General features: G+C 36.8%; 2 protein-coding genes, 1 long non-coding RNA gene and 1 other non-coding gene across 10 annotated transcripts; all 4 read left to right on the top strand.

Annotated features, from left to right (window-relative positions):
* Nucleotides 1-4,317: 4,317 nt before the first annotated feature.
* Nucleotides 4,318-20,712, top strand: LOC149792621 (uncharacterized). Its single transcript, XR_016423587.1, has 3 exons — nucleotides 4,318-4,877; nucleotides 9,666-9,783; nucleotides 19,679-20,712. It is a non-coding gene; the product is annotated as an uncharacterized LOC149792621 (long non-coding RNA).
* Nucleotides 7,267-7,339, top strand: Trnaf-gaa (transfer RNA phenylalanine (anticodon GAA)). Its single transcript has one exon. It is a non-coding gene; the product is annotated as a tRNA-Phe (tRNA).
* A 6,867-nt stretch (nucleotides 20,713-27,579) lies between the features above and the next one.
* Nucleotides 27,580-37,276, top strand: LOC149792620 (uncharacterized). 2 transcript variants are annotated; one of them, XM_089971251.1, is made up of 2 exons: nucleotides 27,580-27,935; nucleotides 34,819-37,276. In XM_089971251.1, the coding sequence occupies exons 1-2, from the start codon at nucleotides 27,911-27,913 to the stop codon at nucleotides 36,312-36,314; spliced, it is 1,521 nt and encodes a 506-aa protein (XP_089827377.1). In that variant the 5' UTR covers nucleotides 27,580-27,910; the 3' UTR covers nucleotides 36,315-37,276. The 2 variants fall into 2 exon arrangements, with proteins under 2 accessions (XP_089827377.1, XP_089827379.1); XM_089971253.1 differs by lacking the exon at nucleotides 27,580-27,935 and adding an exon at nucleotides 31,447-31,585.
* An 11,580-nt stretch (nucleotides 37,277-48,856) lies between these two features.
* LOC149792619 (uncharacterized) lies at nucleotides 48,857-68,317 on the top strand. 6 transcript variants are annotated; one of them, XR_016423586.1, is made up of 3 exons: nucleotides 51,129-51,452; nucleotides 62,857-64,910; nucleotides 67,757-68,317. XR_016423586.1 is itself a non-coding variant. In XM_089971247.1 (3 exons), the coding sequence occupies exon 3, from the start codon at nucleotides 63,309-63,311 to the stop codon at nucleotides 64,776-64,778; it is 1,470 nt and encodes a 489-aa protein (XP_089827373.1). In that variant the 5' UTR covers nucleotides 51,129-51,452; nucleotides 61,131-61,268; nucleotides 62,857-63,308; the 3' UTR covers nucleotides 64,779-68,317. The 6 variants fall into 6 exon arrangements, 5 of the variants coding, with proteins under 5 accessions (XP_089827376.1, XP_089827373.1, XP_089827372.1 ...); XM_089971247.1 differs by adding an exon at nucleotides 61,131-61,268 and having other exon boundaries at nucleotides 62,857-68,317; XM_089971250.1 differs by lacking the exon at nucleotides 51,129-51,452 and adding an exon at nucleotides 48,857-49,570 and having other exon boundaries at nucleotides 62,857-68,317.
* Nucleotides 68,318-72,089: the final 3,772 nt, after the last annotated feature.

Below are 72,089 nucleotides of genomic sequence, written 5' to 3'. Positions count from 1 at the left end.
CAAGTAAGTATCTAGCCCTGATGTTGTCCATTGGTGTATCTTGTAGTCCATCTTGAATTGTTCAATTTACAGCAGCAGAAACTGGCACAGATATATTTATTTTTGTCTCCTCGTCTCTGGTGACTTAAGACTGCAGATTTTATACATCACTGTATGCTTCAAAGCAAGTCTCCATTTTCATTCACTTGCAACTGAACTCGGGTCTCTAACATATATATGTCCTGACTGCGATAGCGATATCGTTCCAAATTTAAACCGTAGTTTCCTACAGATCAGACATATCCCATCATGCTGATTCACGTCTGTCTCGTCTATGATGGTATTTTAGAGTAAGATAACTTTAATATGATTTGGACCCAGTGGAAACTTCAGTTGCGAGAAACAAATGTAAGAACCATATAGGAAAATATGTGTGGCCTGAGTCTAATTCAAACGAGGCGAATATATATATATATATATATATATATATATATATATATATATATATATATATATATATATATATATATATATATATATATAAAGTTCTCTTTTTTGAGTAACCGGAAATTCTTCTTGTACATAAGTTCTGGTGTAGTTATTGGCTCACATCTATTTATCTATCTATCCACACACATTAACTATACACAAATGCAGAGATGAGCATGAATTTAAAATAGATAGCATTTCAGAAATCCATACAAAACATGCTCTCTAGACTGTCACGAATGTGTCCCAATTTACTCATAATAGCTAATGAAGTTGTCCATACAAATTCTTTAAAGAGTTACAATACGCATCATACCGTGCGTGATGAAAGTGTATTTGTTCATTGATACAAAGCATGATGTATGGCCATACAAATTATACAAACTGAAACATTATGTAATTAGTTGCAATTATAGGGTTGTTGTTAAATGGAGTTATTTAGTTTCATATTTATGTCTGAAGAAATCGTTTTTAGTGGATTTTTATATAAACGAGACTTGTTTTTAAAGGATATCTTATTTACACTGTAAATTCTAACAAAGTCTCTACATAACTTTCCCCAATACAGACATGTTTCATAGTAAAATCCAAATGTACATTTCCATTACTTGATACCTATTTTAATGAACAATTCGCTAAAACTATTTGGGTCTGAAAGTATAGAACGAATGAAAACAATACTTGTTTTCATGTCTTGAATATTCATTGTCAGTAAACAAAGACGTTGAAGTTACTTCTTCAACAGTTATGTAAATGCTGATTTATTTTTCATAATGTGAAATTTTCTGCTCATTTATGCTGAGGATGTATGGACATTCTCGTTCTTCGTTCATCTTTCAAATGACCATTGGTTAAGACTTCACACTTCAACAATGTTTTGTTATATATTATTAATTTGCATTGTTTGTTAGTGCTTCTTAACACAGTATATGCTGTGGGTTATGTAAAGTTATTTTTTGTAGTGGACCTTATCCAAAATCAATAGAAGTAAACATTTATCTTGATCTGAGCCTACGGCATTTTGTTTACCGTGTTCTTTATTATAAATTTAGTAACAAACTTTCTAAGTATGACAAAGAATTTTCTCGAAGTGAACTTTTGCCCTCATCCCACTTATTCTTTTGTGTCTTATTTTGTATGGCATTGTTTATTGGGGAAAAAATATTCCTGCGATAACATCTGGGCAGAAATTATTTATATCGCAGATTTTGATTTGGGTGAAATTATTTATTATTTTCTGGGAATACAAAGTGCTCTACATTATTCTTGCAAAGAGACATTTACTGGAAATTTTAGTGAATTCAAGCAAGGAAAGTGTTTTATTATATTTTGATGATTCAACAAAAGACTGTTGGCATATCATTCCAATTCAGGACTTTGGTACATTAATACTTTAAAAACTACCGGCCACTACAGGCACATCAACGCCTTAGAAATTATTTTGGAATACCACTAAAGTTTATTAATTTTATTCATTATGACTTGTGTTAGAAATTCTGGGAATATTTGAGATTTAATTCGAAGTACATAAGTTCTTTTTATATGTTCACTTTGTAGTCTACTTTTTTATATAAAAAATGACCACATATAACATGTATAAGTCACATTAAAATTACAGTATTTGTACTGTTTACCATTATTTAATTTAACTGCGTTTTCTTAGAATATATATGAAAACCATTCTCTGCGTCCATGAAGTGAAACTTTTACTTGACAAAGATTTGTTTTAATTATTTTGGCTGTCTCTGACAATAACTTGTTTTCTTCCCCTAAACCATTTCAGGGTTTTTCACCACAACGAAGCAACAGTTCGGATCATCAAGTACGTACCATTATGGTACCCCCTGCCCGAGTTCGACGAAATTTAGATTCACGAGTAATGAACAGTGTTATCGGTGAATCCTTTATTAGGTTCGTTTTGAAAGTTTCTCAAGCAAGGCGTGATTAATGTCAGTTGCCTAGGGCTGGGGTTTGAACCGACGACCCTGGGAAGTCGGATGGTAATCATAGCTGCACATGGCCTTTACGATTTATTTACGATGCCAGCAGAGAACTGTAGCGCAGGCATTATTAACAGGTAATGATCAACGATTAATCCTTTAATAACACTTTCTTAAACGGGAGGAAAACAAGTTTTATCATTGGATAACAATTTATAGGAATGTCCAGTAGTGTTTTTTTTTTTTTTGGGGGGGGGGGGGGGGGCGTACGATATTCTGGAGGTCACCTTAATATCCAGATCCAGCTTCACAAACTGAAGAGCCCCAACGGCCAAAAAGAAAGGGTGGGGTGTAGGTGCTGTACGCCGCGACGTCCTTTAACAGAATCCCTTTATATATGTTCTAATTTCAGTTGCAATAACATTCCACAGTTTGGGGCCAGTAAGACACAGATTTGTAAAGATATTGGTCACGACACCATGGAATAAATAAGCACTGGCTGCCAAAGGAACGAAACTTATGATCATGCACTAGTGGCTTTCTGAGATATGGCAAGTATTTTGGTTCCGGGCCGTTGATTGCTTTGTACGCCAGATAAACGAATAGAAAGCCACAGGACACAAAGTGACAGATATAAAGTCCCAAATATATCTCGAACAAAGAATTACGGGACAAAAGGTCTTTATTTGATTATAAAATGGGAGGATATGTAGGAAAAAATTACACAAGAGGTAAATTCGCACTTTTAATGTTTTTGCAGAGTGCATAGGACAAAAGGTCACAGTTACATGGGGCTATAGATACAACTACACTCTAGTGTTGGACACAAAGTCACAAGATGAAAACCAATTAAAAAAAAAATTAAATAATTTTTAAATGGTGTTATATCCTTAAGATACAAATAGCACCATTGATTTCCAAAAGGGGATCGATTCGACTACATTTCTACCGTAATACCAGTCACTAGCTGAGCCTGGAGAACTTGTGAATTATTTCGACATGTTTTAAGTTGCTAGTTTTTTCAATAGGCTGAGTACAGACCATGGTCAAAATCTTTTAACAGTCGTGTAGCACTTTTCTTGAGTATATACTAGGGTCAACGTCTTTTAACTAACTGAAGAGTAGTACTTTTATTGAGTACAGACCAGGGCCAACGTCTTTTAACTATTTGAACAGTAGCACTTTTGTTGAATACATAACAGGATCAACGTATTTTAACAATCTAAAGAGTAGCACTTTTCTGAGTACAGACCAGGTTCAACGTCTTTTAACAATCTGAAGAGTACAACTTCTATTTCCACCAGCTACACGGAGTGTGTACACAGCAACATTCAGAATAACACACGTACCAACAATGCATGTATTTTGCACCTTGGCAGACTCGCCACACGAAAGAATAATGAACTGGTTAAACTGGTTTCAGAGAGAAAATGCTACAGTTACCACAGTAATGGAGCAAAATGCAGTAGGAACCCAAGTCGTAAAGAGATACCACAGTGCCTAGTTCTACTACAGACGAGACTACGGAATTTCTGTACTGATCTTATTTCAGATGGGAAGACCATTCCAGATTATCTTCCTGATGTTGATATGAACATTTGATTACAAGAAATACAGCAGTACACTAAAAATGATCAGACTAAGACATTAGTAACGACTCAAATTAAATCATTAATGAACTTTAGCAATTACAGCAATGTGATTATTTTATCAGTACTTTGTATATTCTTGTTTTGTTTTCTGCACACTGTTACAAAAAATCTCGAAAATATTTTAAAACCTTATGCGGTTGAAACTTTGTTAATTATGTTAATATCTCAGTCAAGAAGTTGCGGTTACTTAAGCTATATCACAGAAAAAGCTGCGGAATAGCTAAATTAAAGTTACGCCTTTTATGGGGGTAGTATCTTCCTGCTTGATCTTTCCAGTCCAGTTAGGGAGGTCTCCTGTCCTACTATTATAACTGGTGGGTGCTATAGTTTTTGTGGTATATATTTTTTATTTGTAGGTTTTGACTTCTGTTTTTTTATATGTATATATAATGTATATATTTATTTTATTTTTTTATTTTGCCTTTTTGTCCTGTGACTTTCTGTCCTACATTTATACTCGATGCTGTCCTTATGAAATAAGACTCGCTTACAAGAAATACAGCAGTATACTAAAAATAATCAGACTAAGACATTAGTAACGACTCAAATTAAATCATTAATGAACTTTTGAAAACATTTAACTTTTAACTTTGAAAAAAATTCAAATGAATGGATGGCAAAATGTGTTTTCAGAATAATTTGGGCAGCCCATTTTATGAGTTAGTGAGCCTACCAGTTTGTGTAGTGCCGCTGTTGACGGTCGATTTGGGAGTTCTGGTGCATTATTTGTTTACACCAGCCCATACAGGTCATCTGAGAGGACTCTTTGTTAAACGTCTACCACCACCACCACCACCACCACCATACAAAGTAGAAGGTTAGTATGTATAATTTGAATTCTTGCGCAGTATAAATTGTTACACATACCCTTTCTTGTAGACACCCCTATATGTGGACCCCTCGCTAGCTCCAGCTATATTAGCAGGTAACTACTGAGGTGTCCCCCCACCATGTTGCCGAAATTGACAAATGTCTGTGATGTTGTAAATATTACTTTAGAATTCGAGGTTGATCTTCCCTATTTGATACTTGTCGAGATACCCGGTCTGGTTCCTCAACATTTCCAAGATTTTAAATTGAGATTTTGGGGCTCGTACTTCCTGCCAGAGAAAGATGTCAAAGGCCGGTTTCTGTTCCCCCTCTTCCCATTTGTGATATTTTGCCAAAAGTTCTCCTACTGTCATGTGAATGCTAAATGTTATATGCTATACTGTGTGGATGTTTCCGTATTCATGTAAGGACGGCATTTAGGTCAAACTGATTTTAGTTGTCTACTGATTTAAATTTTGATACCTAAAATGGGGGTGGGATGTTTTCTCTCCATCTTCCTTCTTTCTTTCTCTTTTTAATTTTCCTTTTTCTACTCTTTTCCTTTTACCTTTTTCATTTCTCTTCTTTTTTTCTTGTTTCCTGTATTTGGATCCTGTGAGATTCGTGTAATTAATTTTCTACAAAGGAAATTAAAAAAAAAATTAAGAAAAACTATTTCTGTCATTGTTCGTTTGCATCATATGTTTGTGTTGTATCTGTCATCACTATTGTTTTCGCGGACTTCTTGTAGTCAAAAGTAATATAAAAAATAAAACTTGTATGCGGGGAGTTATTACCAAAGATTTACCGCCCTACAAGTTTTGTCAAAGCATTATGTTATCTTCAGATAACAAATATGTATATTTCTCGGGGTTATCATTATATAGCCTTCGTTATCAGTTATCATCATCAGGGAACTCCTTGCAATCCATTATATTGTAACAAAGATATCTCCAGGCAGTTCAAGTATTATTCATAACCACAATAATACCTGTTTACGTCCACATCAGAGATAACACATCAAAATGTATTGATAGGAGAGCTTTTTTTACAACAAGCATATGGCTACGTTTCAACTCTTAAAATGGAAATCTATTGTTAAGATGAATGGTACTTATATGTCATTTTTACTGCATTCGGTAAATTTCAATATCTACTGCTGCATGTTCGAAGTGCAATTTAAATGTTTATTGTCATTCTAAATCTGTATTTTAACATGAAATATTGTTCAAAATGTCTCTTGCCAACGTCTTTAGCAAATGCCCCCTCTTATGACATTTTTGCATAAGAATTGAAACATAAAAACGCATAATCAAAACTATGACAAACCAACACGACTTGTGGAACCGTAGATCTTTAGCAGTAAGTCCCTTCATACAACCTTTATATTGGTTATGAACATCTAGATATGATATGATAGTGTTATAATATTCCAACACTATTTCACTTGAAATTTTTTTTATATCTTTCATTTAAGTGTATAATACAAGTCACACTGGTCATGCAGGCATTCAACACCGACTATTTCAGTAATGGGTGTCATTTTGTAGAATTTAATTCTACATACCTTTAAGTTTCAAATATTACTTCATTGGATTCGTATACATCCATATTCCTCTGGAAGGACATTATTTAGACACCCGGAGAGGTGCATATGGCAAAATCAATGTTAAAGTATGTACACATTTTTGGACGAAATGAACCTAAAGGTGTGATCCAGTATTATCCGGATTAAATATCGCGCGCTGGGATGTCACAATGAAAGTTCCGCATATTGATAAACAAATTTATACTGCCCTCGATTGTAACGATTCCACTCGAAGCATTCTTATTTTTACTCAAGTTTATTACATGTTCACCATTGTAAAAGTCCATAGCGATAGTAAATTTTCGTCTGGAAGATTTTGGTGACACTTATGGTGCAGAGCATTCAATAATCAGTATTGAATAGACTTTGGTTAAAGAAAATTAGTGTTAACTTTTAAAAGAACAATTTATATAAAAAATTTAAATGAGTAAATGAGCATACATGACCCATGTGACTTTTACTATAGTCGTATCCCACACGAATAGGTTGGTGTGAAAAATAGAATCCGTTAAAACTTCCAATATACATACTATTATTGTTCTGTATAAATTGTCTCACCAGTCCGCAATGGTGTGATCAAACATTTAAAAGCAACGAAAACAAAAATGAAATTTGTTGCAACATCTATGAAGGTATACTAAGGCATGAATGGCGTAGGTAAATCTGTAAAAACGGATGAACGAACAGTTGGTGACTGTTCCAGCTGCAGGTGTCAGCACAATGTCGAAAATTTTGTCAGTAATGTCTATGATGTGCACAGTGATAAATGCAATCTCACATAGGTAAGTTGCGACAATAGTCAATGTCAGCCGGAATAGCTCAGTTGGGAGAGCGTTAGACTGAAGATCTAAAGGCCCCCGGTTCAATCCCGGGTTCCGGCACGGAACATATCCGGCGGCCGACAGGATTTTTTGTATTTTCTTTCTAAAACCTCTTTTCATTTTAAAACTCGTTTAAACCATTTTAACAAATAATTATTTTTTAAAAGATTAAAAAGCAAATAAACTTCGACAAAACTCACTTTCACACTTTTGTTTTTTCTATTATCGTTAGGTTCCTCCTCCTCCCTCTCTCTCTCTCTCAACAAAGTAAGAAATTGTTTTAAAACTTGTCAAGTGAGATGCAGAGTTTCCTGTTTCCCACGCATATGCATGTTGTGAAGTAGTATCAAATAAAATGTAAAATAGAAAAATAAGTCTGGCGGAAAGTTTGATATGATTACAATCAAGAATCCCTTAAGAGTTGCAGCGTATTATAATTAAGCTTATCGACTGCAGATATTGTAAAATATTACTGTAATCGCCCATATTTGGTTTAAATTTGATTCTCAAACGTTCGATCGGAAATTCCGTTTAATATTATGTTTGCGTTTTCAACTGGTATAATTGTGAAGGTGCCATGTAAGTGGATTCCATGGCGTGAAAGAATATATATCTAAACATCTATTCGTATAATACATATGTAAACATGGAAGAATTTTACTTTGTATGACTATACTGATAGCATGGACTATCGATTTTCTGATTTGAAACGCCTCTTGTGCAATTGTTCTCAGCTAAAGGACATTTATCCGGCGCTACCATATAGGCAAACTAGGGATCCGCCTAGGGCGCTGATTTCAAGGGACGCATTTCTCCAAATCAACAACAGTTTTGAAAAATAAATAAATAAATTTCAGTTTTATTGAGGGTCGTTTTTTATCCTGGTTTATTTCATACAGGGACAAATAATCGGGAAGATTCAGTCTGACCGAAACACCAGGCGGACCGGAACAAGCAAAATGAGTGAGTGAAAATCGTGCGTATACGAAACTTTCAAGACGTAATTACGTTCGCGTGTTTTTATAGGCCACGAGTTTTTCCGTGGAATCACGCGATATTTTCCGGGGCGGGGGGTGCAGAATCTAACCTTGCCTAGGGCGCCAGATAGTCTGGCGCCGGCCCTGATGTGACATATACATGGTTCACATTCTACATTCTCAAGAATGACATTGCGGGAGTGCTAGTAAATTTCACGATTTCTAGAAATGACGTTTTCCGGTGTTTATGGCAAATATGATCCAGAAGAAAAATAGTAGACAATACCTACATAACTTAAATGTCACAATGAGATACAAGTTATCGTGTTTATTTCAAATAAACGTATATTGGGTGAAACGTATACCAGGCAGGTAGAAAAAAGGCGAGTATTATCACTTACGCGTTCCTCCCAATCACTAGAGCGAGGACCTAATCCTTTGTCGCAGGCTCTAGCCCCGTCCAGACCAGCCCGGATCCGCTGTCTCTGTGTGTACTAGTAAAAGGCATTTAGCTCTCATTTCCTCAGCATTAATATGGTGTAAATCTTTACAAGTGCCAACTAACCAGCATAATAATACAAAAGCAAATCCTCTGCCATGCATAAAAACTTACATATACACTGTATGTGAACACAGTTTAATGTTTACTTATGAAGAAGCACAATAACATAGATGGAGAAAGCGATTGAAAAAGCGGACGTTTATAACATTAGCGGCGTACCTGCTTGAAATAACGACAAGAAAATGGTCTCGTACAAGCTGACTGCACAGAGAGCAAAGAACACAATATGTCCAAACAGTGGCGTCGCTAGGGGGGTGCGGGGGGTGCGGACCGCACCGGGTGACACCATCTCAGAGGGGTGACACCAAAATGAAAAATTGCAAATTTTACAGAGCACACACTGCTCGGTCTAGTCGGATTTCATAAGCGGATAACCGATCATAGTTAAATACATGACAAGCAGGCACAGCAGTGGCGTCGCTAGGGGGATGCGGGGGGTGTGGACTGCACCGGGTGACACCATCAGAGGGGGTGACACCAAAATGACATTACTAAGGATTCTGTATGGCCTGTTACGGAAGGAGGATCATGGGGATGACACCATGAGCTACCGCACTGGGTGACACCAACCCGAGTGACGCCACTGTGTCCAAAGATTTCTAAAAATGTAAACTCAGACTAAAATTATTGACTAATTTCATATTCCAATCTTTATCTTAGATACAGAACGGTGGACATTTTTAACATTCACTAAAATAAAATTAGAATGGGATATTTTATTCAGAAATAAATAATCTGAACATAATAGTAAAGCAAGAATAAAAAAAAATTCATTTTAATTGACATTTTTAACAGTGCAATTTTTTTATGCCGTTCTCTGTCTCATTCTTTATTTTTATTCATTCAGATAGTTTCAGCGAGAGTGCTACACTCACTGACCAGAAATGATGTTTGTAGTAGCTGTGCTGTCAGGAAACATGGACTGTCGTACAGTTTCGTATATGACTTTCAGCTGACAACTGCAGGTTTGTAGGTCATGACGGTATTATTCGTAACGACTGCTATCGATAATCTTTTCAAATATATAATGTATGTATTTCGTTTTTCAGTATTTACTTTCAATATCTGATTCCTTAAAGCGAGAGTGAAGAAAGCAATAGATATACAAACAAAATCTCATTTCCATGATGAAATAATTTCTTTCATGAATTTCTAGATGGGAGAGTAAAAATAACATATAATGTGCGCTGGTCAGCAATCCCTAACTAACCACTGTCATTCCTCTAAGTTCCATATTCATCCCATACATTTCCACCCAACAGAAATATCTTTTCATGTACAGTGATCGATTGGATTTTCTCAAGGTTTGAGCTTCCTTGCCACTATCTTCAAGCACTACATTCTGCGCCATCACCGCTCAGTTAGCACCTCTGATGTATTCGTATACAGTATTTGATATTGTCCCTTCGCATACGTGTTTGATATATATATATATATATATATATATATATATATATATATATATATATATATATATATATATATATCCTGAAACTTACATTAATTAAAATTCTTCGTACAAATATTTTAATATGTGCGTTTGGAAAACGTAAACTTGACCCATCACCAATGGATCACTTCTGTTTAAAATTCTTCAGTTTCAGAGGTGTATCGTTTTGCACGTTACCAAACTGTTTAATTTCGGAAGTAAAGTAAATCTTCCATGTGTTCTACAGTCCCACATTTCCGAAATAGGAGGGTTTTTTGCATAATGAGCCTGTTTTTCGTTAGGGACCCAGCATTTAATTTTCGGGTAGATGGGGGGTGGGAGGGATTTGTTAGGATTTATTCTATTTTCTTTAATCGGGTGCTCTGGTTCTTTCAAGAAAAACTCTTGCGTTTGCGCAATAGAAAACATCATTTATTCAAACCTTCATATTAGTTAAAAGGAAACAGTATTATGAGATGAAATGACCTATCCCTTCCCGTCAAGAAAATGAAATGGTCCATCTCTTATTACCATCAGTCTTGTTTGTATTTGGAAAGAAAGACTCTAAGTATAGTGCACCTTTCCTAAATGCCAACATGCTTTTTTTTAAAGCACTACACGTCATATTGGCTTGGAGTGAATGTAGGAAATGTATCATCCATCTCCAGGACACTATTAATAACATTATGAGTATAGGGGATAATAATGCAGTCTAGGCAGAGCACGAATAATACTCTTCGTTAATACTCATTATTCTCTACAGCACTTATGATAATGTCGTGTGTGTGTGTGTGTGTGTGTGTGTGTGTGTGATTATTCTGCTGTATTGGTATCGTCCTTTATAGGAGCACTAATGATAGTATTCAGAGTATAATGGGTATCCCAAATGCTATAATGAGTGTAATGGGTGTCATTCTTCTCAGGAGCGCTAGTAATAGTGTTCTGAGTGTTGATGTTCTTGTTGTTGTTGTTGTTGTTGTTGTAGGGTTTAACGCCATTTTTCAGCACAAGATAGGCTATACATGGCGGTCAGTAATAATGTTGGAGGAAAAACCCGGGAAAACCCCAGAAAGAACCACCGGCCCACGAGAAGCTACCAGCAAGCTTTCTCACATACCCACATTGGCTGAGCCTGAGACTCGAACCCACGCAGACAGAGGTGAGATTGCAGTGATCCGTAACGGTGAGCGCTTTAGACAACTCGGCCACTCGGGGCCCCTGTTCGGAGTGTAATTGGTATTATTGTTTTCCGGAGCACTAATGATATATATATATATGTGTGTGTGTGTGTGTGTGTGCGTGTGTGTGTGTGTAAACTAGAGACTACGTCATGACATGACGATACTTGTGTGTGTGTGTGTGTTTGTGTGTGTGTGTGTGTGTGTGTGTGTAAACTAGAGACTACGTCATGACATGACGATACTTTTTGCGTGTGCTTTCCTGTACATTTGTGTAGGCTGTTTCAAATAAAAAAAGCTTCGAAATGTTTTGGACTAGACTATATCAGATTTTTAAGTGCTAGAAACTAAAAATAATATTTCTTCCAGTGGCAGCGCATTAGAAACCTTTACTTATTAGTCACTGACATAATGCAGTCTAAACAGTACTGTCGGTTAGAATTAATGATAACATTTAGTTTCTGATATGCTCAAGTGAAGTTTTATGACCTTTATACATGATGTAATGTAATGACAAAATTGGGGGAAAGTGCAAATAAACCGGAATGTAACAGTCGTGTTTCAGCTCTGTCCCTGTGCATTTTATTCCAGTTTGTGATAGCAGAATCGTGTCCGGGGGACACGTGAATTACTTAATGGCTTATATATGACTCTAGAAGATTCAATAGTTTCTAGTATACAGAACTTTCAAAAGATTTTTTTTACGTACAATATAATTACTTTTGACTTCACTCTAAAGGTTTTTTCCAGTCGGAAACAAGGTTGGCTTTTTGAAATAATAACAGAGCAATAGATTTCTTTCATTTAAATGAACAAGTAAACATAGATAAGAAGGGGTACCAGTATACAAATCAGATGCAGGTTATATTATAAAAAATATTTATACCTTAATCTGTTTCACAAAGTATATGTGTATTGTAACTTAGAATAGGAATGCCTCACAAGATACATTTCCATAGTTTTGCGTGGATTCGGGCGTTCAGGGTCAGATACATGTGTTCGTCTTTCTACCAAAGGATCCTCTAATGCGCGTAATAAACAAAAGCGCCTTAACCGAAGAACATGTAAATAAATGGCTTCGCCTATAACTCCTTAGTTGATCGGTCAAGCAAATGGTACAATTGTATTTGGGCGATTTGTTTGAAATTTTCGCATAGACGCCAAAAAAACGTTTTCATATGTCCCTAAGTGGTCTTGAACTAATAGCTAGATAGCGTGTCATTGTGCAAGACCCTATCGCCCGTAACCTTCTTCGAAAACAATCAAGAACCGCTATCTCGGCTTGAGGACGCGGACCACCTCTGAGAATGGAGTAGACAAAAGCAAAGATGGCGGACATACCGAGTGTTTGATCCATGTGTTTGTTTTTTTTTTTTTCTCAGTTAATTCCGGATTGTTACTTGGAAATTATGAAAACATTTTAGAATGTGTTCTTGTCGGTTTGGCGACAATCTCAAACAGGCCCAAAATTGATATTCAGAACAATATTGTCAACTCTCGCTTCAGATATCGTGTGAGTTCTCAAGAAGAGAACGAGGTTCTTCACTGTTATCGAACAAGGGTTTTGATCTTAGGGAGAGATGAACCACAATAGAATTTTTTCTCGTTATAATAACTTTGCTCTCGTGTCTCATTCTAGAACAATAATTGTGTATCATGTTGGTGATGCCAAACACTAACTTAAAGTTGTCAACTCGAAGCGTCTTTGCAAATTTTGAACTGTCCATCGCCACAAAGGGTAGCACTCAGGGTCAAAATGCTGGCACTCGGAAAGTAAACCTTTCAGCTGGTATAGTTTATACAATTGATGGTCGAAATTCTTCATCCAAGTCTACAATGCAGAGAGCTTCATCTATCACGATGTATACATTGCCAGTTCCTGGTATAATGGAGTTCGACGGATATATATGTCTATTTGTCCCTAATCATTTTGGGATGGGAAATGCAAATTAATTATTTCCACTTATTTCTGATCTGTACTGCTTTCTCAGCAGGGGTGTTTTATTCGCTGAAATAAAATAACATTGAAGGAAATCAGCAACAAAATAAAGATCCGTTTACCAAAATCCATCTGATACATTGCTGGTAAGAGTTCGAAATTTACAAGTACCAGTTGGTAAAATAGAAATGGCATGAATATACAGTATGGAACCCAACCTCCCTCCCTCCCTCTCTCTCTCTCTTTCTCTCTCTCTCTCTCTCTCTCTCTCTCTGTATCCATGGACAGTGCCTTTACAAAGAAGCACAGAGATGAAAATGAAGTATGCAGTTCGAGATTGCATGAAACTGAGTTTGTAGCAAAATCAGTCGTTCAAAGAATCACTTTCAATTCAAAATATATTATTATGCATAAGACTAATTATCACATATCCTGTAAAATGTCACCAATTTATTAATTCAATGTCGACTACAAATATAATAATAAATTTATACCTTGTGTGAGAAAAGTTTATTTCTTCAGTGATGCAAAGTATGAAGTATTTCATGCACATTATATAAATTACAACAGTATATAAGTTATAGAAATAGTCGGGTTGGCGTTAAATGGAGTAATTTTGTTCTATATTTGTGTCTGAAGAAATCGATTTTGTTATTGTTGTTGTTGTTGTTATTGTTGTTGTTGTAGGGATTAACGCCATTTTTCAACACAAGATAGGCTATACATGACGGCCAGTATAACTGGCAGAGAAAGAACACTGGAAAACCCCGGGAAGAACCACCGACCCATGAGAAGCTATTGGCAAGCTTTCTCACGTACCCATGTTAGCCGAGCCTGAGACTCGAACCCACGCAGACAGCGGTGAGAGAGCAGTGATCCGAAACAGCGAGCGCTTTTGACCACTAGACTACTCAGAGCCCCGAAATCGGTTTTAATGGATCTTCATATAAAGGACACCTGTTCTTAACTCATTCAGCCCCAATCCCGCCTATAGGCGTGATGTGGCTGTACCCTACTTCCGAGCTCTGCAGCATCAAGGTCATTTAAATACACCAAAGTGGCTGGTATTAAAATAAAGCAGACAGATATAGCTTTACAATGATACGAAATAATATTGATCTTCTATTCGCACTACAAAATCCACAGGGATAAACCTTAATTTTTTTGACCCTTTTTTTCTTTTTCACTCAAAATTCGGTCGTGGTCGGAATCCGATTTTGCGTCCGGATTTTAGAATTTTTGGCCTCAGATCTAGGCAGACCGGTCTGAACTGCACGCAGACAGGTGAATCTTTGCGAAAACTAGGATAAGGTGGGTATTTGGAATAAAAAGCGGTCTCCATCTTTTACCCATCTGCTCATGGGCAAGCAAAATAACCATTGAAAAAAGATGTTTCAGATACAACTAGGCATTAGCCTAATGGAAAATCTGTTGAAAGTCAATGTATTACGATGTATTTAGAAATAGCCCCCAAAATGTCTATCCTACTCGCATTTCAGGCGAAAACGACAAAAACCTCCAGGGCCGAACGAGTCAAAGGATATCTTTTTTACATTGTAAATTATAACAAAGTCTCTACATAATCACACCCACCCACATACATACATACATACATACATACATGACAATATGTACTTATTTTTAATTCTTTGATAGAAAAATCCACAACATATTTTCACTATATGATACTCATGTGAACGAAGATAGGATAATTAGTTAGAGCTATATAGGTCTGACGGTAGAGAGCGAATGAAATAAAGCTTATTTTCTTGAATTAAATATTCATTTTCAGTAAATAAAGACTTTCAAGTTTAATGGTTGAACAGTTGTGTAAAATTTTGTTTACTTACAGTGAGAGTTTCTGCTCTTTTGTGCTGACGATGTAATGCCATTCTCATTTTAAGTTCATTTTTCGAATGATATGTGGTTAAGGCTTTATATTTCAACAGGATCTATTTATAAATCACATTAAAATTACAAGTTTTCTTCTATTTTATCTGAATTCATAGTACATCAACTGCTACATTTGGTTATCAGAGCTCAGTTTCAAGAAGTAAAATATTGACTTGGCAAACATTTGTCTTCATTTTGTGGCTGTCTCTGAAGCTTAAAATTTTTTTTTCTCTAAAAGCAGACCGTTCCGATGGCCTAGTGGTTAGAGCCTCCGCCTCGGAAGCGGGAAGTCGTGGGCTTGAACCACGGACGAGTCATACCAAAGATTTACAAAAATGGTACTTACAGCTGCCTCGCTAGGCGCTCAGCATTAAGAGGTTAGTGTAAGAACTGGTCGGCACGATGCCCCAGTGCTAGACTTAACTATAAACTGTCACACTGAAGACATCGTAGTAATATGACTGAATTTTTTTTATAAAGCTACGTTAAAAACCCTAATCACACACACACACACACACACACACACACACATTCTCTAAAAACATTTTCAAGTTTTTAACGTCGATGAAGTAACAGTTATGATCATCATGCACGTACGAAGATGTAATCAAGAGACTTGTTCGATGAAATCATGATTGATGAGTAAATGCCAACGTTATCGGTGTTCGCGTCATTAGAATCGTTATAAAAATTTCGCAAGCAGGGCCTGCTTCAATTCAATTGCCTTTGAGCTAGTATCTTACCCGACGACCCCGGGTAGCCAGAGGTAACCATGGTTGCACATGGCCTTTACGATGTATTTACGATGCCAACAGAGAAATGTTAGTCAGGTAATGTTAATATTACAGATAACTGATTATTACTTATTTTTATAACATTTTGTTAAATGAGAGGAGAACAAGTTTTACCATTGGGTACCTATTTCTAGCAGTGCTTATTTAGAAGTACAGGCCTTTTTTTTTTTTTTTTAGATGTCAAATGGACATTACGATCCAGCCTCAAACGCTGAGGCATCCCAACAGGCAAAAAAGGGGTGGGGACGTCCGTTAACAGAAAATCTCTCTGTATATGTTCTAATTTCAATGGCAATAACATTCCACAATTTGGGGCCAGTAAGATAAACATTTGTAAATATATTGGTCACGACACCAATGGAAGAAATAAGCACTGGCTGCCAAAGGAACGAAGCTTATAATCATGCACTAGTGGCTTTCTGAGGTATGGCAAGTATTCTGGTTCCGGGACGTTAATTGCTTTGTACGCCAGATAAACGGATAGAAAGCCACAGGACAAAAATCCACATATAAAAATTCACAGCACATAAGGTTACATATGCAAATTTACATGATATAAACATACAGATATAAAGTCACAACGTAAAGTCACATATAAAAAGTCACAGAACATAATGTCACAGATAGAAAGTCAAACATATACATAGGACAGAGTGTCACAGAACATAATATCACAGATAGAAAGTCAAACATGTACATAGGACAGAGTGTCACAGGACAAAAGGTCATAATTTTGGACATGAGGGACAATGTGTCCCAGGAGATAAACTCACTTTGAATTTTGTAATTTTGCAAGGTAAATAGTACATAAAGTCAAAACTACAGTGCCTAGTTCTGCTGCAGAAGAGTCTAAAGAATGTGTGTACTGGTGTTTCTTGGCGTTATTAATATGAACTTTTGACTGACAAAAAGTATAGCAATGCAACAAGAATTATCGATTATAGAGTTTCACAATCGATTATCTTATTGGTTCGCTCAACCAAATGATGATCGATTATAATCGATAATCGGAACAACACTACGATTCAGAATTTGTTAATTATGTTAATATCTCAATCAAGATGTTGTTGCTATTTAAGTTGTATCGTACAAGAACATGCAGAATTACAAAATTCAAAGTGTGACTATTGTCTTGTGACTTTCTGTCACGTGACTTTCTGTCCTACGTTCGTATTCGATGCCGTCTTTAGAGAATAAGACACGTTTAGAGAATGGTAACCGTTTTAATTTTGAGAACTTTCAAATGAATGGATGACAAAGTATGCTTTGAGAATAAATTACTCTGGCAGCCCTGTTGTGAGTTAGTGAACCTACCAGTTTGAACAGTGCCACAGTTGAAGGTCGATATGGGAGTTCCGACGCAGGATATTGTTTTACACCAGCCCAAATAGATCGTGTAAGAGGGTTTATTGTCCAACGCCTACCACCACCAATACATAAAGTAGTGGGGTAGTATGCATATTGGGAATTCTTATAAAATGTTTCACCTTCGCACTGGCGTAGATTGCGAGACAAACCTGATTAAAATAAAAAAACATAAAAGTTGTAGTGCTTCCGAGTAATGATAAAGTAGAAAGTCGATATAGAAATTCCAGAACAGGATGATGTGGTATGGTATATAGGCTGTATGAAGGGGACTTATCGCCAAAGATTTGCCACCTTACAAATTATATCAAAGCATTCTGTTATCTTCAGATAACAAATCTGTATATTTATCGGGGTTATCATTATATAGCCTTCTTTATCAGATATAACATCATGAGGGAACTCATTGTAATCCATTATAGTGTAACAAAGATATCTCAAAGCAGTTCAAGTAGTATGCATAACCATAATAATACTTGCTTACGTCCACATCAGAGATAACACATCAAAATATACTGATCGGAGAGCTTTTTAAAACAAACATATGGCTACGTTTCAATTCTTAAAATTGAAATCTATTGTTAAGATGAATGGTATTTAAATGTCATTTTATTGCATTCGGTAAATTTTAATATGTACTACTGCATGTTCGAAATGCAATTTAAATTTCTTCTGTCATTCTAAATCTGTATTTTAACTTGAAATATTGTTTAAAATTCCTCTTGCCAACGTCTTTAGCACAAGTCCTCTCTCATGGCATTTTTATATTAGAATTGAAACATAAAAGCGCATGATCAAAACTATGCCAAACCTACACGACTTGTGGAGCGAGTGGTCTAAAGCGCTCACCGCTACGGAAAACTGCCATCTCACCTCTGTCTGCGTGAGATCGAGTATCAGGCTCGGCTAACGTTGGTACGTGAGAAAGCCTGCCAGTAGATTCTAGTGGGTCGGTGGTTCTTCCCGGGGTTTTCCAGGGTTCTTCCTCCACCAATTATACTGGCCGTCATGTATAGCCTATATTGTGCTGAAAATGGCGTTAAACCCTACAACAACAACAACAACAACAACGATAACAACGACTTGTGGAACCGTAGATCTTTAGCAGTAAGTCCCTTCATGCAACCTTTATATTGGTTATGAACATCTAGATATGATATGATAGTGTTATAATATTCCAACACTATTTCACTTGAAATTTTTTTTTTTATATCTTTCATTTAAGTGTATAATACAAGTCACTGGTCATGCAGGCATTCAACACCGACTATTTCAGTAATGGGTGTCATTTTGTAGAATTTAATTCTACATACCTTTAAGTTTCAAATATTACTTCATTGGATTCGTATACATCCATATTCCTCTGGAAGGACATTATTTAGACACCCGGAGAGGTGCATAGGGCAAAATCAATGTTAAAGTATGTAGACATGTTTAGACGAAACGAACCTAAAGGTGTGATCCAGTCAAAGCATTCTGTTATCTTCAGATAACAAATCTGTATATTTATCGGGGTTATTATTACACAGCCTTCGTTATCATTTATATCATCATCAGGGAACTCAATATAATCCATTATATTGTAACAAATATATGTGATACAAGTTCGAATTTTATTCATTAGCGCGAACATTACGTGTTCAAGTCCACATCAGAGATATCCCATCAAAATGTTCTGATAGGAGAGTTTTAAAACAAAAATATATGGCTTCGTTTCATTTCTTAAAATTTAAAACTTTTGTTAAGATTAAATGGTACGTATATATCATTTTCATTGCATTCAGTACATTTCAGTATTAGTGCCGCGTGTTCGAGATGCTATTTAAAATTATATCGTCATTCTAAATCTTAATTTAAAACGGAAATGTTAACAATTCCTGTTGCCAACATCTATGGCAAATAGTCCCCTCTCATGGCATATTGGTGTGACCCAGGTGCGTGTTTGTCATGAGTGAGTGAGTGTGATCGATCAGTGCATGAAGGAGACGATAACGTCGAGCGCCATGCACTGAATACATGCCCTAGGCGCTCGTCGTATCGTCTCTGGACTAACGACACCTTTTCATTGTTTCTACGCCTATTATGACGAATGCAATTCGCGAGAATTGTGGTATATGTATTATTCGGGTCTTCGTGTTCGGTAAGTTGTCGCTTTTATATTATCGTGTTGCTATATATTGAAATACCGGCATGCGGGTTGTGTATCGCATTTGTCTCGTTTGTAGTATTGTATATTTAAGTATTTGTTCTCTTTCGTTGTAGGTTTTTTCCCTTTTTTCTTTTGTATTGTATCATTGACGTTAAAAAAAAACCACGACCGAGGGTGTTGTGTTCGTTTCTTCTGTACCACGCCCGACTCGTAATGGCGAACGATGTGGGCCACAACAGGATGGATGATGGCGGATAAACAATAAAACCACAATTGAACCAGACCGAAGTGCGGCTACCAATGCAAATTGAAGAATGCAGGTTAAGAGGTGGAAGTTAACGCTTTCCTGATTTAGTGATTTGTCCAACCGGAACAGAAAAATGAAGTGCGCAAACATTTTTCTTTCATAGCGTTTCTCGTGAGGACGTCATTTTCTTCTCCTTTAATGGACATGAACAACTGTGTGCATAGAACTCGTTAAAGTTTGTTTACTGTTCTGTGTTAAGATTATATATTTTCGGAAGGAATGATTCTCGTTACTGTAAGTCATAGTTTTCATTTATTCTTTGACTCATTTGGTACCGTTAGTCATTTTATTTTAACTCTATAGTTTCGCTTATCGGTACAGGTTTCATTTTCACCTGGCAGCACTATTTGGCCGCATATCACGTGCGGCACAGAAATCAACGTGTCGAATTCAGGTTATGGGCTGCTCTGTAATTGTTTAAATTTATATTGACATATTGCCTTTCGCAATTTCAAAGACGTGTTTGTTACTATAAATAATTCTGCATTAATGAACTTTCCAATGACATTTAATGTATTATGTAAAGTAAGACTTTGTATTAGTATTCGTTTAGTGTTGTACAACATCGTTTATTTGAGGTGAAAGCTTACGTCTAATAGTCTTGGGGCGTTCTAGAACTTTCAGGAGTGCAGAACTTTCCAAGAAAGTACTTTAGAAATGTTGGTGTATTTGTGTATATTAAGTCATTTTGCAGTAATACTGGTATTAATCTTGAAAAAAATAAATCCCATTATTGGTTTTAAAGAGCTGTTAAATAGTATGATTTTTTTTCTCTCCCTAAATTGTGGTTGTACGAGAAATCGCTGTTTGTTAATAAATACAACAAACGATTGAAGGATTTGTTTACCATGGTTATATTTACGCGCGATTGTTTGGGTTTTTCTTTGTGATGGCTACAGGTAAGAATCCCATGACAGAAAAGGAGATATAGGCATATGAATTCTAGCGGGTATGTGTAATTCCAGGTGGGGCCCCCACTTAAATTTGTTGTACCCCCATCAAACGTATCCGTAACCCCAGCCAAACCAGTTATACCCCCTCCACCCCTTTGTTGCAAAGCACTCATTTTGCAGGTATCGGGAGATGATTGCTCTTGCAGCTCGTTATACCTAGGTTAGATACCAAGCATATGTGCTTCAGCACTGTTAGACGATTCCCAGGGTACTTGTTCCGCTCTGTGCTACGCCCACCCCACTCACTTCCACCGTAGTATCCAAGATCCCATCCTTTCCAGGGGACGAGTCAGTACAGAAAGATGACGTCATATACTACGAGTGGAGATTCGATATAAAATGTCTCCTACCTGAATATCCTGCGGCTATTATGATTCAGACGGTCTCGGCGAGGCAGGGCGATATAGTCATAGCATTAGACGAGAAAGCTTCCATTGGAGCAATACTGAGGTGCTCAGATGCTAACATCTGAGCCATGTCAACTCGAGGTATGATCATGAAATAAGTTTTCAACTCTTTTCAAAGAGAAAGGGAATCTGACTACTTTCGGTTGTAGACTGGAAACACTTCTACAAACCGTGATCGAAGCGGGCCACAACAGAGAAGAGAATAAGGACGGCCTCCTCAGACAAAAGTTTTGGTTTATACTGAGGAGTGACATACTGAAGAGCCACACATCGTAAGTTCGATAGCATTTCTAACTATGATGAGTTATTGCGAGAAATTAGGATGGTCGACAAGCAGCGGGACTTGCCAAAGGACGCTGGCCGAATCCCAACGAAAAAAGTATACCACCAGTCCATTAAAGATGGCGAACACGAGATACACGATTTAGAGAGAGATTTCCACCCAAGGGTCCAGCACAGAGGAGAGACTGGGATCGCAAATCAACACTATTACTAAATAGCTAAATGAATAGTCATTACACCTCGGAACTGACGGAAATTAACAGAGGGCGGAGTAACGACAACAAACAGGGCCAAGTCTACAACAGCAATATCCCAGGCCATTGCAGTAGTAGTAGTAGCCGGTAAAACTACCGTGGAAATCGGGGAAACGGAAATTGAGGTAACAACAACCGATGGCGTGGCTACGGAAGAAGAACTCATCAGTTAAATGATGGCCATACGTGGGTATGTAACCATCCTAAAGGCCAGAATACGCTGTTACAGCATTTAGTTGGTTCTTCAAAAACTAGCATTGTTTACTTAAACAATGTCCCGGTGACGGCCTTAATTGACAGTGGGTCCATGAGGACTACTGTATCAAATAATTTGTCACTTAGTGATAAGCCAGTGCTTCACTCTCTCTCTCGAGTCACTGGGTCTCAAAGTCACTATTGCAGTTGGTTCACTTATCACTTATATAGGATACATTGAGTATCCGATTTTAAGGCAATTTCTTGAGATTTCTTCAACGTCTTGTGGAGAAATACATGGGTGAAATGCATCTCAAGGCGTACCTCATTTTCACAGACGATATCTTCATTTTCTCAAAGACGTTCGATGAGCACATGGACCGTTTGGAGGCAATGTTCTCACGCTTATACCAGCATGGTCTTAAGCTGAAACCCTCTAGATGCGAGCTTCTCATGTCTTCTGTCGTTTATGTCTGTCACGTTATATGTGAAGGCATCAAGACTGACGATTTTCTCTGGAAAAACTTCTGCTATTAAGACCTGGTGAAAGCCTAACAGTACTAAGGAGCTACGTCAATGTTTGGGGTTCGTGGGTTATTATCGCCACTTTGTCGAGAACTTTACGCAGATATCACAACCGTTAAACGCTTTATTAGAGGGTCATGGAACGACAAAGGCGTCTCGAAAGAATAAATCCAAATAGAAACAAGTAGCTAATTGGGCTTGGGGCGCTGCCCAAGAAACCGCCTTCACGACCCTGATAGACAAGTTGGCCTCTACCCTGATCTTAGCATTTGCCTACTATGGTAAACCATTTATCGTGCATAATGATGCTAGCAGCTCTGGTTTAGGCGCAATACTATGTCAAGAGCAAGACGGTGTAAAAAGTCATTGTTTATGCTAGTCGCGGATTGAGACCCAGTGAACGGTGTTATCCAGCCCATAAACTAGAGTTTTTGGCGTTAAAATGGGCCGTGACGGATAATTCCATGACCGTCTCGTAGGTACCTCCTTCAAGGTGGTCACAGAGAGCAAACTATTTACATACCAACTTTCAACTGCAAAGCTCGACACTACAGAGCATGTCTGGGTTGCAGCTCAAGCAAACTATATTTTCAACAGGTATAGAGCTGGCAAAAATAACGTTGACGCAGACACCCTCTCGCGTTTACCATAAATGTTCCTCGACTTAGTGGAATCAATTCACCATGCAGCCATCGTCTGTTCCCTTAAGTGTTTCATATAGTTCGTCACCTCATTCGCCGATGAGGTGTTCTCATCTGAAGGCTGTAACAACATTAAGTGGGGCAGAAAACAGTTGACCGATAAGACAATAGCAAAAGTTATTGACCTCAAGAGTAAGGGGTTTTGGCCCATAGAGGAGGATCTCTGGAGAGAAAATTCGTCTATGCTGAAATATATCCGTGAATGGAACCGCCTTGTAGTTGAAAACTGCGTTCTCTGCAGAACCAATTCTCTTGACGGTTTGTCAGACAGCTTGTGATCCCCGAGTCATACCGGAATCTAGCCCTCAAAGCTTTCCATAACTATATGGCTCATCAGGGCAAGGAGGAAATACTTTGGTTAGCTTGGCAAAGTGTTTTTGGCCTTGTCTGGAGAAGGACGGGAATCGCAAGGTAGAGTCTTGTGAACGGTGTGTACGCAGAAAAACTCCCGTTAGGGCAATGACCAAATTAACCCCAATTCAGACCACTCGCCCTATGGAGCTCGTCTGCATAGACTTTGTCACTAGAGCGGTCTAAGGGAGGGTTTGAGAGTATCACAGATCGTTTCACCAGGTACGTTCAGGCCGTTCCTTCCCGGAACCAAACGGCTCAGACTACCGCTGAATCCCTTTATGAACATATTTTTCGGTATCATTTTTCCGAAAAGGCTTCAGTGATCGGGGTCATAATATCGAGGGTAGGGTTATAAAGGAGCTATGCAAATTAGCGAACATGTCGACGTCTCTCTCCTCCCCATTAAAATTATTGGTACCTGCAAACGCTTCAATGGAAACACTCTTAAAAATGAAATGGATATTGAAGGAAGAGTAAACACAATATTGAAAGTGGTACATTGCTCCAGTTGTCCATGAATATAATGCTACTAAGCATGATTCCACTGGATTCTCACCCCATTTTCTTACGTTTGGGCGGCACCCCCAGTTTTTATTTTGACGCTTATCTGGGTACCGCACCAGATTGTGGCGAGGCTGATGAAGAGCCTCACACGTACGCGGAAAAACGGAAAAACCGCTTCCAATTCGCTTACATAGCCGCGGCGTGGGAGTCGAGCAATAGCCATGCTAAGAACAATGTCCAGTGCGATAAGGCCCGAGAGTCCAAACTTGAAACAGGGGACCATGTCCTAGTGCGCAATGTTCGACTAAAGGGGAAACAAAAATTAGCCGACAAGTGGACCAAGGACGTATATCAGGTGATATCGATCCCGCATTTAGATATGCCAGTGTACGACGTGAGAACAGTAGGTCCGAAATCTGTACGCACATTACATTGTAATATGCTTTTGCCGTTTGAGTCTATTCCTTGCGATCCAGTCCCCAGGAAATCGGTTCGGAAGAACCCGAGTGTACAAAATGTAACCCATTGACATTCGAGCTCTGAATCAGTTCTGATTCAGACTGCGACAAATATGTTATACCACACAGACGACCCGGTTGGTCGGGAGGGAAATTGTTCGACCCCGTGACCACTTCACACTGACATCCTCTGATAGATCTCGATCTATTATCAACTCCCATATTAGCTAGCCTCTTGAAAGCGTAACCTTTCAAAATAGTGGGTCTAGACAATATGAAAGTAGTTTAAATGAACCAACTACTCGTTTATCTACCCCCTCACGTATCTCGGATACCCAAAGGTCAGTTCAAAGCCCGACCGTATTGGAGGGAGACCCATAGCGTCAGTCCATGAGATTAGTCCAGAGACCACCAACACCAAAGGTGCCACGGGAAGACCCAGACCAGGGGGGAGTAAAAATCTTGATATATGTGAATAACTGTCATGTGTTAATGTTTTTATTTATTTCTGAAGACACGATGTATAGTACTGATTGATTATTTGTTCCTGTAAATTTCTTTTTTTGGCTGCAGGCACAAAGTTGTTAAAATGTCAGGAGACATTTACACTTGGTGAAAGAGTATGTGAACCAGGTGCATGTTCGGCATGAGTGAGTGATCGATCAGTGCACGAGGCACATGAAGGGGACGATAACGTCGAGCGCCATGCACTTAATACCCTAGGTGCTCGTCGTATCGTCTCTGGACTAACGACACCTTTTGCATTTTGTCTGCGCCTATTATGACAAATGCAATTCGCGAGAATTGTGGTATCTGGATGTTTAGGGTTTTCGTGTCTGGTAAATTGTCGTTTTTATATTATCGTGTTGCTATATACTGAAATACCGGCGTGCGGATTGTGTATCGTATTTGTCTCGTTTGTAGCATTGTATATTTAAGTATGTGTTCTGTTTCGTTGTTGGTTTTTTTATTCTTACTGCTTTTCATTGGTCTTGCAACGTTGATGCTAAATTAACCCTACGACCGAGCGTGTTGTGTTCGTTTCTTCTGTACTACACCCAGCTCACATTGGTATAACAATCAAAACATAAAAGCGCATAATCAAAAATATCCCAACCCTCCACGACGTATGGAACTGTGGATCTTTTTTAGCAGCAAGTCCTCTCGTGCGACCTTAATGATGTAAAAATTTATACCGGCTCAGAACTCCTATGTTTATATTTTATTTTAGTGTTGTTGTATAGCAATATTTTACTTGAAATTTGTTATCTTTCATTCAAGCGTTGTCGTATCCCACACGAGTAGGTTAGTGTGAAAAATAAATTCCGTTAAAACTTCCAATATGAATAATTAAAGGTAAAGATAAACAAATGCAATTTTTTGCAACAACAATGATGATATACTGTGGCATGAACGGGGTAAGAAAATCCGTGAAAACAGACGACCGAACGGTTCGTGACTGTTTCAGCTGGGAATGGTAGCAACGTTCTGAAAAGTTTGCTGTTATGTTCCTTACTCGTTTTTCGATGTCGCGTGTGACATTTACCGGTATCTATGACCTATACAAAGCTCACATTGTTCATTCTCCGTAAGGAAACTACAAGTATGCTAGTAAATTCCACGATGTCCAGATTTCTTTTAACGGTGTTTGTCAAATGCGATCCAGAAAAATATCATATAATATCTTAACTTAATTCTGTCACTGAGATGCAAGTGATATAAAAATATAAACGTATATTTTTCTATCCAACTAAATTGAATATACACAAGCATGTATTTCTACTAAACCAAATGAAATGGATACAAAACAAGTGGATTGGAAGCGAATACTATTACAAAAGAGTTCCTCTCAATCATGGGAACAGCTGTAACTCAGTTTTCGGAACAACCTTATGTTGTCGCGCGTTCGATCCCGGCTCAGGCCAACCCGGGTCGGCTGCCTCGTTGTGTACTAGCAAATTCACAATTCACTTAGCTCTCATTTCCTCGGCATGACTATGCAGTAAGTCAATTGTTAAAAGTGACAACGAAACAAACAATACAAAACCAAAATCATCCCTATCACATATATACTTATAGATAGACAGAATGTAAATATAATATAATTATCCTTTTACCCAACAAAATGAAATACTGAGATAGACAGCGGTCGCTTTGTATCGTTGTTCTTTTAAGAGTATTTCTGTCAGCTGTAAATAATTAATACTCATAAAACACGACAGTGCTGGTAACCTAAAACATTTATTGCGAAGATAAACAAATGGAAAAGAAACTAATACCCAGATGTATTATCATCACATCCTACCTGCTGATGAAAATGTTGAAAAACAACTAGTCAAAAACGGATCGTGACTTGGTCCACCCTTATGCATTCGGAAGACTCGGCTGTATGCAACCTTTACAAAATTACTTGGCTTGCATAAGTGGACAGACAAATCTTCCCCACGAAATAGGGCTCAAATCCACTGTATTTACTTTAGTGAAAATGATAAGTACAAAATAAATATTATTGTGTAAGGGCATTTAATACTTAAAGAGCCGAAAATAACATTTGCACACATTTTAAAACTTAATGTGCAGTTGTTATGCCTGAAGAAAAAAATCAATGGTTGTAGTACATGTCAAAATCCTGCTCCCGTATTTTTTTAAAATCATGACAGACAGATGGGGCAGAAAATCAGGCAATAAATGCGGACAGATGCGAGATGTTAGGGATCAACGCATAAGACCACTCTGCCACCCGTGTCCAATGTTATTCTTGCTTTACGAGTATTATATCAGCGTGGAGAAATCGAATGTTCCTCCACGTCAATATCGTTTGAAAAGCCGAACCGTGAGTCATTGGAAACCAGACAATTAAGGGATCTACAGAAGAAGATACCATTGTCTACCTGTTCGATACACGCCACAACGCTTTCAGGGTATAAATAGTATGCCGTAGTCATCTATGCGTTCTTCTCCACAGCGGTCGACATCTATATATCTCTCCTTCCCAAAGTTCAGCGCATGCGGACGTCGATGCATCACACTGAAAGTATTTAAAGAATAATTCTTAATTATAATCGTTTCTTAAAATTTCTCTTTGACTTTAAAATCGCAGCTATTCACAATTATTTCTTCCGACTGACAGTCTTTTATGCAGAGATTTAGTAACTTGTCAAACAGGTAGACCTCATTTCCACACCGTTCAATGTGACACCCGACCTACGTCTCAAGATTACGAACCAAGCTTTACTATGCACACACGATTGTTACACTTGCCGCCTTACGTAAGTGCCTCACCTTGTGCAGAGGATGTATGCATACGAACACGCTTGAAATGAATCTTAGGTAGCACATTCACTGACTACGTCGGTACCTTGTAGTACAGTCTTCTAAATACAGTATGCGAGCTTGTTGCTGTTAATGGAATCGGAAAAAACATTGCAAGGTAAGCATCCTATATGTAATATTTTATTTACATGGTTTGGTGGTGGTGGTTGTGGTAGAGTGATTATTAGTAGGCGAGGTGGTCTAAAAGAACATCTTTTTTCTATAGATAAAATGTAAATTTTCATAGGCGAAACAACCCACCTTTTCTAAAAATCAAAGAAGCGTGGTAACCGTTTCATGAATAGTAGTAGTAGTAGCAGTAGTAGTAGTAGCAATAGTGATATCAGGACAGGTGCAGTAGCAGTATTTAGTAGTAGGTGAAGCAGTAGTAGTAGTAGCAGGTGGCATATCTATTAGTAAGTGTAGTAGTAGTAATAGTATCAGGGCCGTAGAGAGCTATCATGGGCACTGGGGTAAGAAACACCCGGGCCTCTCCTAGTTCTTGTTCAAACAATATTTTTCTTTTATAAAATTAAAGTGTTGTTCGGCCCAGGGTCCCTTACAGGCCCCGGCTCCGGGGATATATTCTCGGTTGCATTCCCCCCCCCCACCTCCTGCCGTTCCTGAGTAGTAGTAGTAGTAGGTGTAGTTTGTGGTAATTGTAGTAACAAGGATAAATTTAGTATGTAGATGGGGCAGTATATAGTAGTCGTATTAGTAGTTGGTGTAGTATATAGCAGTCGTATTAGTAGTAGGTGTAGTATATATCAGTCGTATTATTAGTAGATGTAGTATATAGCAGTCGTATTAGTAGTAGGTGTAGTATATATCAGTCGTATTAGTAGTAGGTGTAGTATATATCAGTCGTATTAGTAGTAGGTATCAGTCGTATTAGTAGTAGGTATCAGTCGTATTAGTAGTAGATGTAGTATATAGCAGTCGTATTAGTAGTAGGTGTAGTATATAGCAGTCGTATTAGTAGTAGGTGTAGTATACAGTAGTCGTATTAGTAGTAGGTATCAGTCATATTAGTAGTAGGTGTAATATATAGCAATCGTATTACTAGTAGATGTAGTATATAGCAGTCATATTAGTAGTAGGTGTAGTATATAGCAGTCGTATTAGTAGTAGGTATCATTCGTATTAGTAGTAGGTGTAGTATATATCAGTCGTATTAGTAGTAGGTGTAGTATATATCAATCGTATTAGTAGTAGGTGTAGTATATAGTAGTCGTATTAGTAGTAGGTGTAGTATATATCAGTCGTATTAGTAGTAGGTATAGTATATATCAATCGTATTAGTAGTAGGTGTAGTATATAGTAGTCGTATTAGTAGTAGGTGTAGTATATATCAGTCGTATTAGTAGTAGGTGTAGTATATATCAGTCGTATTAGTAGTAGGTGTAGTATATAGTAGTCGTATTAGTAGTAGGTGTAGTATATATCAGTCGTATTAGTAGTAGGTGTAGTATATATCAGTCGTATTAGTAGTAGGTATAGTATATATCAATCGTATTAGTAGTAGGTGTAGTATATAGTAGTCGTATTAGTAGTAGGTTTAGTATATATCAGTCGTATTAGTAGTAGGTATCAGTCGTATTAGTAGTAAGTGTAATATATAGCAGTCGTATTAGTAGTAGGTGTAGTATATAGTAGTCGTATTAGTAGTAGGTGTAGTATATAGCAGTCGTATTAGTAGTAGGTATCAGTCGTATTAGTAGTAGGTGTAGTATACAGCAATTGTATTAGTAGTATGTGTAGTATATATCAGTCGTATTAGTAGTAGGTGTAGTATACAGCAGTCGTATTAGTAGTAGGTGTAGTATATAGCAGTCGTATTAGTAGTAGGTGTAGTATATAGCAGTCGTATTAGTAGTAGGTGTAGTATACAGCAGTCGTATTAGTAGTAGGTGTAGTATATATCAGTCGTATTAGTAGTAGATGTAGTATATAGCAGTCGTATTAGTAGTAGGTGTAGTATATAGCAATCATATTAGTACTAGGTATCACTCGTATTAGTAGTAGGTATCAGTCGTATTAGTAGTAGGTATCAGTCGTATTAGTAGTAGGTATCAGTCGTATTAGTAGTAGGTGTATTATACAGCAGTCGTATTAGTAGTAGGTGTAGTATATATCAGTCGTATTAGTAGTAGGTATCAGTCGTATTAGTAATAGGTGTAATATATAGCAGTCGTATTAGTAGTAGGTGTAGTATATATCAATCGTAGTAGTAGTAGAAATATTATATGGTAGTCGGGATAGTAGTAGGGGTAGTGAGTAGTAGTCGGGATAGTAGTAGGGGTAAGGAGTAGTAGTCAGGAGTAAGTTTTTGTTTCTCCTTCTTTCTAGCTCTCTTTTCAGCTTACTTTATGTTTCTGTCTTCCTCGGCGTTTTGAACGCCCTGTCTGACAGCTAGGCACCAGGTGGCACGGTTGTTTGCACAGCTCTCCCAGTTGTTGACATTGATGTCGGCCGTCTTCATGTCCTTCTTGAAGACATCTTTGTAGCGCATACGTTGTCGTCCAGTCGGTCGTGCATAATAAGCACAAATTGTACTTCAAGAGCCTGGAAAATCAAAGAATTCCCCAGTATATCAACTGATTACCTGCGTGACATCAGTACGAGCATTTATCAGGTCAAACAGGCTCCAACGTATACAAATGAGTATCTCACAGAGCAAGGGCACTATGAGGTTATGCCATGCGTGGATTTGCCAGGTCTGTTACATGTAAAAATCCAGTCTCGCCACTCCAAAAATAAAATCCATTTACTATGGATCTAATACAAGGTGAACTATTCCATGGACACCATCAAAGGATGGTACTGTACCTGCAAGTTTAGTGATCGGGTTGTGTTGTGCCCATGTATCTAGTTTCCTGTGTTTTCTTGGCTGCAAAAGATGGGTAAATGACGAGTTGACAAAGAAAGCATCACTAACTAGTCATCTTAAGGTTGCGTCATCTATTCCAGAATGTGAATATGACAATGAGGAATCAAATGAGTTGTTTTTCTACACTGTGACGACTACTTGCATCAGTAGTCATCTGGCTCCTTTTGTTTATATGACAAATGATAATTTTGTATAATTTGATTTGTCATCCATATCATGATGTTTCCATTATTATGACATCTTATTTGTGTGATATTGATGAAGAAAGAACGATAATACATAACAATTGCCAGACTAAGGCCTTCCAGGGCCCTCGTCACTGAAAATATTATAGTTAACCCACCCCCACTACTAAGTGTGAAATTTATAATAAAAAAACGAATATCAGAAGCTAAAAAAGGCTGGAAAATACCAGCGTTATGCCGCCATTCTAAATCACATTACTCGTACATGCAAATTTAAATGGTTATATATAATTCATTCAATTTTATCATCGGCAAATACTTATAATTATTTTCCGGTGCCCCTGTTGGTCTGGTGCCCTAAGTACTTGCTTAGTATGCTTAATGGGTAATCTGGCGATTTGCATACCACATTAAAATGAATTTTAAAAAATGTATACTTTAAAGACATACTCATTAATAATTTTACTTTTTGATGTCCATGTTGGCCTGAATAGTTTATTTTTAATGCTTTTTATTCTCTTTTTGATGACTGTGCCGTCATTGCAAGTTATGTCTGGCCACCTTCCAGTGTCTCTAAGAGGGGTCCAATCTTAAATACACACAAAAATGACAATCACAGTAACAGTTACTCATCTCAACTGTACAGACGGCAGGAGTATACCATCCCTGGGTCATGTTTGGGTGGATGAGTGGGTACGTTACAATCATCGGTATTTGCTGCTCGATTTGATTTTAACTGCTACCGTTATGTTTAGGATACGTATTTCTTTTATCAGATGCTTCGTTGTCTCTTCCTTGCATAGATTTTCATTAAAACACTTCTCTGAGCCTCCACATATATAAAGCCTTACGGCGAGGTATTCGCATGATTTTTGCGAAGGAATACGGACAAACATGTCGGCCTACAGGTATATTATCCAGTAATAAAATATTTATGCACAAAATTTGCCTTCGAAACCTGTCAAATTTAAGTCAGTGTGACTAGCTTCACTTTAATGGCATATATGAACACATATCCATATATATAATGTTATTTTCTTCGTTCAAATTTGTCTATACGTTTTTGAATTTCTACATTGCCCCCATCGAGGGCCCCAGCTTTGAGTCGATACAAATACGTGAATATAGGCCTACATGTGCATAGGACGAGAGAGAGAGAATCAGTCATATATAGTTACTTTAAACAATGAAAAGGGGGAAATATACTACTTTGACTAGTTTTTCATCCAAGTTGACGTGCAAACTTGTTCCTGACAATTCTTTGGAAGCTGCATTCATTCTATGCATCCCTGAATCTTGCACGATGTAAATCATCTTTGCAGACTATTTTATGATTAAGTACCTTTTTTGTCAACGTATTTTAGACACAGTTTCAGTTGACGTATAAGTACGATATTCTACTTTTGTCTGCGATGGACCATTTTGGAATAGTTTTAGAAACTCCAAAACTAATAAAAATGCATATTGCAAATTTGAAACTGAGTGAATAGCTCATGGAAAAGCAGTATCTATGAGAAGTAAATGTAAAAGAGGGCTACTTTTCATGTCTGTTTGGATAGTTTTTTGACACCCTGTAACCATGGCAATGGACACGTGAACACAAAACTGATGTCAGAAATAAATGTTAACCATCCCATGTGTACAGCAAACATAATATAAGGACATTTGGAGGGGGTGGGGGCGCAGAAAGTGGCACTTATTCAATATTGTATTTTACATAATTAATTTCATTAATAAGCTCCATCTTCATCTGATATTGTTCTCTTTGTAAAGGATTAGCTAGAGATGGTTTTCGACCAGTTTGATCCTTGATTGAAAAAGGTGGAATTTGCTCAGTAATGGAATGTTTAGCTACAGCAAATATATTGGTTTTTGCAGAGGTGAATTGTATTTTTGACAATGGAAGTATAATTTCAATCTGATCAGGTATTATTGAATTTCCTAAACAATTTTTGTGTATCAGTTTCTTTGTGAAAACTAAGTCACTTTGAAGAATATGATCACTTCTGTAGACTTGATTTTCTGAATTATGGATAATTGTAAAACGATTTTCTGAAAAAAAGATAAAATATCTTGCTTAACTGGGTTACTATTACTCCATGTTTATTTTTATGTAAATGTAACAATGTTTCTCTCGCCACCTGTCAGCAAAAGTATCTCCTGTACGTGTACCAGCCCTGGGATTAATTTTCACATTATAAATTTTATAGTGTCCATGACAAAGCTGAAATTACCCCCAATAGTTATCTTAATCGCTGCTGAAGGCTATTATTTTGTCCTAGATTTGTGAGTAAAGATTTGCATTGTGGCGGTTAGGACCATATACACGAGTAGAGCGAACCTACATGTATTTAATTACCGGTATCTAGAAATATTTTATTACCTGCGTTATCTTTCTTGTTTCTGTGCAAGTTGAATTGAAAATTGGAATGGCCACCAGTCTGGAGTTAGATTAAATGGAATGTACAACACAACCATAACCCTGTGTTGATTTTATGTATTTCTCCCGTATCTGAATCAAGTGGGTATATTGATAAACGGAATATTTCATCTGTTTGAGGTTGTTTTTTTTTTAAGCATCCCTTCTGTTAACTGTATCTACAAATCCCTGACAACTAATAGTAACAATCTTAAAGTTGTCATCCATATAACGACAGACATTTTTGGTGTGTTGTGTGATGTGATTTGGATTTTTAACGTAGCTTTTACACTTTTTCAGTCATATCGCTACGTTGTCTGCAGTGTGGCTGTTTATAGTGATGTCTAGCACTGGGTCATCATGCCACAGACATGTAGCACGATGTCCCAGTCAGATTAACCTGATACCAGGCCGACCAGTCCTAACACTAACATCTTAAACTGAACGTTTAGCGAGGCAGCTGTTAGTACCATTTTGTTAGTCTTTGGTATGACTCGGCCGGTGATCGAACCCACGACCTCGCGCTTCCGAGGCGGACGTTCTAACCACTAGGCCACCTGAGCGGTAGACATTTTTTTGTGTAAAATGAACGAGTGAGCCTCGGATGTGCATAGGAGACCCAGCCGGCAGATGTCATATTGATTTGCCAATTTGTGTTTAAAGAAGTTAAGTCTTAATATTCTAAAACTTACAAAAATAAATTCATCAAAACTATATTGAATACTAATAAAACAGATCTATTTGGGGATGGCGGCAGTACGATAGCAGTAAACTGGGTCAGTTACAGTCCGCATGTCCTTAATTACCCTCATGGTAATTACCCTCATGGAAAAGCCAGTCAATAAGATGTCGCAATACCAAATGAATTTTGCCTACACTCTACTCATAATCAAACGAGATCGGCCAATCCGATCCAAGGATACGTTATTAATATGCATGCTCGAATTCATCTGAAAATTTGAAAGAGAGAGATGGGGGAAGACTTATATATCCTCTATGGCATGTGAGAGCAGTGTTCTTGTTGTAAACAATGATTTTTTTATAGAATGGAACTAGGTACGGGTAGAATAAAATGTCAGGTTGCTAGACTTTGGTGGTCTTTTTTTATACTCCCAGTGTGACTCTAGCTGCTGTCTTTTTCACATGTGTTTCTTACAATGAAGAAGACAAGCGGACCCAAGATATCGGAAAGAATCGATACACAAACACTCATCGCTGTGCTAATTTAATTGAATGAGAGGTGTCTCAATGAAAGTTATCTCGTGACCTTGCATTTATCTTCAATAACTGCGACGATATTAATACCAAAATCATTCAGTGTCCTTATTTGGGCAAGGATATATGCAGTTAAGTTTACTTTTATTGTGTACCTAGTGAGATGCGAAATGAGGTTCAGTTTCAGTTTCAATTGTGTTGTTTCTAAAGTGTAGGTACACAATTGTAAGGAGTATTAATTTCACATTTTCAATGTTTGATCCTATCCATCCATTATTTTTGCATATTTCAGCTATAACATGGACTATGGATGCTGCTATAAACAGATGTAAAAGGGACTCTGTGCCCTTAAAGAGACAACTTGGGCACTTAGAAGTCATGTATCATTACTGCAATCAGGAGGGCTCTGACCTTTTGACATCCGTTGTTCATCTGTCTGCCGCCTACAAACCAACCATAAACCAAATCGTGGAAGCTTTGCTGTGTCTTGCAAAAAGACACCCTTTACTACGGATGACAATCCAGCAAGATCCAAAGACACCTGGAACATATTACTTTAAAGAAATGGATTCATTGCAGGTTGACTTCAAAGAGGAGAAAATTAGTCCTCGCGATTTTCTAGACGTTGGGGCAACTACTGGGTACAGAATGAGTGACGGTCCCTTATGGAGATGTAGGCTTATAGGATGGCATTCATCATTCAGTACAAATGTTTCCGAAATATGTAAGAAACAAGTAGCAGATCAACCGAAGCATCCAGTATTTGGCTTTTCCTGGCATCATGGCATCGTTGATGGGATTTACTTTCGATGGGTAGTTGAAGAATTTTTGTTGTTTTTGGAGAGGACGAAATATGGACTTGTTCACAAGTCTGTACAGTCGTTATCATTATACCCACCATTAGATCGTGTGATTAGCCAGTCCATTGCGAGCCACGTACCTGTAGAAGTATTTGGAGTAACTTGTCTCACAGGAAATCAAATTAAGGCATCAGATAACTCGTTGCTGGTGTCCGCACTTGATGCTTATGTTTCAACATTTGCAAACGAAATCCAATCTTTAGAAAAATGTGAACCTAAATCACGCACTTTAATGAGAACTTTCAATAAAAGTAGGACACATACATTTATTTCCAAGTGCAAAGACATGAATATTTTACTTTCTGGAGCCTTGATGGCGGCTTGTTGTTGTGCATTTGCTCGGCTTGTGGAGAGATCTGTACCTTCACAATGTGAACTCGATTTGACCGCGGAAATTCTGGTAAATATGAGGAGATATCTTCCTAACGATACGCAGTCTCAGATGGGGGACATACCGTATCCTGGCACCGGTGCTTTTGCTGCAACCGAAAATGTGACGGTCAGACCTTTAAGAGATGCGTGTCCGTCAAACGAGTTTTGGAAAATAGCAAAAATGTGGTCGGAGAGAATTCAAGTCAGTCTAAAATCACACCAGTACTTAAAGCAAATGATGTCGGAAATGACCAACAGCATTACAAATTCTCCATCACAAAAGGGCAAAGCCCAGGGTGTGGTTTGTTTGAGTAATGTTGGCAATTTAGATCTTGTGTTAAAAACGGAATCATCCAAGGACTTCCGATTAATTGATATGTTTGGTACCTCAAGCGTTTTGATCGACGATAGTCCCATATTTTTTCTCACCTGCAGTACTTGCTCAGGAAAAATGACCATGTGCCTGACTTTCTGTGAAAACTATACAACAAAAACCACCGCATCTCGTTACCTGGGTTATGTTGAGTCGTATATCGACTCCGTATCCAAGTTATGAAACAAGAGCGTTTTAGGCTATAGAAGGAAACTTAACAAAATTTATCATATTTATTTTTGATGAAATATATGCCAGTTTTCTTCTGCAAAGTAGTTAGTCAGTTAGTAGGTCAGTTACTAAGTTTTACTTATTTCATCTCTTACTTCGCAAGCTGATAGTGTACAGTTAAGCTTGCCATACAGCCAGCTAACCATTTAGCCCGATAGACAGTTAAGAAAATACGACGAAATTATATCCTTTGAACTGCCGTACAGAAAGGAAAATGTAAAAGATATAAACACCTTCCATCAGAAAATGAATACAAGGTTATAAGAACACACTTGATCGCAACACATTAAGCTACTTCAAACACCAGGTTTGACTTACACAGTGAAATTGAATGATTATTATGGTGACGTTTAGACTCTTTTACAGAACAATGGTTACAAATCCAAAAAGTGCAAAGAAAGTACGAATGACAGAGGAAAAGGCAAAGAATGAAATTAAATATTCTTATTCCTAAAAGGACTTTAAAGGATAAATATCACCAATCATGGGTCTGTGTAAACTGTCCAGACATGTGTGATAAAGACAAGAATGATAAATCTTAAATAAAATCAGCAAATTGTATGAAATTAAGCAGGGATGTATGATGTATCTCATTTGAACAACAATCATGTAGTTCCTGATCAGTGAAACAATTACTTCTTTATTTTAAATTTGGTAAAACGTACATGCAAAACTTTCTTGTTTTTGTCTTTTCTTAACTTTGTTTCTTCCAAAGCGAGGAAATTAAATGATATGACCAGAGCAGGGAATATATTTGATATTGTATTTAATACAACACGTCATTCTTTCAACATTTCCCACCATAATTTTGGGAGGACATATTAAGACAAAGAATATGAAGAAGAAATCCACAAGCAGTATGGCTCAAATTTGAATTCAGTCGGATGAAGCATTAAAGCGAAACTGGTCACACATTCTACGTGTTGGTGTTGTTTATTTTAATTATTTATAATATATTATATGCACAGAGAGAGAGAGAGAGAGAGAGAGAGAGAGAGAGAGATCTGATAACGTGTAGTGGCGCTATTGCTCCATATATTTTTCCATGCCGATCAAATGGTGTTCATAAATGCAGTATATCAAGCTATTGTGTAAGATAGAATCCTAACCACCCTAAAATATAATACTAGGATAAAAATTGCTGAGCCATGACACAAAAAGGAATATCAAATGAAACAAAATCCTGAAAACATATTTCTTTTAATAAAACTTAGATTAATACAGAAGACTACCGCTCAAATTATGTGTTACAACACGTGGAAGAATAAGACACGATAAACAAGGCCATTTTTAACAAAACACAACTATTCTGTCAGTCATTCTGGCATGGTTATGTTCATTGATAAAGATCTGCGTTCAAAGTAATTTCTGCAGTGTTATTAGGTGACTGCAGTTTTTGTTGTAAAGGACATGTTTAAAAGACATTCACTTTAGTGTTAAGCACAACAACAATAATATAATCATATGCTGAAGACACTGGAATATTGTAGCATCAGTCAAATTAAAGGATAAGAAAATTGATGTGGTCTAGTTGTGAAAATGGAAACTGTAATGGGAAGGTTAGTCATAGTATGACCAGATTCCACGTCTTTTTTCAACCGTAAATTTGGACATTTCTTCTTCAATGTGCATTCTATGGTGACCCATCCCTGCTTAGAACTAAGTGTACGAGATACCGTAGCAGACAAAAGCTGGTCCCAACAAGTTGCAGTTTAAAGTTCAACGTCATATGTCGAGGATTCTAATTTCACACATTTTGTCAAATTGTTGGTGTTGACAGTCCCATTTCCGATTTCGAATTTTGCAATTTCATTTGTTGAATTACATAGCAGTGGTTGAGAGTTCAATTTTATGTGCAGATTGTTTTAGATATTCTTTTGTTGACAGTGGTGGTTGAAATTTCGATGTTGTATGTCAAGAATTCCAGATTCAGTTCTTGAGTCCAAATGTTTGCGATGAAAGTTCCATTTCTTATATCTGTTTTTAAATTTTATTTGTTGAATTACACAGCGATGCTTGAAAATGTAATTTTTTATGTCGATCTTTTAGATTTTAATTTTGAATACAGCTCCCCAGTGCCAATCCCTAAAAATAATCCCAAACAAGGTCTCCAATATCTTTTATTACGTTTATATTTTTAAATTTGTACATGAAACCCTGAAAATGAGAGGCTGCTTCGAGTTGTTTCTAATTTATTAGTTCTTCTCCTGTTGTTAATTGAAGATCACTACAACTGTGTGTGTTGATGCATTTGGATGAGTACTACAATTATCATCTAAATGTAGGTCACTAAGTTTAATTTTACCTTTCATTACTTTACTCAGATTTTATTTTACTTTGTTAGTGGAAAGCGACGCATAGCAGTCACTTTTCCGTCAACATTTACAGGTTTTTTTTAATACAATTTTTAAGCTGTGTACATTTCGTAAACCCTTTTGTAGAATCTCATCATATTTCTGATAAATAATTAAGACCTCGAAAAAAGTTCGTTTTATAACATGCGCACTAGCTCCTTTTACCTCGAGTTGAAGTTCATAGAAAAATTTGGTTAAAGGTTTTCATTTGCTACTTATTCCTAAACTCTATAATAATTATAAATTCTTATCACACTTGGCATTCACCATTATAAACCTAAGACAATTCATTATGCGACATATTTGCTCACTCTATGACCATGGAAACAAGGTCACAATGGTATAAAGTTTTCATTAAAGCCGTTCTGCGACACGCACTCTCGTCCTTTTTGATATTTGGGTCACAGTCCTTTAGGAAATTAGCATTATTGTTTCAGTTGAAGTTTTTGTTTCCTTTGGCTTTTATTTCCTAAAGACCTTGATGGATGCTGTTCAGACGTTTGATGAATTATTATCAAGGTAAGACAGTTAATACTGCAACATGTTCGTTCCACCTTTTGGGGGACTAAACTCACGGTGTTGATATTGGTTGAAACATCGAGGCCCTGGCTTTCTTGTGTTTTAGTTCAGTTTCTCAAGGATTACAGGCATCATAAGCATCCTGCTTTGTGTTTAGACATGTTTTGATCAGTGCAAGGCTGTAGCAAAGTTGTGACAAATAAATCAGTATACGGGAATTGTATCCAACAATAATGCACAAGACTATAACATAGAGGCACGTCTGATTATTTGAGCAAGGCCACTCACCTACCCCACTACACCCCGGCCCAGCCGTTTTAGAATATTTTCCTTTTATACACTGCTTCGGTTTGGGCCTTTTTCCATTGTGCCAGGCGTTTTTCCCAACAATTTACGTACTTGTATTGTGTGTCTATCACGGACTTGATCATGTGGAAGAAACAACACTTAATCTCATAAACCTCATCATGTGTTTCGACATCAAAATAACCACTTGAAATCTTTATTAGTACCGGTAAGTAAATTTGCCACAGAACTCATTTGGTCAACCATGTTTGAGCAATCCCATGAGTGACTTTTTCCGCACTTGCTAACTTTTCCACAGCGGCATCACCTCTCCAAAACTCTCGCGAAATGTAACATATTTTGAATATTGTCCTTTTTTTTGTTGTATCGATTGTTTGTTTGTTTTAAAACTAATTTGTTTTTAACGAGTGGACTTGTGTCTGCCTCAAAATGGATTTTGACCACCAAGTGCAGTCTTAAGATTCTTTCTCCCTGTGTTGAATTAATCGCATTCAAGTCATGAATCAGATTCACGTCGGTGCGTTGACGTGGGCGGATATCATTGGATGCTTAATAAGCAAGGTTATGTCAGTAACACAAAGCCTCAACAAGGTTGATAGTTGAAGCCGGGCTTAGATTGGTTGTTAGAATACAGTCGTATATCAGGTCGTGTACCAGGCCCAAGATATCCAGAAATGTGTTTTTCACCAGGATATATACTCCACGATGTCGAGATGGGCCACACTATTTGCATTAGGATCCACTTTGTTAATGAAGCCGCGATATCACTGCCGATGAGGTATTTTTATTTTTATCTAAAGGTAAAATTGTTTGCTCCACATCGAACATAATTCCAGTGATAGCAGCTCGTCCATTACGTGTATGAACTCGAGCTGAATTTGCGGTACGTGTCTTCGAGCAAAGTCGCACACAATATGAAGACATGGTCGCATTATTAATACTGTACTATTTAAAGACGGTATGAAGTGGCAAATTTCTGGTGATCTAACGAGTAGACATTAGTTGAGACCAGAGAACCATTAGCTAGATTTATTGAGACAGGCGCGTATCATATCGCCATACTACCGTGTACAGTAATGTCCTTTAGAGGGAGAATTTTGTTCCTAATTAAGCATTTGTTTATACAGCAGCCAGGCGGACTATTAGGGACACGGAAAACTTCATTTTTCATGGTAAAGCTGTCACAGTTGAGAAATCGCAGAAACTCCGTTACTCAAACTACCAGGTCAAGCTGACCCTGACTTTGGCGCCTCTGGAAAAAGGCGGCAGAGATTTTTGATTCTGATTGGTTACGTTGAATAAGGGGCGTGTTTCCCACACAAAATTTTATAGCTTTTAAAATTGTCACATCGGAAATTCTAATCAGTCTAAACTTTTCTACGTGAGAAACCAAAGTAGGCTCCGGGGGATTTGCAAGAAATTCCCCGTAAAAGAACTGTTGTCCAAAGGGGACTATTGTCGAAAGGAACCGACGAACTAATTTACCGATTAGAGGGAGGAACGTTGAAAGCAAAGGTAGTGTGACAATTCCATGTAATTTGTTGATGCCATATATAATGCTTTGCTGAAGTTATTTACTTGTAGTTGCACGAATCTTTTTTCTACGTTCGTGTAATAATTTGCTTTATGAAGTACAATTGTGTTGAGTTTATGCATAGGAAGTCGTACATTAATCTTCTTTAGATAAGTTTGACGAATTGTTTGAATTTGTCGTCTTGTTTACATAAGAAACAATACATAAGAATTTAATACATTACATTAGTTAATTTGATTACGAGAATCCGTGTGAATTCGCAGAATTTAGAAGATTTCACGTATGATTAAGAATAAGTGTGTATTGACTGAAATGATCTAGTAATTGATTGATGTGATGTATCCTATTTATTCGCTGTGTAAATTGAGGCTGGCTCAGAACCCCAGGCCTCGCGTATGAGTTAATGTGTAAGGTCAAGGCGTAACGAATTAGCCATTTGACTAACTAGGGTCAGTATAGGACATGTGGAGTCGATTGATAGCCTTTGCATCTGTTTAGCACTGATACTGAAATATGACAACGAGGGAGAATAATGAAGAATTAACTGTTTCATAAATAACGGGAACTTTAGGTTTTCTCTATTTATATTTATTTAAAAGGGAGAAAATAGCTCCTGAGACGTATAATCCTGAGAAGTATAATACTGAGACGTATAATTCTGAGACGTATACTGAGAAGTATAGAGAGAAGTGCAGTGAGACGTATAATCCTGTGACGCAATCCTGCGACGTATTAATTTCTGAAACGTATCCTGAGAGTATCCTGAGACGGATGGTGGAAAGTATCATCCTGAGATCCAAGCGTCTGAACAGCTACAGTGGCAGCAGAACAACTGAGGACGAGCAGGTTATGCAATCGTATAAAACGTTGACTTCGATTGTTCACTCGATCCTATGATGAACTAAATCTATCAGTAAACAGATCGGCTATTTTATTTAAATCTATTTGCGTTTTCTTTGTATTTCGGTGAAAGTTAAATTTCTAAAAGCTGAGTATATTTCTGATGTAATGAATTTTCACAGTGTTTTTATGTAATTGATTAAATTGTTTGTTTACATGTACGGGGGCTCGTGTTGGTTTGTTCTATATACCTGCTCAGATCTCTATCTATTTCACCACTTATATTTATATTTACTCGAACCGGGCAATAACATCGAGGGCGGTCAACCCATAGATAACGAAAATCAAATTTGGCGGGACACCCACCAGGGACAATTCTCCCCCATTACAGACATCATGCTGAAGGAAATTTAGCGGGTGATTTTGATAAAAACAAAGATTTTACTGTCATTTACTTTTTTGCACAGCATCACCTATACCTTCCAAGCATGGCGACGGAACTGTGTTTCCAAACTCAGTTCGTGCACTAATCATTAGACCAGATGGATAAAAAGAAGAAAAAACTGTTGTTAAATATGTTTTAAAAATGGTGAACTTGAGATAGGTTGTACGCAATCGCGCCATCGGTTGATGAGATACGGTGTTATGATGTTTTAAAAGACTTTCAAAAAGCGTTGAGTGACAAAAGTTCGTTGAGAAGTCGTGTTGCTACTACCATCGATGAATCACCTACCAATTAATGATTTGGATGCAAACAAAAACATTCTTATCGTGTGCGACGATGTGATGCTTGAGAACCGAGTCAATCCCGCGCAAATGTTCTCTCGAAGCAGGCACAAAACACGGACGTATTTTATTTGACTCAACGATACGCACATGTACCTAAAATGATCAATGACAACTGTAACATGTTAATGATATTTCGTGGCATTGAAGCACGTGATCTTGGGAATAATCATTGGACTTAGTATGTCGCCGACCAAACTTAGGATGACTTTCTTTACATGTTTGCGAGGAACACTAAGTTTGCTCACCATTAATTTGACCGAAACGTGCATGGGTAAATATCGTGCGTGTCTTAAAACGTATATCACGTCAATTTAACAATATAAAAAAGCCACAGTTACATGAAATGTTTGCCGGTGATGTCGTAGAAGAGTATGAAAAACGACGCCGTAAAGACGCTCGTGAACGCTATGAATTAATTTTTAATGTTACTGCAGGTCGATAAAGTATCAAAGCTATTTTACGGCTGCGACAGACTGCGTTAAAACACAATACATTGGGCTTTGAACAAACATTTGCACCGCTAATTAAACCCACAAAGGAAATTGTTGATCATGCAAAGAATATGAAAAAAGCAACCAGAGCAACCGTACAACAGGTGGCAGCGCTAACTGGAACCGAAGAAGCGTTGGTCCAGTTTGTAAGATAGCCAACCACCAAAGCTATCCAAAAAAATCAGCAAGAGCAACTACAGAGACTATCACGCGTTTGCCATTTGCGATTAAGGAAGTTAAAGATGTTGTTGACATTGAGAAGCCATACGTTAACTTGCAGAAGGCATCTGTGCACTTCATGAGGACGTTATAGAGGCAGTTGCTATGATAGCTGACGTGCCACCTGAATACAAAGTCAGAGATGCCGACACCGCCTCAATTTTTAAATGAAATAGCTCGCCGGTCGATATTTGAAAAATGCCCTGCGTGTTGATCTTAACAGACACATGATTTATGAATGGATAGGAATGGCCTAAAATGGTACAGTTTACTGGAAAGAAACAAGCTGCCGTTACTCGGTGTAATCAGTTTGTGCAAACGTTTGGCGCATTTACAAATGGAAGAACAGAATGTGAAAGGGTGATAGAGAGAATATTTTATAGTTGCGACCAATAATGCAACCACAACCACAACATATTCATAGAGACCTGATCATGAATATGCTACAGGGGGAAATCTGCAACGTAAGCAAGGGGAACTCCAAAGATTTGCGTACCTCGCATCGGATAAACAATTACAACCAAAAACTGAAACGGTCTAACTAAACCAGCAAAATGGAAAACACCATTCCAAGCAAAAATATAATTTGACAATTATTTAAAATATTAGGAAGCTGATCGAGCACGCTATTTTAAGAACCAACCACCACCAAGAATACACATACCAACCACATTTGAACAATTTTCTATATCACCGACTGCAGAGAGTCCTCACAGGATGAGGAACTAAGGCAACAGCGAAGTCGACAGAAACGTGAAGCACCTGCACCTCAATACACACCTGCACCAACAAAAGATGAGAGAAAGAAGAAGAAAAAGAAGTCCTTTGTGGACTGTGTGGCACTAACGACTCTGCTGATCGATTATAAACACCTGTGGGATCAGTTCGTGCGGGAAACAAAGAATCTGAAGTCAGCAATGCAGCAGCATCGATTTGTCAACGATTTCTCACTAATGATATCACGGACAGAGACAAATACCGTGCGCTGATGCATAAATCAGTTGAAGATATCAATGATATAACGATGAACTACATTCGTACAACACCGATGATGATTTCTGAAACGATTGAGACGTCTGCGTTTTACTTTAAATATATGCTGCTATGCAAAGTGGTTGTAAATATAACCAAGGGGGTTACCTCGATGAACACAATCTCATCGACGAAACCAGAATTTAGTATGACTTTTCTGTACCTGTGACTGCAGGTGAATCACGCAAATTTGATATCGCACTGACGTCGTTGGGAGTTTGTTAAAATTGACCTAACATCCGATCAAAACCGTTTGTTGGTCTGCCATCTAATAATAAGTGTGTGTTTTCACCAGACACTGGCAACTATTCAACTTCCTGCCGGCACGTAAAATATAGAACTGATCAATGAAAAAATTCGGCGAACAATAACCCTAGTGATAACCGAAGACTTTAAAGTTTCTATGCGTGTCAATCGTGAAACCAGGTTATTTGATATCGACTACACCTGCAGTACCTTTGTATCTTCCATGTCATAATAATTGGGTGACACATTCGTTTTCCCCTTGTTAATTTTGACGGGTACGTTGTTGATCTTCGAGGTGAAACATTGGCGATACAAATTTATATTAGTGATCGACCTGACATTTCATTATAATAATGACAGTCGGTCATTGACATGTGGATCCGTTTGCATTGTTAATGCGAGAAACCCCGTTTACGCGACATATTATGGAATTGGCCTCGGTGATGTTACTTGTGGATTGTTTAAGGGCGCCACAAAGGTCATCATGGCCTTATCAATCGCCAAACAAGTTGCAATGCGAGTCGTGTAGAACATCAAAAACGTTGATGTGGGTCGAATACAACAACTGGGATCGCAGGCAGTTCAGTCACTGTGAGATTTACTGCAACAATAAGAAATTAAAGCACCACAAAACCGGTTGCGCAGCCATCAACTAGACTATAACGCCTGAGGTTAGTAGGGTCATAAAAGAAACCGTTCAACAACGATTGTCAGATTCAATGATTGCAAATCTTGCTGTGCGAGGTGGATTACGATTGAGGACGTGAGTGGTATTAGACAAAATCAATAATATATAAATTGCAACTAAAGTCTCTTGATGGCTCATTTCAAAAATACATCTGATCCAGCATTTGACATGGTGCGCCTGTGTTGGTGGATCTAAGTAAATGAGATTTTCAGTATTATTCATGCCCGACCAAAGACCACAATCAATAAAAAAATAGAATTATAAGCGAAGGACACATGTAGGCTTTTCCTTCCATTTAATGCTTTCTTGGAGGTTGAAGGAAACGTGTTACAGAATAATATTGTCCTGCTGATACCACAGTTGGATTTTTTAACAATGAAAGTAGGCGATTTATTAGACTGTAATGGAAATGGAAGTGGTGGTGGAGGTGGAGGTGGTGGGGGTGGAGGTGGAGTTTGATGTTTCAGTTCCCTCACCGCATTTGGTTTCTCCTGTAGAGTCACCTGTTCTTGTTGACGTTCAAGTTGTATATTTATTCCCCTTTATACTTTTCTCTCAAATCCCTTGTTTGAGAGGCATTTCTTTTCGGAGATTTGGCATTTGGAGTTGTTTCTCTTGAAGGAGAAAAGATGGTCAGTTGAAGTGATGATGGTCTCTTTTTTAACTTCGGGCGATATTGTGGTCTCCTAGTATACTATTTATTATACTCCTTTGTAGGTCATTATCTTTTCTTCTTATTATCGTCTCTGTTTACGTTCCTTGTACTTTGTTTTTCAAATTAGCAGGAGAATATTTCTTTTCTCCATGTGCACGAATGCTAAGGCCTGTTGCAAAGGAAAGGCTAAATCCTCTCAATGCATTCTGGGTGAGAGCAGGGATTAAGTCCATCGCTAGCTCCATTGATAGTTTTGTGATCCTTCGTCTTCATTGTTCACTCTCGAAGAGCTGAATGCAGAAGAACAACTAGAACTTCAGCTTCTTTTACATGTGCAAGAAGAAGCAGACAAAATTGGAATAAAGCACCTAAATGATGCTAAAGCAGATACTCTCAACACGCATTGAAAATCATCGTATAAACTGGAACACAAGAAACCATGAAAAAGTAGATGATACTGTCATACAGCCTACTAGAGTAAAATTGAGGAAGGCGACCAGCACCATTAGAACTGTGGGAGAGAAATACACCAGCTGTCCTGTCCCACTTGACACATTGTTATGACAACAATTAATGATGAGTCATGGTCTAACGGACGAAAATCCATTCTTGTACGTGACAGAATTTCAAGAATGGTGTATAGCAGGTACGATTTGCCCAGGTGTTCATCGAACCCATACAATAAGGAAATGGACATTACCTGACCAGTTGAAACCAGTGGTAGAGAAGATGATGGTGACTAGCAAGTTCAAAATGGTGGAGAAACTGTTATTTATGTGGGTTTTACTTTTGGATATTGGTAACTCCTTTACATTATTCTTATTTTGATCCGAATTTGACCCTGTTATTACCGCCGTCTAGGTTTTATCACTCCTTGTTATATTTAACGTGGTTTCAAAATAAGATAAGTCACAAAAATGCATCCGATTGGTTTATTTCTTTAAACTAAATTGATTTACACTTAGTACAATAAATTCAAACTGAAATGAATTAGTAATTGCAGTTTGTAACCATACTGGATTAGGCTAATTACACAGGTGGCGTATATATTATTGGGAGTAGGAATTGCCTATTAGTACATCTTGGTTAGATTTTACATTTTAGTACACCTGGCGTTTCAATCGAGATTCCACGGGCGCTGGTGCCTCATGAAGAGTCCATTTCCTCCCTTCCTTTCCCAAGACTAATCAAGACCAGTGTGTGGGTCGATTCCCACTAGTCTTTTTCAGGTGCCTTGATGAGTGTGTATACATGAAACCGGGGTGACGTCACAAGAGATGTGCCCAATCACGCTCGACATTTTACACTGCTGCGGTGGCTGTAAGAAAAAAAACGAGTGTGTTGGGTCTATTCCCACTCATTACAGCCCACAAACATGTCGATTGGGGCTTAATTGTCCCACGGCTTGTATTAATTAAAAAGCACATTTGTGTGCACAAACGCGTGTGAAGGTGGCACATTTTTCTCTCTCACAACAAAATTAAGAAGCCTGATTATGCAGGCAGAAATCAAAGCGCACATGCCGATTTAGCGCAAGCGACTATAATCCAACAAAATCAAGTCAATACCGTTTTTGACCAACCTGGATTTACTCGCAATGACTAAATCAATCAAACAATTTATTGGTGTCTTGATGCGAAATTAACTTGCATTGATGGTGCCACGCACAGGTGAAACTGGGATTGTCAACCTGGATTTAACGACAGGACCTGACGTTCACTGGGTTGCATTAGTACTAAACACTTAAGGTCGTTAGTATTATGACTCGTATGGATTTGCACTGAGATTTGAAGTTATTAAATATTGCACCAGGGACGGTGAACAACCAGTTTTATTCGACTATACCAGTTCAGACTCAGTTCGATGGACCCATATGCGGATATCTTGTCATTGAAGCGTTGGGTGCACTGGAGCGTTCACCAACACCACAAACACTTATTCATTTCACATTAAAGTACGTTTAATATTATAAAAAAGTATATTAACATTTACAGAAGTTAAACAGTTCGATGACACTGTGCTGATGCGGATCTGAGCAGATTTGCCACCAAAAGCGGATTTGTCTGAGTTTACTATTCATGGTGTTTATTGTTTCGATCCATCTGAGCTTGTGATTTTTGAAGATCAAAGTGGTAAATATTAAACTTGTAATGTAGACATTCAAGATGGTGTTGTTCAGTTGAAAGTTGCAGTAAAGAATCTAGTCGAGTTCATTTACACTGGAGGAATCAGAGAATATGGTGTGTCGGTCATGTTTATCCAAGACAATGTTGATTTAGCCTATGGTGGAATGAAACAATACGTGAGTCAGCGGTTCACTCTGGCGCTCGCACTACCACGTGTATTAACCCTGTGGTGTCAAATTCAAGGAGAAGAAAAATCTGACGAGGTAACCTTAGCAAATGACCGACTAGTTTTCAGTTCTGGTGCAAATGGTTTTGATAGACCTTAACGTCCCATCTTACAGGTACGCGAGTCCGGATCATATTTGTTTATCGTAACCGGAATTATGGTACTAGGGGTCAAATGAGACTGTCGAAAAATGATAAAGCGGTGTCTTGATCTTGATTTTGTAACACTAATATCACGAACAATAGGGCCGGACAATGATGTTTTAAATTTTTACACAGTTGCATTATCGGCTTTATTAGTAGCCAAATATGAAATTCAGCTCGAAGCACTCAACGTTTATCCGGGCGGGTACTTAACCGTCTTAGGTGTTTGTGTTTAATATTAGATTTCTATTGTATATTAGTAATGGAGTCTGACCGCGGTGAAGGGTGTTGGATCATCATAGTGGATGTTAACATTTATAACAATTTTGCTCCACGTGTCGAGGAATATCTGCGTCAATGTGAGGTTACCAAATCATCACATGAACTGTTATTTCATTTTACTACCTTGACCATCGAATATTATTTTCAACCAATATTGACTCAGCTGATAAAAGGAAGGTCTCGACTCTTATTCATCAAGAGCGCACATGTGCGGGAAACACATATTCAGCAAAGACGATCATTAGATATGAACGGTTCTGGTTTAATCGGATTGTTTTTAAATGTGAAGGGTGCCAAAAGACCAAAACGAACAATCGCCGGAGATTTAAGTGTTCCGAAGGTGGAGGTTTTCTATATTTGTATAACAATTGCAGAAGTGGAGGAAAAAGTTAATGTCTCCACTTTACCACTACCAACAGAGAAGGCGGAAAATGGGCATGATATAACTGATAAATTATGTCTTAGTCGGATAAACTGTCATCTTCACATTACGCGTTTCGGGTAAACGATGTTCCGAAAATAGTCAACCTTCATTGTATAGCTCACTGTTCTGCTCAGTGTTCTGAAATACATACTGAAGGTTAATGTGCGTGGAATATCTGTTTGCGTTCATTTCACTTTTCAATGCGTAAGGTGGTTGTATGTTGGGAAATACGGACGAAATCCAGCTGTGTTTCATATGAGAAAATTGCTTTGTACAAACGACAACGACGATCATTGAATTACACGGGCGAACCACAAGGATTGAAAGGTACAGAGTAGGTATTATTTTATGCTCAATGGTCAGTAAATGAATTACTCCTTGTAGCTGTTGAGGAAAATGTAACTTGAATAAAGCTCGTATCATCTTCAATATATCGATGTTGTTAAACTTGAATAGTGTCAAGCTTAGATTCACATAACTTGAGTAAGAACCGCTTCAGCGATCTTTATTGTCCGTTTCTAAAGAATATGTGCATACTATATGCCAAAAGCGATCTTATAAAGTGGTAATTTTGAGGATTTAGGTTGAAGTCTAATAAAAAGAAAGGTACAGCCTCATATATTAGACAAGAACCAAATTTGTGTGGGTGTTGGGAAAGGCAATAAGGTAGAAGACTAAATTAAAGATATGTATGCAGCCTACAATAATTAACTGAATATGATTTGAACTAGTTGTGTGTGTGTGTGTGTGTGTGTGAGAGAGAGAGAGAGAGAGAGACGGTGGTGGGGGTATGGGTCCTAGTATGCGTTTTAGGCGTATCCGGTATTTTGTGAGGTTATGTAAATATTTCATTTTTTATTCACAACTGAATCTTTCAGTTTAGGGACTACGGGGACGAGCTTCTTGTGTCTGTATGTTTGCTCAGGACTAAAATATAAATTTCCAGGTAGTTTGTAAAGGTATATAAAGTTTTGCTATTCATTAAAATATGTACGGTCATATGTTAAAATCTGCTCTCTCTCTCTCTCTCTCTCTCTCTCTCTTGCCCAACCCCCACTCCTGCGCGCGCACGCACACACGCACACACACACACAGATTTACTTACCTTGGGTTCATAGACAACTTGTAAGTCACTCTATTATTGAGGTATGTACACAAAAGTACGATGTGTGCATAAAAAGTATACTGGTTTATATTTGTTAGCATCCAATATTCGAGCCCAATATCACATGTGGAACATTGAACTAATCCAGATCTACAGAGGATCCAGATCTACAGAGGATACATTAATATCCTGTCCATAAAAGGACAGATACGCACGTAAATCAGGATCAAGTCAGTGGGTCCGGTACATTGAAATCCGCTCCCTTAGGCAGTGTCGGCTAACTCTTTCTTGGAGTCTGACTGGTGACTTTATTATAAAGGGAGGGATGGTGGGCTGGCTGATATAACGGCAGATCCAAATGTTTAGCCCTGCCCCACACTGTCTTCAGGCATTTAAATGTAATTTTAAGGACACTAATAAGGCAAGTACACTCCTGTATTAAATATAATAATAAGGTCCTATCTATGTTAACCGAGGGTCGTCCAACCACTTTCATCCACACCGACTCGATCAACGAAGTGTATCTACAACCATTTGCTAGTGTGAGATAATGGTCCATGATTGTGTTGATAATTACGTCGAAAGTTTTCTGCTTCCACCTAAAATACATGAGAAAGGGCAACGAATGACAAAGTGAATTTGTATACTGCTAACTAAAAACGTTTGGTATGTAATTCGGCTTGTTTTGTGATATTCATAAACATCAGTTGAAACAGTCCGACTTAACTGTGTCTGACGAAAGAATGAGGACGATAAAATGTTCTAACTATTATATTAATGGGACTGAATTAAATTTAGAAAATCCATAACAGGCGTTTATCTTGATGTTTGCCCTATTTTATATATGTCTCCTGTGCAACTTCAGGTTACAAAACGTATAATTTACTCCATAGAGGTAACCGGAGATTCTAAGTAAATTTCTTATCGCTTTGTACACGGGTATCTTGAATGATTCAAGTGTCGTTCAATCGACGTAAACGTCGTCTCCTGTTTGGGCGTGTGTGTCCTTGTGCTTTATCACATTTCAAACAATGCACATTGCTAAGTCCTGTTCGTATTAATTATATTCCGGAGCTTGGTGTAATTGCTGGTGGACGCATTCTAGAGTACGGTAAGTAACTTTTTGTTTTCTTCACCCACAAAACTTGTATCACATGTATACTGCTGTCACAAACAAGTGTTGGATATAAATTATTATTTTCAATGGAGCGTTGGACTTCCAAAAAGGGGGCAATTATCATTGCACTCACTCATCCCTGTATGTTAATCAAGTGTATGGATGTATACCATTGGATGCGTATATGTACCTTAAGGCTTCAGAGAGAGGTAGCCACTGGTTTACGGTCAGAAAACCCACTTGTAATATTTTATGTTATGCCACATTCTTTCATCTCATGCTCCACGGTCCTTCTTATCTCTTCGTGATGACCCCCTCCCCCCTTCGTTTCCGGTTAGACCGGAAGATGCTGAGAATCATGGAAGAATTCAATCTTTAGTACAGTCTGGTTCTAATGCAGTAGTTCAAGAAATATCTTCGTAAGTTCTAAACTATTTTTTCAGTCCAAACTACGCTTGGTGATGATAGACGAGTTGCATGATATGTGCTCAAATATTTTACGCGCTGTCGATGTCTGTTGTGTATTATATAAATTATACTTTTTAATCTTCCTAAAAGTTTCAGACTACAAAATCCAGCCGTTTCATTTATAGCAGAGCTGATATTTAACTAGCAATTCTGTATTTTTTTTTATCTACACGCCATAATCCATGATCTTTTGGGAATGTGAATTAGAGCTTATAATAAACACACACACACATCAAATCTCCAATAAATATATGTGTGTGTGTGTCCGTCTGTCTCTCTATGTCTCTGTCTCTGTTTCTCTCTCTCTCTCTCTCTCTCTCTCTCTCTCTCTCTCTCTCTCTCTATATATATATATATATATATATATATATATATATATATATATATATGGAGCAAGAATAAAAATAAGAAAACTCTCCTTAACGGGATAAATATGAAAACTCCAATAATAATAATAATAATAATAATAATAATGATAACAATAAAATTAAAATATGAAATATATTTCTCTTTATGTATGCTTTTTACTTTAACCCATACCAGTATTGATACAATAATTGTATCTGGTGAAACTTTAATAGAGTTGCTTACAGATGTGGTTATTCATTCTCTTTCCAAAATCCACAGTTCTGTAAATATATTGAGTGCAACAGGCTTGCAAGTAATGACGTACAAGACATTTGTGTTACAACATCCACGTTTTGGCTGATGCTACACCTGCTCTTGGCTGAACAATCTCGTGCTTACTTTGTTAAATAAACGCTGAAGGTGAAAATGCTTGTAAAATATATTACTCTTCATGCCACAATGATTTCTTCACATAGCTTCAATCCTTAACACCGTTACAAGAGTGAGTCGGAGTTACGCTGGGAAATACGGAAGGGAATCGTGTTAGAAAAAATGGAGCACCAGTAGTCTTGCTTCCTTCGATCTTATATACTACTTTACGCCTATTATAATATTAGTTTTGGCACATGTTGTTGTTGAGTTTAATTATGGTGGCGTGCGTATAATTGTGCATGTGCCATTTTTTCTGACTGCACCGCAGCCTGCTAGTTGTTCCTGGGGAAGGGAATGGTGCCACCTCCCCCAGGCTTTTATGGGTTCAAGGAACCCTAATAGTTTGGCCTCAATCTGTGGTTCCATATAGGTCCCTTACAGTTGAATGGTTGGCTGTGATTAGTGGGAAGGAGAGCTCGGGAACGATCCTGGTTGCTTCACATCGCTGGTTTCTTGTTGCATTTGCCTGGTGTTTCTTGCGTGTTTTTTTCTTCTTTTTTTTCTCTCTCTCTCTCAAAATGTTATAAAAGGAGTTTTTTGTGCTGTTTATAGATGTTGTTAGTTGAAATCATGTATGAAGAGAGATTTTCAAGGTTATTATGGTATTACTAGTCGAGGTGTTTAGTGTGTGCTTCCTACGTTATGTTATTTATAAATTTTTAAATATTGCCTCTTTAAGTTATTTATTTATTAATGTTTTTAGAGATTGAATGTTATTTATACTTTATTTAGCAAGAGACCGGAGTCCTAGCTAATTACTCGGTTCGTTAAGGACATCTAGGACATCCGATTTTGCGGTTTCCTTAGTTTTTCATAGGTGCTTCGTAAGTGAATTATTTATTAATATTTTTATAAAATTGAATTGAATGATATGTTATGGGATTTTATGTGGGGGCTTCTAAATTTATTTAGCTAGTTACTGGGTCTTTTGGTTTTGTGGGGATATTAATTTTATTTTGTTCCTAAGTCCTGCTGAGTCTATGAATTTATTTATATTTTTAATGCTGATTGTTTATTTTTTTATTAGAGTCCATAAGTAACTCTGGGTATGTGTGTGGTGATCCAATCTCTTTTTGGTTTTTGATAAATATTTTCCTAGCTGTTGTAGATCTTCGGTGGTGTGGCAGTTAAAGCAGTTAATGGTTGCTGGTTTGGGTCCTGTAAACCTTCCAAAACTGCTTGCTAGTTTATTTTTCCAGTTATTATCCTGTTTATGGTAGTCTGTTCTAAACAGGTACGCTTAGGTAGCTGTATGTTCCTATCTACGGTTTTTTCTTTTTTTTGGGGGGGGGGGGGGTCATGGTGCTTTTTACCTTTTGCGGAGGAGTTCCAAAAATCTTGCCATGTTTGGTCTATATATGTTTGTGCGAAGCTTAGTACTTCTGTAGAGCTATAGATAAGCTTGATAGAGTTTTGATTTCCTAGTTTGGTTTGTGCAACTTTATCTGATGTTTCGATGACAGAGATTCCAATGTGCGTCGGTATTCACATGAGCTCGACTAATTGATGTGCTGTGGTGATATCGTCGATTAACTGGCATGCTCTGTTGAGGAATTGTTCCCTAGAGTGTGTATTGCGATTTTTGATCGATTTGATAACGCTTAGGGAATCGCTTATAATGACTGCTTTAGGTATTTGGTTGTCTTTGATCCATTGTAGTGATTCAAGTATAGCCCATAATTCAGTGTAGTAAATGGAGCAATAGTCAGGTAATCTGGATCCCGTTTGTATATTGAATTCAGGGATGACTATTGCTGCTGCTGTTCTTGGTGGGTTGTTTGTTTTTGATCCATCGGTATATATTTTAACATAGTCCGGGTATTTTTGGTTGATTTCGTTTACCAGTACAGGTTTTAGTAAGTTTTCTAGTCCTTCTGTATTGCCTAGTTTGGTAGCTTCAGTGTTAATCCTTGGTGGTTTTTGTAGCCATGGTGATTTGTTCTGGTCTGTATTGTTTGTTACCTGTTTTTTTGTTTTAGTAGAGGTATCTTTTCTCTTAGTTCAAGGATTACTTTGCCACTTGGTGTGGTGGGTATGATTTTGGGTTTGAAGACAACTTTACACTTGTTTATAGCTATTTTGGTGGGATGGTTGTCTGGGTGGGTATCTAATCGAATGGAGTATCGGAGGAGCGGTTTTTGCCTACGTAATTTTAAGGGTGGTTCTCCTGTTAGTGTTTGTAGTTCTTCTAATGATGTTGAGGGTAGTGTTCCTGTGCATAATGGTAAGACTTTTCTCTGGATAGTGTCAAGTTTTTGTAGTACAGGCTGCTTAGCCGAGTTATATGCTTGGCAACCGTAATCCAGTTTTGATCTAATTAGGGTTTTATATATCGTGAGGAGGGTTTCCTGGTTGAAGAAATTTTTTAAATATTAATTTGAATGTGTTTGATGAATACTCAAAGCAATGGAAATTGAGTATTAATTTTACGGAGACAAAGATCTTGATATTTGGTACACGTAAAGATAATATAGATTTACAATTGGCGATAATCTAATGGAAATATGTGCTGAATTTAAATATTTAGGTGAATTTGTATCTAAAATTCGAAGGTTTGTTAGGTCTATTAAATCTAACGTTGGTCAAGCTAGACGGGCCCTGAATCTACTTTACCGAAAAAATAAGATATTTCAATCTTCCAATAGACCTGCAATTGCATCTTTTCGACCATACTATATTACCCATTTTGCTATACGGGTGTGAAGTTTGAGGATTTGAAAATATCGCAATCACTGAAATTTTGCATAGCGAACTTTTAAGAAACATCATAAAACTGAGGACAAGTACTCCTGCTTATATACTTTATTCAGAATGTGGAAGAAAACTTACTGATATAATTATAAAAAATTAAGAATGGTAGGATTGTGGATGTCCATTATGAATGGTAAATGGACTAAAGCTCTCTAGAATCCTTTATCAAATAATTTTTAACGAGGTCCATACTTAAGCTAATATGCATAAATGGATGAATAGTGTAAAGAACACTCAGTAACTGTTAGGGAGACCTCACCTCCTATATTATGAATGTATTAATAATCCGAAAGGAACAAAAAGCATGACTAAAAAAATTAAAAGACCTTGATATACAGGAATGGAAATCGTTGGTAACCTTATCTTCCAAGATGAAATTTTACCATTGTTTAAAAGAAGACCTGAATATAGAAAACTACTTATTAATGTTATCAAGGAATGAGTATTTGCCATTGATATCGTTCAGGACTTCCAATCCCAGACTACTCGTTGAAATCGGTTGTTGGGACAATACCCCGTCTGAGGAATGAAAATGTAATCATTGTGATACAAATGTCATCGGAAACGAATACCATGTTTTGTTTATTTGCCCCACATTTCGCAAGGAAAGGGGTATGTTTCTAAAACTGCTCTGTTAAAAAAAAAACCTCCTTTGGAGAGATACAAATCTTATTTGCCACAAAACATCGCAAAATTCACCAAAACAATCTTGCCAAATTTCTTACTGTAACAATGAAAACAATATCATATATTTTGTGCTATCTGTGGAAGCGAAGATTTTCGATACTTCAGAACGATATAATGTTCTTTTCTCTTACAACTTTTGTACGTTCCACGAGAGACAATGTGCTCTACCAAAACGCTACATGTATGTACCCAAATGATCTCACATTACGTTCGAATGTTATTCTTCTTGCTATGATTGTAAATGTTGACGGTTATGTGATTTGTATCTTCATACGTTAGTGACATCGCCTTAACAGTTGTTGTATTCTCATATGCCACCTATGTGTGACCTGAGATGTATTTTATTAATAAAAGTGTGTTCTTATCTGTTTTGTAAAAACGACCACAAGGCATTTTGTCCCGTTTTTTAACCTCAAACATTGGCAACCTGTTTAAGAAAGATTGAAAAGCACAGCGTTGACTAAGAATTATAAAAAGGAAAAAGACGTAATTTATCAGAAGAGATTATTTAATGCCTAGTGGGCAGTAAATTCTATTGTTGAGAAAAGGCAGTTGTTGAGTAAGAGCACTTTGAATAAAGTTCGTCTCAGTTGTTCAGTTTAGATTCACATAACCTCGGTAGGAAGAGTTGCAACGATTGTTAGCCTGTTTGAAAAGAATAAGTGCATACCACATGCCATCTCAGAAACAGTCAAGTTGTAATTTAAAAAATGTATATAGTTTGATCTGATCAGAACAAAGCTGCAACCCAATTTATTTTTTCGATGGATGCTATAACACATAACTATTTTTGGTTAGGTTTTGGGAAGAGCGAAAGCGTATTTAGGAGCAGGTATGCTGCTTATGATAACGATGCGTAAAATGTCATTTATACCAGACATTTGTGTCTGTGAATTCCTTCTAGACGTTTATAGAGGACTTCTGCATTTGAAGAGGTTAGTTGATTTTGCATGCACATCCACTGGTATTCATGAGTTTGAAACTATTACACAGGTAGAGGTCAGGGGCAACATATTTGATGTTTTCTAACACCATGATGATAATTTTCCAGATAACTAGAAAAAGTTTGTGAAGGTTTGCTATAGATTTATATAGATATCCATAGAATCACCTAATATAATAAACATAAAAACACTGGATCCGGCACAGGCGCATTGAAACCCGCTTCTTTAGTCAGTTTCGGACTGACCCATCTAGCAATCTGCTCTAGGTCAGATAGGCCACGGATTATTAGGTAATATTATAAGGAGAGCGAGGCCATGATGGTGGACCTTGATGGTTGGCAGCTTGATATAAGGGCACATCAAACCTGTTGGCCCAGCAGTCCAACACTGTTACCACGCATCTAAAGATAGATTTAGTGACAATACAAAAGCAGGTATAATCGTACAGGTCTTATTTTCGCTAACCAAGGGTCGTTGATCCACTTTGTTCCACGTTGACTCGATCAACGAAGTGTATGGACAAAAACTGGCAAACGATGGACTACAGCATGACGAATATTGAACAGGTATATGCAGCTAGCTAAAACTGTATGATATGTGATTCAGTTTAGTTCAAGATATTAATATACATCGACGTAACAAAATGTATTGTCGTGTTAATGTGTACCTTATGAAACTTAGCTTTTTATTGTGATTCCCTCTCGACAGGTAAACATCACCTCGTGTTTGGACGTGTGTATTCTTGTGCTTTACAATTTTATAATGCTTTACAAGTTCATTATAGACGTATAAATCCTGTTTACATTAATTCTTTCCCGGACGTTGGTATAATCGCTGACGGATGCATTGTTGGTGTACTTGGTAATTTCAGTTGCTTTAGCCACAACACAGAGCACATACGTAGCCATAATTGTTGAATGAAAACAGGTGTTGGATACAAATTATTATTTTCAAGGAAGTTTCGGATTTGTCAAGGAGGTAATCAGCATTACACAAGTTGACTAAATTTTATATGAGGAACTGCATTTTTCTTTGCTTGGGGGTTGTGGTTTGGGGTGTTTAGATTTGCTTTGGGATTTTGGTTAGGGTGTTCAGATTTGCTTGGTGGTCGTGGTTTGGGGTGTTCAGATTTACGCCTGCTGATCATCGATTAGTTGCATTTTTAGTGTTTACTGTCGATATAGTTTAGACTATTTTATATTGTATTCGACTAATGTTTTTAAATCTTTCCAAAATGTTTTAAATTTGTTCAAATAGTTACAAAAATATTATACAACCAAAAATTAACTTTTTTGTTGTTGCACCTTTTAATCAGTATATCAATTAATTCAGTACTAGATGTACACGTGATGATTTTTCATATGTTGAGGGTGGGGATCAAATTTAAAGCATATATATATATATATATATATATATATATATATATATATATATATATATATATATATATATATATATATATATAAAGTCAAACCTGCCAAAAAAGGTTACTCATGGAAATGGCATAACTGGCCATTTCACACACACACACACACACGCGCGCGCGCACACACACACAAGAGTCTTCTGCACATAGGTTCACATTTTATCAAAATAAAATTACATGTGTTAAACTGTTTCTCACATGTAAAATAAAATAAAAATTAAAATACGCAAATTATGTCTTTAATTCACCTATATTTACATCTCAGTCACATATAGATTCGTTCATGACTATTATACATGTGAAACATTATTGCACATGTGTGAAATTGATGTTAAAATAAGGCTTGTAAATGTGAAACAGCTTAATATATCTAAACATAACCACACGCATTAAATATCATTCCACATGTGCTAATTTATTTACATATTTTAAACAACCTTTCATGTGCTAAAAGTGATTTTACATATGTACAAAACATTATTAATCAAATGAATTATACGAATGTGAAAAAGCTAGTTATTTTACATGTTTAAAATAGAATTTCACTTTACGCACATGAAAAAGAGCAATAACACGTGTTACCTATTTTACACGTGAAATTATTTTAGACGTATATAAAATTGTGTTTTCACGTATATACAATAATATTTCACAAATATGAAATAGAAATTTATGCTAAAACGAATTGCAATAGTCGGACACTGTATATATGATAAAAATAGAGACATCAAAGGTTGCTTCTTGATTGTTTTTGTTTTTGTCTATTTTTCAATGATTATGCTTTTGAATAACCCATCAAGGGAGATTAGTCCATTCACTAATTGTTATTGTTTATTGATAATGTTTTTTTTAGTAGTAGTCGTTGTCGCTGTCGTCGTCGTTTCAGTAGTAGTAGTAGTATTGGTGGTGGTAATATTATTTCTTTGCTACTGTCACATACCAAATATGCATGTATGGTGATATGTATGCAAGAATTCGACTATTAGATCAATAATATCGATTATTTCATCACGATTTTCACAGTCTTCTCTAATAATTGGGAACAGCGATAGATCAGTTAACAGATCCATGGATTGTGAGTTCGATACCTGTCCATGTCAGTTTTGGGGAAGGCACTTAGTTCCCATTTACTCGACATGATGTAGCTAATCATGTGTCGAAACTGTTAAGTGCCGTTAAAAACCAACCAATTTTCTTCTAAAAAATAAGGCAGACATAGTTATCCCACCCCCTCCCTGTAAATGATCCTCGCAGCTTTAAAATTCGAAAAGGCAGTTTCTTTCCGAATGCACACATTCATAATGAAAGCTAACAAACCAGTCAAGGTTAAACCCGTATAAAATGGAGTATCATTAACTGTGTTTATGTAGCCAACTAAAAACTGTGTTGATGTATAATTCTGTCCGGTATTCCTCTGGGGCAATGAATGAACACTAACTGTGTTCCACTCACAAAATATTCTGTTTGTGTGTTTATGTACTTGTGAGTCATACAGTGTGCACATGATTCACTAAGTCTGATGACACATTATTGGATCTGTCTGTACACATGATTCACTAAGTCTGATGACACATTATTGGATCTGTCTGTACACATGATTCACTAAGTCTGATGACACATTATTGGATCTGTCTGTACACATGATTCACTAAGTCTGATGACACATTATTGGATCTGTCTGTACACATGATTCACTAAGTCTGATGACACATTATTGGATCTGTCTGTACACATGATTCACTAAGTCTGATGACACATTATTGGATCTGTCTGTACACATGAGTCACTAAGTCTGATGACACATTATTGGATCTGTCTGTACACATGAGTCACTAAGTCTGATGACACATTATTGGATCTGTCTGTACACATGATTCACTAAGTCTGATGACACATTATTGGATCTGTCTGTACACATGATTCACTAAGTCTGATGACACATTATCGGATCTGTCTGTACACATGATTCACTAAGTCTGATGACACATTATTGGATCTGTCTGTACACATGTTGTACCTGAGGTAGTTGTATATACATCAACATCTTCTAAAGATGCCTGAAATTTACCTGATGTTTCCTGTTTTGCACCCAAATGTTCATAAATGCTTGATTAAAGAGGGAGGATGCCTCAAAAGTAGCCGCTGGACAGGTTTAACATCCTTCTCATATCTAAACTTGAGGTCAAGATTCAATCTTGCTACTCGTCCGTCAATGAAGTGCACTGAGCATGCCTAAAATGCCTAAAATGAATCATTAAAAATATGCATTTTCATGTCTGATAAACAAGCACAGCCCTGACGTCAAACTTAGGTACGAGAATAATAGCAAAATCATGTATCTTTCGATACAATATTACGCTAATGGTGTACGATCAATAGCTTATGTGCTATTAAGACCTTTCAAACTGTTGTAATTATATAATATAATTTAACATTTATAACATTTTTCATACAATTTGTTTTCATGTGGAATTGAAACCTTTCCTGTTAATAGCAAGCGGTCGTGCTAAATGACTCTCCTTCCAAGAGGTGCAGTGCATAGATGTAGGCTGAATACATGCACAGTCTTCTTGTGGTATTCAATGCTAACAGCACTTTTTTTTGCCATTCAAACAGCTCTTCTGAATGCTGGGGCATCCCAGCGATTACACTGTTTGCGCACGAAATGGTTATGGACACAATCTCGCTCGGTGCATTAGTACCTTTATGGCCGCCACTATTGCCGACACCCATCTGCTCGGAGGAGATAAACATGTAATGACTGTCTACATGATAGGTGCACGAATCAAGAAATCTTGCTAACTGCAACTAGCCAGACTGATTTACTAGTATAACATTTTTTGGTGCTTGAGACGAAAATTGCAAAACAATGCAAAAATTAAAATTAAATACAATATGTTCATTTTAGAAAACCGTTTAAATTCAGCCACTGCAATGTATTACTATTCGACGAAAACTAATCTATAATACTATTTGTACGAGTCCTTTGCACTCTTACGGTAATGCACACGCTATTTTATATGTCGACGAAGGGTATACATTTATGTTATTATATCGAAATGATGCGTTAAATTTTGCCAAAAAACAGAGCAGTCTTTACAAGACATGTTGAATAATTTAGAACCATGTTGTACTTCCTGAAACCTTAAGGTAACAATTAATGGCACAAAAGGTATGGTGTTTAAAAGACTTAAAAAGAAAAACTCGCCACAATAGTACACTACATAATTATTAAACAAATGTGTAATTATTTAACATGCTGGGTTTATATGTATCATGCACAGCAATATAAAATTGGTAAGTAGAATGTCGATCTATTTCAATCTTTGCCAATTACTTGAAAACACAGTTTTTCATTTAAATAAAGACTGCAAGCTTTTCTATTCTCTCGTTGAATCTGGCCTCAGGCATTGATCTGAGATGGCATGCAGCAAATGCTATTAAAAGAGTTCTAAAACAATTTCTTGCGGCGAAAAATATGGACTAATTTATAAGCAGTGAACGGTAAATTTGGAAGATGTCCGCGAAATAAAATTATAAAAATACGTATGCAGAAAAACTAGTACCGACTATTACCCGATACATATAGCTAGACGCTCAAAATATACACTTGGATTGTTAAAAAAAATCCACTATAATCATGTTGATAATGATAATTTGTGCAATGGAATTATTTGGGCATTTTGAAATAAATAATTCACATATGTAGTGAAAGATCAGCTGAAAATTAATACCACTGTTTACTTGTTTGCCCATGTTTATATAACGTTAGGACCAAAATATTGACCAAAATTGTATTGTTCATAGCCGATGTTTAAAAAAAAATATTATGAAGTTCATCTCAAACATGATTAAAAAGGTATCGTATAAACTTGAGCATCTTGCGAATAGGAAAAGGTCAGAGGCAACGAAATCTTTAATCCTTTAAATGAGTTGTTACTCAGTATAGTTTTGTATTCAACTCTTTAACGTCACTCAATGTTTATCTTTTTTACAACCATGTCTTCTGCACTATTTGTACTGCATTTCACAGCTTGCATGGTCTTCTTTTGCATTTGAATCTATTAACTGTACGTGTAATTTACTGCTTAATACATTTTACGTTTATTTTTTAATTTATACATTGCTTATATACGGCTTTTTAAGACTTGAACTTGGTGAGAAAGTTTTGCAACTGTTTGTACAAAGTAGTTTTCTTTATAATTACAATAATTCAAAACTGTCTAGTGGCGGCAGTTTATTTGAACTCATGACATTCACAGTCATAGCTTGTCGCTAACAATACCAATTTGCTTCAACTGAATCACATAAGACTCCAAATCTTGTAATTTATATTTTCCAGAACGAGTTCAGAACCTGTTACTGTGCGTTATGAAGAGAAATTAGAAGACATGAAAAGGGAAAAACTAATGGTGAAAGTAGGAATCGCGTCAGTTCTTCAATGTAAAGCCTCTGAAAAAACTCCACCAACAGAAATACTTTAACATATGGAAACAATGAAATTTTGGACGGAGTCAAGAGAAGTTAGCCCTACCGATAGAAATCCCATTGTATTTAGACTCGAAGGAAATACTGAGTCAAGAGGAGTTGAGACTTGAGTCATGAGAAAGACTTGCTGACATAAACACAATTTTGGATTGAAAAGAAAACATTTGGCACAGATAGGAGTTGAAAATTTTGAAGTGTAGCATGTGCAGTTTCAATCGAATGAATTTTTATTACGTAACAATGACAAAGCAATAACATAAAAAAATAAAAGAATTAGGACTAATTGCTGAAAAGAGCAAGACAATAATGACATCCGAAAATCAAGAAACAAATGCTTTCAGTAATGACCCTCAGAGTCCAAGCCCTCATCTGACACGTGCCCTTGGAATCTTAGAGTTGATTTATCATCGCCATTTCCTTGCTGGAATGGATGTTGCCTCGGCAGCCCTCCACATCTCATCATGCAAACCGTTGACTGATGACCACGTGCGGACAGCCATGTTTTGTATCGCAAGAAAGCATCCATTATTTCGCATGCGCATTGTAAAAGATCAAATCAACCCGTGTTTGTATAATTTCCTAGAAATGAAACCAATTTTAATAGATTTCAGACATGAAAATTCTAAAAATTGGCGATACCTTATGTCAGAAGAGGGGTCTGTGAGTTTTGACGTTGAAAATGGTCCTCTCTGGAGATGTCGGTTGATATCGGTGAACGAAACTTGGGGCAAGACTGGGACGCCTACTACAGAAAAAATACAACTTAATTGTCAGTATATTTTTCTCCTATCTGCACATCACGCTATTACCGATACCACCTACTTTAAATGGTTTATGTCAGATTTTATACATTATATGCGCTCCGCCCAGAGGCTTGAGGGTATTGGGCCAATAGATTCGCAACCGTTATATCCACCCATAGAATGCCTGTTAAGTGCAGATGGGGAAAATTTGCCGATAGAAAATTCATCCATAAAGTCAAATTCAGGATTAGCATTGGTGTCAAAAAGAAATGACACAGTCCTAAAAGAGTACAACTTTCGATTTGCTAATGAAATATTGTCCTTGTGCGACAAAAGAGTAAAATCATTAGTACAAAATTTCACATTGAATTCAGTTGAAACAAGAAGAGTTATGGAAATGTGTAAAAAAACCGAAGTGAAACTTTCAGGAGCGGTTATAGCAGCAATGACCTTTGCATTTGTACGTTTGGTATATGGGAATGCGAACAGGACATGCAACTTAGACATACCCATTGAAATTCTTGTAGATCTCAGACGTTTCCTACCTTCGACCGTACAAAATAATCTAAACGGGTTTCCATACCCAGGGGTAGGTTCTAGCCATACTGAGCAGTTTGTTTCCATTTACACGTCAGACGATGTTGCCCAAAGTACCAACATGTGGAAAGCAGCACGAAGGTGCACAGTTGAGATACAAGAAAATCTTCGAAATGGCTATTATCTTCGCAACATTGTCCCAAAAGATTACGTTCCTGAGAAAGGAAAATCGCATATTGTGATGTGTTTTTCGAATAATGGAAGTTTTGGTCATGAGACGAACCTGGCACAATCAGATGACATTCAAATTTGCGATTACCTGAGTTCATCAACTATTGTTATTGATGACAGTCCGATTTTTTTTGTGACCTGTCACACTCAGCACGGCCAACTTTCCGTGAGCGTCATTTATACACAGAACTACACATCAGATGAAACGGCGGTCACATTCATGGGTTACATCCAGTCTCTACTGACTAATTCTTCGAAACTTTGATATGACTTGATCGTAAAATGTTTTACAAATACTCCTGGGAAGATGCGTCTTGTTTTGCTTTCGTTCCCTACCTTTGCATGACGGCATTAGTTTTGATGTTGCAGGCGTGCAGCCGTGACTTTCAATACATCAGTAATCAACACAGATATATACGCTATGATAACAACTATTTTATAACAAGTCGTTTCTTTAACAAGCTATTAAAACATACATTCTTGCTTTCCATAAAAGAATAAATTTATTCGTTCATTTTTCAGAGCTCAAACAATGATATAATTAGCATCTGAAATGAAGCTTGAGGAACTTAGTTTTGCGAAGGACGTAAACTTCACGAATTACATTTGAATGAGCAAAATATACTGTGATCTTAGAAATGCTTTAATAAACAATATGTGTTCTGTATCCCGTGATACTGAGACTATATTTTGGCACAATTACGAACAATCGCAGTTTTCAGTATTGTCTGATTTAATCTATACTTCAAAAAACTGACATATTGGATGGCACGAATGTGTTGAGAGTTTATTTTATGTACATAATGATTTTTCGCCCTTATTAACACTATATATTACAATAATACTTACCTAATTAGTTTGTGGTTTGACAGTACACAACAATTTATGATGTTAATTCTGAACAGTTTGAAGCAGTCGAAAGACCAAAACACGCCACCAATGTTAAGTAAGAACTGTCAATAAGAATTTCATGATTATTTCACTCATGACATTTTGAGGGAGATTTGCATACGTAAATATATAAGTAAATCATAAATATATAAGTAAATACTAAATAATGAGATATTTCCATTATGTATATCTATATTTTTTGTAACTCCTAGTGCACGATTTTGTATATGTTTGTATTGTTTATTTATGACTCTAAATTGGAGTAACTTTCTATAGTTGGATTTGGTGTACGTGCATATGGTCTCTTTTAAGATGTCAAAATAAATAACATTGCATAGGTTTTATAAATAGATGTTAAGGTACTTGTTGACAGTTACTAATAATAGAATAATTACCAAATATGTATACGAGATTCTGCCTTTTTCCCATTGGACAGATATATCAGATGGTATCTTAGAAGAATTAAGTTAATTCCTGTTGAATGAGTTTTGTTACATGAATAGGTATTTTGAAATATTAGAGTGAGTAGTAATATCTGTCACGTGGGGTATCTTGCGACATATAGCCATAATAGACTCCTGAAGTTGTGTAATAGTTGAGAAATGAGCAATCAGATTTCGTTCCTATTTTGGAGTCATTCTTATTTCTTGTGTTCCTTTCATTAACATCAAAGTCTGCAGACGTATGGTATGCTGTGCTTAGATATTATTTGAGAGGAAAAATGTTTGTTTGGATTGTTCAATGGAAAAAAGTGCTAAATGGACTATACTATTAATTTGAAACTATCGTGAACTATTTAAGGAGTTCTGGACAACACCATTTTGCCAACGTCACTTTTCTTTCCAACTACTACATTTCTGTTTCTGAAATTTATACGGAACTTCTCATTCGCGTGAACTTTAATAAATCTTTTATAGGATTATTTTGGATTCACTTCATAGTACTGTAAGAACCGCTCACATTTGAATTGATAACCTTGGTAATGAAATTATTTAAGTTTTGCGAAACTTGCTGGTTATGCTTCTTTCAGTTACCTAGTTTATGACCACAGAGTCGTAATACACCCTAAATGCCATACTTAAACTGCGTTCAAATTTTGATCACCAAAAAGCACTCAGTAAGTTCATCAATACTTAAGTAACTCAGAAATCAAACAGCCCCTATTCTCAAGATTATCTACCCAAAATCCTTCACTTCAGGCCAAGTTATAATAGATTCCTTCAACGCAAATGCTTGTTCTTTATTTTTTAAAAGGTAATAAAAGCGACGCAGCAAACTACAGAGCAACTTCACTTACATATATTTTAAGGCGAAGTTTTGGAACACATTGCTGTATGAACTTACTGAAGCAGTTCACCATACATAATATACTGCATGGCTTACAAAGACACCCAATTTGATATATATGGCATGACTTACAAGAGACGCAATTCGATATATATGGCATGGCTTACAACAGACACCCACTTCGATATATATGGCATGACTTACAACAGACACCTACTTCGATATATATGGCATGATTTACAAGATACCCAGTTCGAAATATATGGTATGGTTTACAATAGGCACTCAATCTGATATATACGGCATGACTTACAAAACATACAATTTGATATATATGGCATGACTTACAACAGACACGCAGTTCGATATATGTATATGGCATGACTTACAAGTCACGCAATTTAATATACACGGCATGACTTACAAGACACCCAATTCGATATATATGACATGATTTGTAACAGACACCCACTTCGATATGTATATGGCATGACTTACAAGAAACACAATTCAATATGTATGGCATGACTTTCAACAGACACCCAATTCGATATATATGGCATGACTTACAACAGACGAAATTCGATATATATGGCATGACTTACAAAGACACCAAATTCGATATATATGGCATGACTTACAAGAAACGCAAATATATATATATATATATATATATATATATATATATATATATATATATATATATATATATATATATATATATATATATATATATATATATATATATATATGGTTTACAACAGGCACTCAATTTTACATATACGGCATGACTTACAAAACACGCAATTCGATATATACGGCATGACTCACAAGACACCTAATTCGATAAATATGGCATTACTTACAACATACAGCCAATTCTATATTGTTATACGCAATTTAATTTATATTTTGTGTTTAAATGTTTGTCCATGATTATAGATTGTAAGGTCCTGCCTGACTAGTGATATTTATTTTGTAAACACTATAATGCATAGTCAATATATGTATATCATTGTAGGTTATGTATTGAGATAATTATTAATTGTTAAATGTTTACTTCAGTTTCAGTTATATACACAGTCTTGATTCTGACATTAGAAGGTTCCAGAAACAAATTTTTCCATTAAGATGGCAGCATATTATCGGACGATGATACTTACCACCTAGGTCAAGTGGAGGGGTATATGAAGGTTTTTTTTACTTCAAGATTACTCGTTCCTACCCTAACAACCGAAGTGGAATCAGTCTTATTGTTGTTCTTAGTTTTTAATTTGGAAGGATGTATTTATTTAAATTATTTACTAGAATTTCAGTGCTCATTAATACTTCTTGGACTATAATGACTATTTTAGCATGATATAATTCAAGGACATTTTATAATATATCACTGTGATACATCAAGACTGTTAACACGTCGCCATATTCCAGGCTATTGGCACATAGATTAACACATTCAAAATCGGAATTCATTCAGATCACCACTGGGATTCATTTGGAACTCTACTTTTGGATTGTAATATAACTTTTGGAACTATTTGGGATTTAATTCACAATATTGCAAGTTCTTTTTAAATTTTCACTTTCTACTGTAGGGAAATAAATTATTTGTTGATCTTCACAAAACTTGCTGATTTTCACTCTTTTCTGTTTTTAAGTCTAAAACCATAGAGTCGTAACAATATATAATGCATGACTTATTAGGACACCCAGTATATAATGCATGACTTATTAGGACACCCAATATATAATGCAAGACTTATTAAGACACCCAATATATGATGCATGATTCATTAAGATATCCAATATATAATGCATGACTTATTAAGACACCCTATATATAATGCATGACATATTAAGACACCCAATATATAATGCATGACTTATTAAGATACCCAATATATAAAGCATGACTTATTAAGACACGCAATATATAATGCATGACTTATTAAGACACCCAATATATAATGCATGACTTATTAAGACACCTAATTCGATATATAATGCATGACTTATTAAGACACCCAGTTCGATATATATGGTGAGATTTTTTGAAGCAACATATCGTATGAAATACCTTGATGTACACATCAGTTACAACTTCTACTGGGACAGTGTATGTCTCAAGAATGTCAACAACAAAAAAAATCCAAAACCACCAACAAGAATAAGCGAATATGCCTTTAAAGAGTTGGTTAAACCACAACTTGAACATGCCTCCTCTGCCCGGATCCAATAAACATATTTGAACATTCAGAAATTAAAAGGTTCATAACAGAGAGTCCTATTGGCAGAGTAGAACTTCTCCTAAACTGAAAAATATATGTGGTTGGTGATTCCTTCAAAACCGACGCTCAAACGATGGATTGATTACGTTCTACAAGATCGTTTACAAATATCTAGATATTGAATACCAGCTTTTATGATACTAAATAGCAGAATGAGCAGACACATGCACATCATTCATTTGTTTATACCCAGGTAGCAGCTATTTATTACAAATACTCCTATTTTCCTCTGGCTATTGTACAGTGGTAAGAAAGACTGCTACAAAATATCGCTGTCTTGCCTGAAGAATCTTCGTTCAAATCAACAGTTTGCGCAGTCTTTTTTTTATTTTTTATCCACAATTGTTTTACTTGATTTCATCCTAGTTTCTTACTTTTCCATTAATTTAAACATGTAGCACTATCATTCTTTAACATTCGTTAGTTTTTATCCTTATTTTGTTACTAGTATGCACCGACTAGCAATTGTATTTAATCCGTGAGAAAGGGCGCTGCAGGACAGATAGATAGGGAGGGAGATGGATAAGAACGGATTCCCAAATTGAATGTATTTAATAATAAACAAACTTACATTCGTATTTGCCGTAACTATGATGTACACTGAACAGATGTTTATACATACAGACAGATAAATTGTGGTATTGGAAAACTTTTACAAGACCTTCTTGAAAGTTGGATGATTTCCACTAAAAACTAAGAGAAAGTTTTCTCAGATCAGGTCTTCAAGGTTTAAAAGTATTGCATACATAAATGCAGAAATATCACACACATGCACGCACAGATTGTTGCAGTCAAGTACACGATTTTTTTTTACCGCCTATACAAAACAATTTCTTATGGGTTTAGTCATGCGTTTATTCCTGCATAATAGTTTAGCATATCTGATTTAAATCTTTCCCCTGAATAGTTCCTGTCATCCATATGTATTTAAATTTTAAGTATAACAAGAGTTCATTACTTTGGTTCCAAACTGTCAATACTGCTTTCAGCTTAAAGTCGATACTGTCCCTCAAGGATAGGTTAGACGTTCATACGTTCATACGTTAGGATATACGGTAGGGTATATAGCTGTTTTAAATAAAGCATTCAAAAGGCCACATTGTATATGATTATTTATTGGCTTTACTGACACTTGGGGTTAGTTAGTAAAGCATTTCTTTGCCATGAAGTGTATGAATGACAGAAACCATTCAGGGGAAAGATTTACGGCAGATGTGCTAAACTATTATGCAGGGATAAACGCATGACTAAGCCCATAAGAAATTGTTTTGTACAGGCGGTACTCAATGAACTCTTTAGTATAAACTAGCAATGTATCAGAAAGTCTGTATCAAGTATACTATTGAGCGATTTCTGTTACTTCTTAAAAAGTAGCTTTCAAAAACACTTTTGCATTTTTAACAACTGATCATTCTTAGCTTAATACGTAGTGTTTTAACCACTGGCAGTCGTTTCATCGAGCTCGATACCTCGGTACATGTACCACATCTGAGTCGTTATTTTTGAAGAGTGTTTATTTTTCAAAAGTTTTGAACAGATTCATTAGTGACCTTTATGCACAATTATAGGTCAAGCTTCATTTGAAACCAATCATCCACCTAGATTTTGTAAAATAAAGCTTCATTTTATTGTTAAGAATGCGTAGTATAACAGCTCTATCTGGTTAAGACTGCTCTTAACCATGAAGAGCGCTTGGCAGAACATCTGAATTTCAGCCCTTCAGTTCCATAATTAGAACAAACACACTCCATTATATTATAATGTAAACGTAATTAGTCAACAGCACACATTCTGCACAAATAAATGAAGTTTTTGCTTACAGATCCCATACTTGAGATGTAGCAGGCAAAATGAATTTCTACCTATTTTTACACACACACACACACACACACACACACACACACACAAGTGTTTGTTTGTTTGAGAGAGAGAGAGACTATCTTACGACCGTGTTCAAAACAATGTATTTTATTAATCAAGTGAATACTCCACTCCATTAGCCCTTAATAAATTATTCAAGCATATATAATGTTTATATTCAGTTTTTTAATTCATAGATTGGTACACAAACATTTCAATGTTTCTAATATATAAACATAATTTTTCACACCAAAACAGTAGTTTTTTTCCCCATAAAGACAGCAATTATCGGCAGCAGTCATGCTACCAGCAAGCTGTATGGGTTTCCACACATCGTTCTATCTGATCAGCCATCAATAGCAGTCTATGGCATTATTAATATCATTTCTTATATAGAAAAGTCTTCTCTTTGGTACTTATTCACAGCTCCACTCCCGTGCTAACTTTTGTTTGTGAAAGCTTTTTCCGACGTTTTCTCTTGCAACGAGTTGCACACAACGTCACTCCAATATTAATATTAATATGCCTTCTTCGTCATGTGGTAATAAAATGTGGTTATTTATGTATAAATGGAGCGGCCGGGTGTGATTCACGTCCGACGCTTTTTCAGCATATTGTCAACAAGTTTGAAGATTAAATAATCCTCTTATTTAATACCATAATTGCTGCACTTGGTCATTGAAATACGTGTAGAATAGCGTTTAGATTCTTCAATAGAAACTTTCTGAAGGATCGTCCGCCTTATTAAATCATACAAGAACTACTTCCGTTTCCGCCTCATATTATTATGTGTGCCATATAAGGATATTCCATTCTTGCTTGAACATGTAAACATAAATTAATGAGTATGGCCTGCATTGAAATGACATCTCGTAGAATATCCAATAATGGTATAACAAGCCTTATTTGGCAAACGAATTACCGCGAGAATCGTGTTATCCACCATGACGGACAAAAGACAGCGTAAACAAACAAATATATTTTATGTTATATAAGCTTATTAAATTTATCATAAGCCAAACGTCCCGAAAAACAAAAGTCTGCTTGGGTATTAGAGTTTAATTCAGGTCATCTGTTTGTCTCTAACAACGGTTTCATTTCCTCCATTGCAATGTCTATCATCATTTTGTAACCACGCCATGATTTTCCTTCCATTCGTATAAAAGCAATAATTTCTCTTACACTAAATCAATTTCGTCAGCAACCGCTTGCTACTGCTGTGTAGTCCATATTTCTGATCCGATTTCAAT

This window comes from Sinohyriopsis cumingii, chromosome 9 (assembly GCF_028554795.1).
Source record: "Sinohyriopsis cumingii isolate HCF-2022 chromosome 9, ASM2855479v2, whole genome shotgun sequence".
Taxonomy (NCBI): domain Eukaryota; kingdom Metazoa; phylum Mollusca; class Bivalvia; order Unionida; family Unionidae; genus Sinohyriopsis; species Sinohyriopsis cumingii.
Note: the sequence above shows the minus strand (reverse complement) of the source record. Positions and strands in the feature narration are given on the sequence as shown.

What these genes read in the sequence shown, in the direction of transcription:
- LOC149792619 (XM_089971250.1), top strand. Translation starts at nt 63,309, where the DNA reads ATGACATCCGAAAATCAAGAAACAAATGCTTTCAGTAATGACCCTCAG.
- LOC149792620 (XM_089971251.1), top strand. Translation starts at nt 27,911, where the DNA reads ATGGAATCGGAAAAAACATTGCAAG. An exon ending in ATCGGAAAAAACATTGCAAG is followed by an intron (nt 27,936 to 34,818) that starts GTAAGCATCCTA and finishes TGCATATTTCAG; the next exon opens with CTATAACATGGACTATGGAT.